This window comes from Hordeum vulgare, chromosome 4H (genome assembly GCF_904849725.1).
Source record: "Hordeum vulgare subsp. vulgare chromosome 4H, MorexV3_pseudomolecules_assembly, whole genome shotgun sequence".
NCBI classification, from domain to species: Eukaryota; Viridiplantae; Streptophyta; class Magnoliopsida; order Poales; family Poaceae; genus Hordeum; species Hordeum vulgare.
Genome location: NC_058521.1, coordinates 531,364,418 through 531,436,506, shown reverse-complemented (window position 1 = coordinate 531,436,506; position 72,089 = coordinate 531,364,418). Strand labels below are relative to the sequence as shown.

The following is a 72,089-nucleotide window of genomic DNA, read 5'->3' as shown; positions in this document are numbered from 1 at the left end:
CTCGGGCTTCTCCAAGCTTAGGCTCTTGCTTCTCCTTATTCCTTCATCCATCGTGCTCTCACCCAAAACTTGAAAACTTCAATCACACAAAACTCAACAAAACTTCGTGAGATCCATTAGTATAATAAAATAAATCACCACTTCAAGTACTGTTGTGAACTCATTCTAAATTCATATAAGAATTATATTTACTGTAATCCAACTTCACCATGGTTCATACCCCCCGATACTACCCATAGATTCATCAAAATAAGAGAACAATGCATAGAAAACAGAATCTGTCAAAACAGAACAGTCTGTAGCAATCTGTATATTTCGTATACTTCTGGTATCTCAAAAAATCTGAAAAATTACGAACGTATGGAAAATTTGCATACCAATCAGAAGAAAAAATAATCAACTCAAAATCTCTTCCATAATAAAAATGAAAATTAATCTCGTGAGCAGAAAGTTTCTGTCTTTTCTCAGCGTGATCAAACAACTATCACCCAAACTAATCGTAAAGGCTTTACTTGGCACATTATTTTTAAAATACAAAGTAATTGTACAAGGGGATAATTATTTTTGTGAGAAACTTCCATGAAAAATTCTACATTGTTTCCATGATCACGAACACAAGTGTTCAAGGTCGACCCTCACTTCCGCAATGCATCACCTTTCAATCGCTTCTCTTTTTGAAAAAGTTTTAAGTTCCCCTCTATATATTTTTTTGTTTTTAAACTAAATAAAAGCACTCAATAGAAATAAATTACTCTCTAAAACTTCCGGGTTGTCTCCCAGGCAACGCTTTCTTTAAAGCCATTAAGCTAGGCATAAAGTGCTCAAGTAATGGATCCACCCGGATCCCAAGGTATATCAAAGCCAATTTTAATTAGCAATGATTTGAAATTTAGTAGTGAGCACAAGGTAACATATATCATGCAATGATGAATACTAACTATCTTCCTATGCATTGGCATGTCATAAAAGAACAATTCATGCACACCAAGTAAAGGCCAATACATAGCATAAGCAGTTTCTTGCAATTTTATCGTATTGGAAACATAGAGAGGTGGAGATGTAGTTCCTCTCTCATAATAACTGCAAGTAGGAGCAGCAAGCACATGCATATTATATTCATCAAAATCATCATGTTTAACATAAGGGACTATAGCTAGCTCATCTTCACAAGCATCATTCATATTGGCAACATGGCCACAAGCATAGCATGCATCAAGTTCATCAAAAAGGGACATTTCAAATGAATCCAAGGGATCATAGCATTCATCCTTCGGTAAGAATGAAGGGGAATTAAATAATGTATGAGTAGAAGAGTTACTCTCATTAGAAGGTGGACACGGGTAGCTAGTCAGCTCTTCCTCCTTTTGTTCTTCGCTCTCCTCTTCATCTTTTTCATCTAATGAGCTCACAATTTCAGCATTTTCTTCTTCCATAGTTTCCTGCAAAATAATAGTCTCTTCTTGGGCAGCATAGAATTTCTCCTTAAATCGTTCAATATGGGCATTATATTCATAATTAGTATAACAATAACGAAGCATAGCCAAATTTTCAGATCGGTAAGGAGCATCATCATTATCATCACACCCTTTAAACACAGCCTCAATTTCATAAGCACCCATAAAAGCAACAAACTCTTCTACTTGCTCCACAACATAGTAATCATATATACCATTAGCATAAGAAGCCAAGGTTCCATGATCATTAAATTCACAAGAAAAGGGAAGGTGTGGAGCCTTCATCCTAGAGCAAAAAGTAACACCATATCTCTTGCATGGTTCCCAAGCATACCATTTCAACAAATGGTTTTGATCCCATAATAGTTTCCCTTTTTGAGTCAAGCGATAATCCCTAAAGTATTCACGTTGATCCAACGTGTATCCCATTATATAATTTAATGGGGTTTTCTCAGGATTATTAAAGAAGTGCATAATATTTTCCACATAACGAGCCTCGAGGGTTTTAGGAGGTTCCCCATCTCCATGAGTAGCAAGTACACCTAATGTTTTTGGTATTTCATGTTCTATATCCATAACTAAAGATAGGGAACAACTTAGAACAGCAAATAAATCTACTTAGTGATAAAGCAAACAAGCACACACGAGGATATTCACCCCACGCTATTGCTCCCCGGCAACGGCGCCAGAAAAAGGTCTTGATAACCCACAAGTATAGGGGATCAATTGTAGCCTTTCTCGATAAGTAAGAGTGTCGAACCCAACGAGGAGCTAAAGGTAGGACAAATATTCCCTCAAGTTCTATCGACCACCGATACAATTCTACGCACACTTTACGTTCGCTTTACCTAGAACAAGTATGAAACTAGAAGTACTTTGTAGGAGTGATAGGATAGGCTTGAAAGAAAGTAAAGAACACGTAAATAAAACTAGGGGCTGGTTAGATAAAGAAACAACTACGAGTGTCTAACGAGTGTGGAAAAGTGGTGGTAGGAGTTGCGGAATTGTCCCTAAGCAATTAACTACGTTACTAGATCGATAGCAAGTATCATGTGGGAGAGGCCTCTGCTAGCATGTCATCCCTTACTTGGAATTCTATGCACTTATGACTGGAACTATCAGCAAGCGTCCGCAACTACTAACGTTCATTAAGGTAAAACCCAACCATAGCAATAAGATATATTGGTCCCCCTTCAATCCCATATGCATCAATTTCTATGCTAGATTTGAAGCTTCTGTCACTCTAGCCTGCCAATACATAGTCCTATCAACATACAACTAACCCTATGGTGTGATCCATGCACGCGATCATATGATGGGCACCAAAGGACAACAACATAACCAAAAGCAAATTAAACCAATCATAGCAATTCATCAATCACCAATAGGACAACGATTATCTACTCAGACATCATAGGATAGCAACACATCATTGGATAATAATATGTAGCATAAAGCACCATGTTCAAGTAGAGGGTACAGCGGGTTGCGGGAGAGTGAACCGAGGAATATAGATGTGGGAAGATGATGGAGATGTTGGTGAAGATGACGGAGGTGTTGGTGTAGATCGCCGTCACACGATGATGTCCCGGGCGGCGTTCCGGCGCCGCCGGGAGAGAGCCCCCTCCTTCTTCTTCTTCCTTGACCTCCTACCTAGATGGGAGAAGGGTTTCCCCTCTGGTCCATGATCTCCATGGCGGCGGAGGGGCGAGAGCACCTCCGAGATTGGATCTCTCTCTGTGTGTGCTTCTGTTTCCGCGTTCCCAGATTATGCGTTTCACCGTTTCTTAAATTCCCGGAGATCCGTAACTCCGATTGGCTGAAATTTTAACACGATTTTTTCCGGATATTATCTTTCTTGCGGCGAAAGATGGGATCCAACTGCCTTAAGGAGTGGCCACAAGCCTGCCAGCCGCGGGCCCACCCCCTGGCCGCGGCTACAGGGCTTGTGGGCACTCCATGCATCGCCTCGCGTTGATTCTTCTTCCCAAAAATCATAAATATTCCACAAAAAATCCCCGTAAGTTTTTATTACATTTGGACTTCGTTTGGTATGGATATTCTGTGAAACAAAAAACATGCAACAAACAGGAACTCGCACTGGGCACTGGATCAATATGTTAGTCCCAAAAATAGTATAAAAAGTTGCCAAAAGTATATGAAAGTTGTAGAATATTGGCATGAAACAATCAAAAGTTATAGATACGACGGAGACGTATCATCCTCCTTACGTGCTTTCCAAGCGTTCAAAACATCTTGATCAGACGTACACTAGTAGAAGAAAGGCTACCAGTAGCGTTGGTTTTACCCTTACTAGTAGCGCTGGGCCATCGCTACTGCTAACGCGCTACAACTAACTTGTTAGGAGTAGCGCTCGATTGAAAGTGCTACTGGTATCTACGTTAGAAGTAGCGCTAGAATAAATAAAGCGCTACTGCTAATATTCCTGCTTTTAATATTTAATTCACATCGTATTTATGTCCCCCCTACGTATTTGTGCATGCTCTATACAGTATCATAATAAACATGCATAATTTGCATCACATCATACACATAAAGTATCATGTCATATAACTCGTCATCATCTTACGTACTCATCTACCAACTCATCATCATCTTAATTATATACCAAGTTAAAATCTCATAAAACAGAAAAACATCATAATAATCATCATATGCATGCATCCTAATCGATCATGTCAAGTTAATATAAACCAGAATAACTTGTCTCTCATAAGACCTAGTCCCCGCTCCTAGGTATAATGTCATAAAACAGAATAACACCTATGTCTCCATGATGAAGCACAGAGATCCAACGGTCTCCAACTTGTGGCTTGCAATCCTTCTTTATTTCTCTCCATGCTTCAATTCGGAGCCTTTTTGACTTGCGGTTACTCGAGTATGGAGCATCGAACTCAGCCCTCAGCGGGCTTTTAGTTTTCATATGACCTTGTGGGTGCATCAACAGAGGCACTACATCATTTGGCAGTTGCTGTTGAAGAACATAATAACAACCTAGTTAGCAATGTAATCAACACCATTTATGCAATAGTAGAGCATACTTAATTAGGAAACTCTTACCAAGATATTTCAGCGAATGTCATCCGGCCTCAACCTATGCACTAGTGGCATGTAAAATGTATAATTTTGGCCAATTCCCAAATTAGACGGGAAGTTATCCCTAGAAACCAGGACACCAACAAGAAAGTAGAGAACAACATCCTTCTCCTCCCAAGTTAGATGTGATCTATACGTGTAGTGTGTCGTGTCAATTAATTTCCGTAATTCACTCGAAGAAACGAGATAAGATGTAAATTATAATTTAACAAATTTAGTATATGGGTGAACATCAACTATTTCTAAATAAAGAATGCAAATTACTTGAAAAATATGGTTGAGGAACTTACATGGAGGTAAAACAGGAGGCATATCGACAACTACCCAAATGTCGATGTTGCCTCGCATATTATCTTCAGTACGAAGATCGAAGGTTATTTCCATACCCTCCTGAAATCCATATGCCTTGCAAAGATCTTCCCAATTTGGGCACCCTATTTCTGTGTTAAAAACTGAATTAAATACTTTGATAACAAATGTGTGGCCATGTATAGTCCCCAGGTTAGCGACTCTTGGTCTCCATTCTCTCGTGGTCTTCGAAACCGAGCATCTCCAACACATATCTTCTTGCATGGCAAGGGAGGAACTAGTCGAATTGTATAAAATAAAAATTACACGTTGAAGCTAAGAAACAGAAGTCATGGATGCTTAATTACAAAAAAAAACTTGTCATCATTGCATACCATACAAACTTTGAAGGTCTCATCAAGCTTCATGCTGAAGAACCTATCGTCCCGCAGGTGAAGTGTGTCGCACATACCCTGATAGTTGCCGCAATATTCACACTCCCAATATTCATCGTCAGACATTTCCCGTTTTAATATGGTAATTTAACTTATAATCCATGGAACATGTTTGTAACTGTGTAAACAACAACCGTGACACTATATCGAAAGAATTGAACATCTATATATAAACAGAAGGATGAATAATAAAAAGGGACCTATATTTGGTCAGAATGTTGATTCATTCCCCTTTCCGGCAATTCCCAAGCACTCCATATGTCCTAGTTTCTAGCACTAGTCATGTGGAAAATCAAGGAATTTTTCGGCATGACCTTTGCTAAAAAGTGGACATATGGAGCGCCTGAAACTTGCCGGAATGGAAAAGAAATCAACATTCCAGCAAAACATAGGCTAGTCGGACATTCCGGTAAAACTCGAATAATAATGTGCACTACATTTCAAATACAACATTTGCTAGATGTTAGGTAAGGAAAAACATGAGCTTAATTTTTGGTTTCTCACCAAATTATCATAAGTATCTGCTTTGCAACAATATTTTGAGAGAACTTCAACTCTTATTAAGCTTCTAGGGTCTAGAAAAATAAGATTTATGTTTTAAACCTAAATTATGCAAGAGGTGTTTCTTACTAAGTCTAAGTACTTGAAATCATCAACCTTTAGGTGAACAACACCAACAATTTTGGATGATCAAGGATCATCTGACAAGGGTTATTTTCCCCAAGTTTAGATGACCAATGATCAACATCGCATAGCATGAACTAAATCCATTTATGTGGTCACAAACAACAAAGAAGTTGTCTTATCATTTTCATTCTATATAAACTAATAAACATACTACTCCCTGTGTCCCTTGTAGAACAAACATGAGACTGTCCAGAAAGCATGCATTGAACTTTCTAATTATAACTACCAACCTTTAAGAGTAGATTAAAACTGTTAAGGTGGAAATAGTACTATATATTTCCATGAACTTTTACTGAAATATACATAGATGCGTACAAATCTAACAATGTATCTTTTGTAATGACCTTTTGCAGGGTTGTGATGCCTCCATTCTGCTGGACCCAACCACCAACAACCAACAAACTGAGAAAACAACAATCCCTCTACGTGGGTACGAGGCCGTGAACAAGATCAAGGCCGCTGTGAGGGCTTACCGGAGCGGGAGCGGGGGTGGTGAAGATGAGGGAGGCGGTAGCGAGGGGGGCGGTGGCGGCGACAAGGGGAGGGGGCAGTGGCGACGACGAGGGAGGCGGCGGTGACGACGACGGCGATGGCGAGAGAGGCGAGGGAGGTGGCGACGACTTGAGATGGTGGAGAGGGGGTGGGGGAGTGGGGGTGTTAGGAAATTTCAAGACCGCGGTGGGGTGTTAACTGAACATAGCACTAGCGCTGGTTCCGGAGGAGCGCTACTGCTATTGTACTTAGCAGTAGCACTTTTACCTTGCGAGTGCTGCTAGTACACCTACTGTCGGTGGCCTCGTTGGGCCCCTTTTAGCAGTAGTGCTGGATGTGACGCAACGCTACTACTACGGATCTTAACAGTAGCGCCGGATTAGGACCAGCGCTTCTACTATAGCTACTGCGGGTGGCCTCGTCAGGCCCTGTTTATCAGTAGCGTTGAAAATAGGGTCAGCGCTACTGCCAAGGACATTAGCAATAGCGCATAGTATTTCCAGCTCTACTGCTAAGTACCAGCAGTGCGTGCTATTTTCAAGCGCTACTAATAGGCTCCTACCTATAAGGTTTTTCCTACTAGTGGTAGTGGGTGGTTCATCTCCTAGCGCTGCATCAAGGACATAATTCTTTTTCCCAGCTTGTAGGATGAGCCTCAGATTATGAGCCCAGTCTACAAAGTTGCTACCATCATCTTTCAGCTTAGCTTTCTTTAGGAATGTATTGAAATTCATGGTTGCTACTGCGTGAGCCATTGATCTACAACATAAAATATTGCAAAATGGACTTAGACTATGTTCAAGACAATTAGAGTTTGGCTAATCAAATTACTAATAAACTCCCACTCAAATAGACATCCCTCTAGTTATTTGAGTGTCACATGATCCAAATTCATTAACTTAAGTCCGATCATCACGTGAGTTGAGCGCAGCTTCAGTGGTAAACATCTCTATGTTAATCATATCAACCATACGATTCATGCTCGACCTTTCGGTCTCTTGTGTTCCGAGGCCATGTCTGCACATGCTAGGCTCGTCAAGTTTAACCCGAGTGTTCCGCGTGCGCAACTGTTTTGCACCCGTTGTATGTGAAGTTGAGTCTATCACACCCGATCATCACGTGGTGTCTCGAAACGACGAACTGTCGCAACGGTGCACAGTCGGGGAGAACACAATTTTATCTTGAAATTTTCGTGAGGGATCACCTTATAATGCTACCATCGTTCTAAGCAAGATAAAGTGCATAAAAGGATTAACATCACATGCAATTCATAAGTGACATGATATGGCCATGATCTTGTGCTTCTTGATCTCCATCACCAAAGCACCGACATGATCTTCATTATCACCGGCGCCACACCATGATCTCCATTAATGTGCCGCCATCGAGGTTGTCATGCTATCTATGCTATTACTACTAAAGCTACAACATAGCAATATAGTAAACGCATCTGCAAACACAAACATTAGTTTAAAGAGAACTCTATGTCTCCTTCCGGTTGCCGTAGCATCGACATGCAAGTCGATATTTAACTATTACAACATGATCATCTCATACATCCAATATATCACATCATGTCTTTGGCCATATCACATCACATGCATACCCTGCAAAAACAAGTTAGACGTCCTCTAATTTGTTGTTGCATGTTTTACATGGCTCATATGGGTATCTAGTATGATCGTATCTTACTTATGCAAAACCACAACGGTGATGTGCAAATTGCTATTTAACCTCTCTCCAAGGACCACCTCGGTCAAAACCAATTCAACTAAAGTTGAATAAACACAGACCCGCCAAGTCATCTTTATGCAACAAGTTGCATGTTAGTCGATGAAACCGGTCTCTCGTAAGCGTATGAGTAATGTTGGTCCGGGCCGCTTCAATCCAACAATACCGCCGAATCGAGAAAAGACTAAGAAGGGCAGCAAATCGAACATCAACGCCCACAAAAACTTTTGTGTTATACTCGAGATTACATCTATGCATGAACCTAGCTCATGATGCCACTGTTGGAGAACGTTGCATGGGAAACAAAATTTTTCCTACGCACACGAAGACCTATCGTGGTGATGTTCATCTACGAGAAGGAGATCAGATCCACATACCCTTGTAGATCGCTAATCGGGAAGCGTTAAGAAATGCGGTTGATGTAGTGGAACTGCTTCGTGATTCAAATCACCGTCGTCCCACGATCTGTCCCGATCTAGCACCGAACGGACGACACCTCCGCGTTCAGCACACATACAACTTGATGACGATCTCCGCATTCTTGATCCAGCAAGAGAGATGGGGAAGTAGATGAGTTCTTCTGCAGCATGACGGAGTGTCGGTGATGGTGATGATCTATTCCTGGAGGGCTCCGCCCGAGCTCCGCAGAAAACCGATCTAGAGGAAGAACTATGAAGTAGAGGTTTAGGGTTGCACGTGGCAAAGTTGTGTCTCAAAAACCCTAAAACCTCTAGTATATATAGGAGGAGCCGAGGAGGGGAGGGGCTAGCCTTGGGGCTCAAGGGAGCCCCTAGGGCATCGGCCGAAGTGGGAGAGGAGGGACTCCAACTCCAATTCGGTTTGGGGAAGGAGGAGTCCGTTCCTTCCTTCCCACCTCCCTCTTTTTTTCTTTTCTCCTTTGATTTTTTCCCTTAGCCAAAATAGTCCACTTGGGCTGGCCTCACCAGCCCACCAAGGGCTGGTGCGCCACCCATGGGCTATTAGGTTCTCTCCCGGGCGGGTGGCCCCCTCCCGATAAAAACCCGGAACCCATTCGTCACTCCCGGTACACTGTCGATAATGCCTGAAATATTTCCAGAGGCCAAATGAAACAATCTTGTATATCAATCTTCGTTTCCGGACCATTTCGGAAACCCCCGTGACATCCGTGATCTCATCCGGGACTCCGAACAAACCTTCGATCACCAACACCTATAATTCAACTATACCAAAACGTCACCGAACCTTAAGTGTGCACACCCCGCGGGTTCGAGAACTATGCAGACATGACCTGAGACACTCCCCGGTCAATATCCAACTGCAGGACCTGGATGTCCATATTGGATCCTACATATTCTACAAAGATCTTATCGGTTGAACCTTTGTGCCAAGGATTCATATAATCCCGTATACCATTCCCTTTGTCCTTCGGTATGTTACTTGCCCGAGATTTGTTCGTCGGTATCCCTATACCTATTTCAATCTCATTACCGGCAAGTCTCTTTACTCGTTCCGTAATACAAGATCCCGTGACTAACACTTTAGTCACATTGCTTGCAAGGCTTATATGTGATGTTGTATTACCGAGTGGGCCCCGAGATACCTCTCCGTCACACGGAGTGACAAATCCCAGTCTTGATCCATCTAACTCAACAGACACCTTCGGAGATACCTGTAGAGCATCTTTATAGTCACCCAGTAACGTTGCGACATTTGATACACACAAGGTATTCCTCTGGTGTCAGTGAGTTACATGATCTCATGGTCATAGGAATGAATACTTGACATGCAGAAAACAATAGCAACAAAATGACACGATCACATGCTATGTTTGTAGTCTGGGTCTTGTCCATCACATCATTCTCCCAATGATGTGATCCAGTCATTGAGTGACAACACTTGCATATGGTCAGAAAACCTTAACCATCCTTGATCAACTGGCTAGTCAACTAGAGGCTTACTAGGGACATAGTTTTGTCTACATATCCACACATGCATTTATGTTTTCATTCAATACAATTATAGCATGGATAATAAACGATTATATTGAAACAGGAAATATAATAATAACTATTTTATCATTGCCTCTAGGGCATATTTCCAACACAATACGTGCCTCGCTACCCCTACTATGTCACCGGGTGAGGGCACCACAAGATTGAACCCAAAAGTAAGCACTTCTCCCATTGCAAGAATTACCAATCTAGTTGGCCAAACCAAACCAATAACTCGAATAGACTTGCTAAGATATGAAATCATGCATATAAGAAGTCATAAAAGATTCAAACAATATTCATAGATAATCTGAACATAAACTCATATTTCATCGGATCTCGACAAACACACTGCAAAAGAGTATTACATCGAATAGATCTCCATGAAGATCATGAAGAACATGGTATCGAAGGTCAAAGAGAGATAGAAGAAGCCATCTAGCTACTAGCTATGGACCCGTAGGTCTGTGGTGAACTACTCACGCATCATCGGAGGGGCAATGGGGTTGATGTAGATGCCCTCCGTGATCAATTCCCTGTCCGGCAGATTACCAAAAAAGGCTCCCAGATTGGATCTCACGGGAACAAAGGCTCTCGGCAACGAAAAAATATTTTCGTGGCTCTCTTTAGGATGTGGGAATATTTGGAAATTTATAGACTGAAGAATAGGGTTAGGAGACCTGCAGTGGACCCACAAGCCACGGGGGCGCGCCCTACAGTCTTGTGGCCTCCTCGCAGGTGCCCTGCCCCCTACTCCAAGTCTTCTGGGTTTCTTCTCGTCCAAGAAAAATCATTTCAGAGATTTTATTCCGTTTGGACTCCGTTTAATATTCCTTATCTGCAATACTAAAAAACATGGGAAAACAAAAACTGGCACTAGGCTCTAGATTAACAGGTTAGTCCCAAAAATAATATAAAACAACATATTAATGCATATAAAACATTCAAAACAGATAATATAATAGCATGGAACAATCAAAAATTATAGTTACCTTGGAGACGTATCATAAACCCAGGGTGCCACGCCCTGAGTCAATGTGATTGCATCGAATGGGGACCACATAACTCTTATGGAAATTGGTGCGAAGTCCCATGACATTTCCAAAGCCTCTTAGAATGGCAGCCAAGTTGTCAATATCTCTTTTAATCGGGGCCATGACGACAATCGCTTCGTCCGCATAGAGAGAAGTCCGCACCACGGCTCCCCTCCCTCTGACCTTGTGTAACAACCCCTTTTCCGTGACCACGCGAGGATGTGTTGCAGTGGGTCAATAGTGATGACAAAAAGGAGGGGGGGGGGAAGAGGGTCCCCTTGCCTCAACCCACAGCCGTGCTTGATGGGGTGCCGGACCACCCCATTTAGCAGTACCCTCGAGGAGAAGGTACACTACAAGGATGCAATCCAGTCTTTGAATTTCCTTGGAAACCCCCTCCTTTGAAGGAGCTCCAGCAAATACTCCCATCTGACGGAGTCGAAAGCCTTGCGAATGTCCAGTTTGAACAACAGAGAGGTTTTTTTGCTCCTATGCACGCGGTGAGCAAGGTTACGGACATAATGAAGTTGTCGTGAATACTCCGTATTTTTATGAAAGCACTCTAAGCGTTGGAGATGAGAGGAGACATGTGCAGGCCAAGTCTAATGGAGAGCACCTAGGCTATGATCTTGGCAACGGCGTGGATGAGGCTGATGGGCCTGTGGTCGGCGACCATTTCCGCCCCCTCCTTCTTTGGCAAAAGCACAATACTTGCCGAGTTGAGCCACTGAAGGTTTGCGGAGTGGAGGGAGCCAAAACGGACGATGACCTGTCGAGCTGACATGTTTTTGTTCTCTACTCCCTCTGTAAACTAATATAAGAGTGTTTAGATAACTAAAATAGTGATCTAAATGCTCTTATATTAGTTTATGGAGGGAGTAGAAGATAATGAAGTGTCCATCATACATGGTAGTTTAGGAACTTTAAGAGTCATGTAAAAAATAACAAAGATCCATTTATTATCGCAAAGGATTTTATTCTCTCACAAGAGATAAGTATAGAGTTGAGGTAAGATTATTATACTTCTCCTTAAGGTTTGTTGGTTCCTATAGTATACATTGTTTCTTACTTAATGATTTTCTGTGTCTACACAATTCCACAAGTACATTATACACTGATGTTATATAAATGGACACATTGTTTTGTATTATTCTCACGTCAACTTCAGTTGGCAATTATACAAATATTCATTGTGGAGTCACTTGGTTCTTCTCGGGACCAAGACAAAATTCTACACGAAGGACCGAGAATAAAATATACATACCCATACCTTGGTATATGTTTGAATTTCTGTACCAATGTTGTCAATTTTGGATACTCTGTGCTCTCCTTCAACTCCCACGGCCTCTTCGACTTCGAGCCGCTGCTTAGAGTGCTATATGGAATTCGCGATTTACCATATAATCCCTTTATTTGTTTTGTTTGACTGTGGATAGGAAAACAGGATAACAAACAAAATATTGTAACACCAACAAGCTACTTAGTACTATATGCTTCAATAGAGAGATCCATTTAGTATATATCCAAATGATTTTGTATAGTTACATAAATCTTATGGGCTGTTACATGATTTTTAGCGGATACACCCTACATCATGGAGAATACGTAAATGCTGCAAATTAGTAGACTTCTTCATACAGCCGGATCTTCATACAACCGGGTCTGCCAACCATCACCTTTTTTCACGCAATATATGATATAATCATCATGAATGGTGTTATATGGAACATGTCAGATGTAGTTCATATTTGTTACTACACCAGCACAACAGTTGTAGTTAAGCTATTTCTGTAAGTCTTTTTCAGTAAGCATACGTTTGTCATCCACATCGACATTTTTATTAGCTTACTTTTCCGTCGCAACGCGTTGGGTATAATCTAGTTATACTCATCTACTGTGTAAAGATCAGATGATCACGTATTTTCACATCTGACGGTTGAGAAGAGATGTTCTTTTAGCCCGCTGCAGTCAGATGACGCCGCCTTCTTTTTTTCTTCTGCTCCACGAGAAGGAATGACCTGCAGCTGGGCGGCCCAAATGTGCGATACAGGCTTAAGGACCTTCTTGCAGGCCTACTACGGGAGCTCCGAATGGCATGTGAAGGCCTGCTAGCTCCCAATACGACGACTGGCCCATCGACGAACGGCGAGGCATCCCCAGTCGTGCAAAGACTCCGGCCGAGGGAGCAAGGTGCAGAGGCAGTTCGCTGCTCCACAGTCCCAGACCAGATCCGACGCCGCGGCCATGGATCCCCCGCCGCTGCCGCGCGTCCTCCGCCTCGCCCTCCTCCTCCTGCTCGCCTCCCCCGCCGCGCTCGCCTGGAAGAAGGACGAGTTCCGCAACTGCAACCAGACCCCCTTCTGCAAGCGCGCCCGCACCCGCGCCCCGCACTCTCTCGACGCGCCGCTCTCCCTAGTCGCCGGCTCCCTCGCCGTCTCCCCCGAGGGCTCCCTCACCGCCGAGCTCTCCCACCCCTCCCGCCCCCGCCCGCTCCTCCTCCGCCTCTCCGCGCTGCCCCCGCACGCCCTCCGCCTCCAGATCGACGAGGACTACTCGGCCAACACCCCGCCCAGCCGCCGCTTCCACGTCCCCGACGTCCTCCTCCCCGATGTCGACTCCCGCGCGCTCCACCTCTCCAAACCCAAGACCGTCGGCAGCGTCTCCACCGTCGCGCTCTCCTCCGACCTCGACGTCGTCGTCAAGCACGATCCCTTCGAGCTGACCGTCCGCCGAGCTGGCTCGGGCGACCCCGTGCTCTCCTTCAACTCCCACGGCCTCTTCGACTTCGAGCCGCTGCAGGAGTCCAAGCCCGAGGGCGAGACCTGGGAGGAGCAGTTCAGGAGCCACACGGACACGCGCCCCCGCGGCCCGCAGTCCATTACCTTTGACGTCTCCTTCTATGGCGCCGACTTCGTGTATGGCCTCCCCGAGCACGGCTCCACAGAGCTCGCCCTCCGCCCCACACGCGGCCCGGGGGTTGAGGAGTCCGAACCTTACCGCCTCTTCAACCTCGATGTGTTCGAGTACCTCCACGACTCGCCCTTTGGGCTGTATGGGTCGATCCCCTTCATGATTGCACATGGTGCAAGTGCATCTTCAGGATTCTTCTGGCTTAATGCCGCGGAGATGCAGATTGATGTGCTTGCACCAGGGTGGGATGGCGCAGCATCGTCGGAGAACGGGAGAATTGACACGCTGTGGATGGCTGAGGCTGGTGTCGTTGATGCGTTCTTCTTTGTCGGTTCCAAGCCCAAGGATGTGATCAAGCAGTACATTAGTGTTACAGGTACGCCTTCCATGCCGCAGCAGTTTGCAGTGGCATATCATCAGTGCCGGTGGAACTATCGGGATGAGGAGGATGTTGGTGGAGTGGATGCTGGGTTTGATGAGCATGATATTCCATATGACGTGCTCTGGCTTGACATTGAGCACACTGATGGCAAGCGATATTTCACATGGGATCGTTCCACATTCCCGAACCCAGAGGAGATGCAGCGGAAAATAGCAGATAAGGGGAGGAAGATGGTAACGATTGTAGACCCACATATGAAGAGGGACAGTGGATACTACCTCCACGAGGAAGCTACCGCCAAAGGTTACTATGTGAAAGATGCAAGCGGGAAGGACTACGATGGATGGTGCTGGCCTGGGTCATCATCATATCCCGACATGTTGAACCCTGAGATACGGGACTGGTGGGCTGACAAGTTCTCCTATCAAAACTACAAGGGATCAACTCCAACACTGTACATTTGGAATGACATGAATGAACCATCAGTCTTCAACGGCCCTGAGGTATGTCGCTGAATTGCAATTTGTCTATGCATTATCTTGTGAAGACGAGTTTTGCAGCAAAACTGAAACATTTTATGCATGAATCAATCTTGTTGAATAGGTCACCATGCCTAGGGATGCTATACACAACGGTGATGTTGAACACCGAGAACTGCACAATGCATATGGGTACTATTTCCATATGGCTACTTCAGATGGGCTTCTCAAGCGAGGTGAGGGTAAAGACAGGCCCTTTGTTTTGTCAAGGGCTTTTTTTGCTGGAAGTCAACGGTATGGGGCAGTTTGGACTGGTGACAACACTGCAGATTGGGATCACCTTAAATCTTCTATCCCGATGGTTTTAACTCTTGGTCTTACTGGCATGACCTTCTCTGGTAGGTAGACCTACATTACAACTTCACCTTATAATCCTGATGTTTATAAGCCTTACTAACATGGGAAGCTTTGACAGGTGCGGATATTGGTGGATTCTTTGGTAACCCTGAACCTGACCTATTGGTGCGTTGGTACCAAGTAGGAGCTTTTTATCCTTTCTTTAGAGGTCATGCTCACCATGACACCAAGAGGCGGGAGCCATGGTTATTTGGGTAATGCCACAAATAATTAATTTCGTAGGTTTTTGTTTATCTTGGAAATTTCTCAACATGGCTTGTAAAAAAAAGAATTAAAGAACTGGCTGATAATCGTGGAAAATCTGTCACCATGATGTGACTTCACACTGGCATCTAGAAATTTTAAGTTGACAACTTAGTTTGGGAAACGTAGATTATAAATGATATCCGTTTCAAGGCTAACATACTCGTTGTACTTACTACAGAGAGCGAAGAACTGCCCTCATGAGGGAGGCAATACATATGCGGTATTCATTGTTGCCCTATTATTACACTCTGTTCCAAGAGGCTAGTGTAACTGGTGTTCCTGTTATGCGTCCTCTGTGGTTGGAATTTCCTGACGACAAGGAAACATACAATAATGGTGAGGCTTTTATGGTTGGGGCAAGCATTTTGGCCCAAGGAATTTATGAAGAGGTAAGTAGTGATACTGCTTACTGCTTACTGCATACATGTTTTTTTGATAAATCACTCATATTTTGCTGGAAAATACAACATACTCCTAGATGTTTAATATTATAACTTCATGCAGGGCCAGAAATCAGTGTCCGTTTACCTTCCTGGAACAGAGTTATGGTATGACTTGAGAAATGGATCCCCATACAAGGGCAGTGTGTCACACAAGCTGCAAGTTTCAGAAGATAGCATACCAAGCTTCCAAAGGTCAGGTACAATTGTGCCAAGAAAGGATAGATTCAGGCGCAGTTCTACTCAGATGGTGAACGATCCATACACCCTGGTATGTCAAACATGTTTGCCTACGTAAACATCTTGCTCTTTGGTAATTCATAATCCCATTTACTAATCATCTCCTTGATGTGCAAATAGTCATTAATAGTGTTAACATCTACCATAATATTTTTTTACCGGTGAAAAGTTGCATGTAAACCTTTTTCTTTACTGAAGACATGTTGCACGTGAACGTTACTTAGCTAGCACCTTCCAGATTAGTCGATGTAGTTCTGATGATCAACCATACATCATATTGCAATGCTTGTTAAATTATTAGGCCCATTGGTCTGTTGGATTGGGGTTGCTGTGATTTCATTGCTTGAATTGGGCATTGGGCACATGCGTCACTTCTGCGAATGCAAAAGTAGCTAAATATATATGACTATGCAAATCTGTTTGGTTGATGTAGCTGCTAGCTACATACTAGTGCGGTTTATTCTCTGAAGTAGACTATTTAACTCTGTATTTTTGCGATGATCAGGTGATAGCCCTCAATAGCTCGGGTTATGCAGAAGGTGAACTTTATGTGGATGATGGGAAAAGTTATGATTACCAGCAAGGGGCATTCATCCATCGGCGTTTTGTATTTGCAGACAATAAGCTAACTTCGATCAATATTGCGCCTGATAGTCTGACCAAGAAGGTTTATTCAACTGAGTGTGTGATTGAAAGAATTATAGTGCTTGGGTTACCATCGGGAGCAAAGAAGGCCATCATTGAACCTGGGAACCAAGAAGTGGAAATTGATCTAGGACCGATTAGTTTAAGGAGTGGTTCAAAGTCTGTTGCACCAACAGTCAGGAGGCCCAATGTTCGAGTCGTAGATGATTGGACGATAAGGATCGCATGATATGCAGCCCATTCACACCTGGAGCCTGATGTCTCTATTGTTCGCGTCAGGCCATAAACTTGGGTAATGCTAGAAGTGTAGTTTCAGCCTCGTAAATGTTCTCTGTGGGCACCCAAATTTCGTTGTTTCGGTGGCCTCAAAATTTCTGCATGTATCTGGTACGCATGCTGCTTGTACTTCCAATTTTGACATAAGTGAGAGACATTAATTGCTGATGTATACCTGTAGCTTTTATACTGAAATTTGTGTGCCAGGTATGATGTATGTGATATGAAGTTCTTGTGACACTGCAATTTAGAATATTTTTTTTGTAATCTTGGATAGTTCTTTGCTTAAGATTGTGAGATGTAATCTCACCAGTTGCAATCTAGTAGTTTTTTTTCACCTTGGATAGTTCTTTGCCTAAGATTGTAATCCCACCACCTTTTTTGTCCATGAAAATCTGTTGTAACCCATATAGCCCACACACTTCCTCTAATAAACATTGGGGGAAGTTGAAAAATATTGCCTTCTCAGACAGAATGGCAAACTGAAGAGCTTGAGCCTGCCTGGTCGTTTGCGGGGAACGAGATCGTCTGACTTAGATGAATGTACTGCAGAGGGAAGTAGTACGCCGTGCGCCGTCCGTTGACGATCTAACGACATTCTCTCTGGGGTACAACCAAAGCGCTCAAGCGGCCAAATCCTATGGCACCCACTGATTTTTCGTTAGCCTGAGCTCTCGTCTCGCTTCTAACAAAACTCTCGTCTGGCCTTAGATTCGCCGGCGGGGGCGACAAGCTTCGGCAGGACGTGAGGCCGCCTAACCGTGAAGGAGGCGGAGCCAGCTGCTACCCCGTCGAGGGTGTGACGCCGCCTAGACGTGGAGGCAACTAAGCCTCGGAGCCGTTAAGGTCGTGGAGTTGCAGATCTGGCGCCGTCGAGGTCGTGGAGCTGCGGAGCTGGCGCCTCGACGTCGCTGAGCTGTCGAGGCCACGAATGGTTTCGGAGGAACAAGAGAGAAGCTCTCTATAACTGAACTAGTGTTCTAGTTTATACTGCTACATGTGCAGAATTGATCAGATTTGAATGTCACTTGTACATGTGCAGAGTTGAACAGATTTGAATGGCAAATGCTCATGCTTTCTTGAATGTTTGTTATGACTAAAGAATAGTTTCAGTAAACTACTTGTGCCTATGCAGAAAAGAACAAACAATTTGTGTGTGTGTCATAAGTATTACTCCATGCCTGGGAAATAAGCACATGACAGGACAACAATGTATCTCTAGAAGCTACATATTTCACTACTTTGTAGGGAATCTACAGATTTCACCACTATATCAAACTGTATCAAACTTCAGAAGGACAAGGAAAAAAATCAGGAAAAATTACTTATTGGAATTAGAATCATGATGGGATGTGTTAGCCTCGTCTTCCACTAGTTGCTTCTAGTTCTATCAGAAAAAGGGGTGCCTGATCAGATTCAGCAGGCTGCTCTTTCATAGCAAAAGGGAAACTGATCAGGTTCTAAAGTAATCAGATGGTGGCTTTGGGCCGCATGGGCCGGTAGTTTTGCTGGCGAACTAGGCGACACAGCTTGTTCTACATTCCAGCCATCGGATGGCCGACGGACGGCGCATGGCGTACTACTTCCCTCTGCAGTACATTCATCTAAGTCAGACGATCTCGTTCCGTTTGCGGCTACCAACTTGTTCTGCAACTGCAGTTGCGAGTTGTGGCAGGCAGACAAACGTGTAGTATCCAGTTATAACTACTTGTCGTGCAACTGCAGTTGTGAGTTGTGGCATGCCGACCAACGTGTAGTGTCCAGTTATAACCAAAGTTTTAAATAGGGCACTAAGGCCCTGTTTGGTTTCAATAAGTCAGGTGACTTAAAACCAATGACTTATAAGTCATGCCTGTTTGGTTGTCATCTGACTTATAAGTCACCTTTTCATGCAAAAGTGGGTGACTTATAAGTTTTAAGTTGGGGTGGAGCAACTTATGACTTATAAGTTGGGGTGACTTGTAAGTTAGGTCTATTTGGCAAAATAAGTCACATTTTGCACTTTTCAACTTATAAGTTGGTGACTTATTTGAAACCAAACAGGGCCTAAGCTTCTTAGGGGCGGACCTTTTCTAAATTCTATAGTGTGCTTTAGCGAGCTATTTAAAATGTTTGTTCATTTGTTTGGGCCAAAGTCTCTATAGCGGAGAGCTATAGCGGGCTATTTAAAATCATGGTTATAACTGATGTCTGTCTTCCGACTAGCTATTAGGGCATATGTACAATGGTTTATGAGACAGTCTTATTTTAAGTTTGCCCCAATGCATCCAACTCCTTTGTTCCGATAGAAAAGTGTAGAATGCCTTGAAAGTAGTGTAGAACAACATAGGGCGGGTTTGGCAGCCGTAGCAGCCGACCCTAGCTATCTCAAGTTGGCTTACCTGAGTCTGGTTGAGCAAATACAACTTCTAAACCAACATCTGAGCAAATACAACTTCTAAACCAACATCTGTAACCTTTTTTGGTTGCCCGCATTTAGTTTTCACGTATTAAGGGATAGCTTAGTGTATGGTGTTTGATTGTCCGTATTGTCCGAACTCACACATAAGCATGTTATTTAGTTGCATACACGGTGTGAGGTGTGCTAACCTTGTACCCTATATGGTGAGGTTACCTTACACGTGATCACACCTAGCATACCAACGCCACATCAAAGTAATGGCGACGAACTGTACGATGATGATGCAGTTCTTTACTGTAAGGCGTGGCGTTGCCTTGCCAACTGCAACGTTACCAACTTCAACGACGTCAACTGTGTGCACACAGTTGGCGTAAACTTCTTCTGTCTTCCATCTAGTCTTAAACCCTGTATGGCTGTTGCTGCTGACAGAGGCAATTTGTTCACTACAATTCAATGAAGTAAACCTCAGGTACCTTCCCGACGAACATCGCATACCATTTGTCCTAGGAGTGCACAAGAGCAAGAGTTGAAGCAGTAAGCAAAAGAACAATCAAGGAGCAAGCAATGTAGCAAAAGTAGTAAGCATGAATGATCATATAGCATAGCAAGTTCAAACCTAGCACTATTCGGGTGTCATCCTACCACCACATCCAAAAAAGGGTGTCATCCTACCACCGCAAGTTCATGATCATCAGGAGGGGTTAGTATATACCACTTCAACAAAATATACACACCATCAAACAGTTTTCAAGCCCTAGCTACACAAAATATATGTTGTCATCATTGTCTCCATCACCATCCAGGATCATGCACGCGGTAACCAGTAGCAAGCTCTAGTAGTAGTGCTTGCACAACCAACTCCTGAGCCAGAGCACCATGTGCGCGTCTGCCATGGCAGCAAGCCCAACACTGTGGACCTTGTTGTCCAGGAGGTGGCTCAGTGGCTCAGAGCTGCCATGAGAGCTTCATGCTGAAGTCACCTTGCTCCATGATGGCGCTGTACATGTCAGGGTGGGCGTCGAGGGTCTCGCTCTCCCTAATGGTGGTTGCCACCTCCTTCACGACCTTAATCATGCTGTTGAAGACACTTATCTCCTCCTCCACCAGTCCGCCCTCTTCCTCTTCCTATCGAGCACAGGGACAAGCTCAAATGGCGGCAATCAAGGACTGCCTCTACGCTCGGGGTGCCTAGGATGCTCGGCGGTTGCTAGGCTGAAGGAGAACTGAGAGCCTCACCAGAGCCCATGGCATGCTTGCCGGTTACCATGCCGAAGGAGAAGATGTGCTGGATCTGGTTGTAGTTCTCAATGAATGTGTTGAGGAACTCAACGTCCTTGGGATGGCCCTAAGATAGAAGCACAAGTGTTGTTAGTTGCTAGAAGGCAACAGTTGACAGTGTGCAAAACAAGGGGACAGTGAGCTAACCACGAGCTCAGAGCTCAGAGCTGCGTTCCCCTCATCTGCCTCGCAGGAGCCAGCTCTAAAAAAACTGCCGATCTGAGCGTATGTCGCGGGCCTGGCTAGGAGTGCTATAAAGTCCACGCTATGCAGGACGAACAGTGTATACAGACGTATTAAACAACCCGATTCCTTCCCCGCGGGGCCTGGTTGGGCCTTATGCGGGCAACCAAACACACCCATAAGTTGTGGTTCGGCAATTTTCAGCTTGGAGGTTTGGTTGACATCTTTTCTCTGTTAAGATATTTTTATTTCTCAGCTCGAAAACAAAACCTTGTCTTCGGCAAGAAGAATGGCCTCGGGCACATTTGATGCAAGGATTGAGAGGAAAAATGACATAACTCGGGATAGACCAATGTATCAATGTAGTATGATTTTTACAGAGCACTGGTCCAATGAAATGGCCATCACCGGCACAGAACAACGACATGAATCACAAGATCAGAGTAGCCTCTCTCTCTCTCTCCTCGCACAAAAGGCAGACGACCGTGAAGCAATAGGCCCCTTCTAACTCCAATACCCGAAGCTTAAAACAGCAACAAAATAATACTCCACTATTCTTATTGTAATTACATGGAACGAGCATATGCATATGGCTATCTACCAGCTAATAGCACTGTAGACGAACCGCCATCATCCTCGCGAGCTGATCCATCACTTCCGGAGGAAAACCCATGGCCCTCTCGCAGCCCCCATCCTGCAGACACCAGAGTCACAAAACCTTGATGAGCCCCAATTGAAGATTATAGAACACATATTTTGCAAGGGTTTCACATAGAACAGTTCAATTTCAGCAGGATTTGAAAACATTCCTCCTGTCAGCGGCGCTACAAAAGGGGTCGGGGCTACCGAAGAAATGGAGGTACTGATGAAGTGATGAGGAGGGGGGTGGGGGTAGGGTGGAGGAGCATAGTATCGTTCATACCTCCAGGTGCTAGCTACGGTCCTGAGGCTCATGTAGATGGTCAATGCGACCCATATGCCGATGAATCCCTTGTGCGCCGAGAGGTACACCAGGCACGGTATCGATATGGACGCCACCCCAACCTGAAGGTTTCCATGGGATCCAATTTCAGTCTCGGGACAAGTTTCAGAGCTAAAATATTGATGCTGCTGTGAAAGGGTCTACGGTACCATGGAGTATGCAGAGTAGGTGTAGTCTTGTGCTCCGAAGTTGATGCCGTCGAACACGAACGCGAGGGCGTTTATCGTCTGCGTGCCGGCGACAAACTGAACAACCCCCAAACAGAGCTATTTTCAGTGTCTGAATCTCGTATGGCATTCTCATGTTTTGTACAGCCAAGGTTTCTTACCGGGATGCCTTTGTGGATGACGTTGATCACGTCTGCGTCCCTCGTGAAAACGCCAGCGCCGAACTTCATGAAGAGACCAAGCACCACCGTCAGGCCCATCCCCAGAACGATGCTCAGCTGCAAAGAGAAAGAGGTCACCATTAACTCTTCTCAATGAATTGAAACTCTGGGAAAAATATATGGAGAAGTGGCAAGAATCAACGGTCACAAACCTGCAGAACACGAGAGGTCGCGGCAATCACCTTCTTGTGATCGTTCTTGGCGAACGCGCTTGCGAGCACTGCCTGCAAGAACTCATCCGCAACACACCCCAGTTCAGCACACTCTCTAGTCTCAACTGAAGCTGTTCCTCATGGACCAATAAATATATGGGAATATGATTTGGCGGTCTGACCTGTCCAGCAACGGCCAATCCATCGGCGAGAAGTGACGTCGCGAGCCAGAGCTGGCAGCAGATCTGGAAGGCCGCCATGATGGTAGGTCCGTCGCGGGCAGCCAGCGACGACGCCAGAGTGACACAGAACGTCACCGCTACCACCCTTGCGAGCAGCAGGAATCCTGAAGAAAACAGAGCATTTTCAGAGCCATTTCCAGGGGACCAGTGAGAGATGTTATCCAGTTTCAGGATTCCAACAGTATCTCACCACAACCAAGAAACCGCCCAAATTTCAGGGATTTAAGGCTCGGTGGGATAACATCAACTTGCTGGACGAGCCGACATATCAAGATCATAGTTATCAGGTACCTGAAGGCAAAAGATGGAATGGAGCGTTGTTAGGACAGACTGATCACTGAAACACATAGGCTGCAGATGCTAATTGTAGCGGTAAAACCTACTGGGAAATGACATGAGCAACTGCTGCACCAGTGACACCCATGTGGCAGACAAACATCAAAATTGGATCTAGGATGATATTTGTTGCATCCCCAACCACTGCAAAAGAAATTGTAAGGAAATGTCAGTGATGCTTCTCTTCAATTATCCTCTTCCTAAAAACAGAAACCTATATAGGACATCACCAGATATTCTTACCAGTAGCATACAACGGTGTCTTTGTATCTTTGAAGCCCCGGAAAACGCCCTGCATTGCCAAAGACAGGAGAACAGCAGGAGCGCCCAGTGATCTGATCGTTAGGTATCGAACCGCGGGTTCTAGCATCGGTGAGTCCTGGAATAGTGTGATGTAGATGAAAATATGAATTAGCATCATGGATAGCAAGAAACTAGAGAAGTAAAATAATCTTGGACATATACAAAAGGTAATAACACCTACATGTTTCACACCCATGATGCCCAGTACGAATTTCGCCGAAAAGATCAGGAACACGGCCTGAACTAGCCCGAGAAATGAGCCAACGATTAGAGCAGATGTCACGGAAGGTATGTACCTTTTCTTGCACCCTTGATTTGAGAGATCAGTACACTCTGTGGGTATGCAGGAATTAGCACACACTGGCGTATCAGGACCTGTAAAACAGAGTTCCACATAGAGATTCATGCAGAATGCTTCAGTCCTGGGGTGAAATCAAATTACTATTTGGAAATTTGAAACCAGGTATATTGCAAGAGCTCGGTACCAGATGCGGGCAAATTGCAGGCATCTGAATGCACATGAGAGGCTTTCTCAAGGTCTTGGCTGCTATTTTCTTCTAGGTATTTGCTAATGATGGCATCTTCTTCAGCGACGAATGATGTTGTTACGCTAACAAGCGGGTAGATACAGACTTTGGAGACTTGGTTAAATATGGCAATAGAAACACCAACAGCTGCTATCTCCACCGAACCTGATCATGGACCAATTGTGCAAATATTTAATGAAAACACCAATGTAATAACCAAATCAAAGGAAAGAATGAAAGATATCATATGAAGACATGTACTAGAGACATGCCCGTTTCACCAGGAGAAAGAAGGACGGGGAGATACACTAGATGAGCAATTTATCAGCCATGGCCTATTGGCAAAAACAGAAAAATAAGGTGGGCGCTATTGTCAGCAAAGGTGAAAAATTCTCCCGCGCGCATTTTGTGGAAGGTTTTTTGGCGCCAAATGAGCCGGTTACATGTCCAAATCAAGCGACCGATACTGTAGAGCGAAGTCAGTTACTTTGCCAAACTGACAAACCGGAAACTGAAGTGGGGACTATCCACTGACAGAAACAGCGAAGGTGGCACATATCTGGAAATCCCCTTGTACGACTGCCTAAAATTAGGACCGCCGGTGAAAATTAATTGGGAAGCTTTATCTATCCCGCGGAAATTCCGCAAGACGGGGAGGTGCAGGTGAATATGGTGCTGCAACAGCGACTGGCATAGATGTTTCTTCTTCATCATTGCATAAACAGATAGTAGATATGTTGGTTGGATGGTCGTGAGATTACCTAGACGGCCGATGAATGCTGTGTCCACCAAGGAAGCCAGGGGATCGGCGGCCAGGGCAAGCGACGCCGGCACCGCAATGCGCAGCACCTCCGACCCGAGCTCGTCGAGCTTGAAGACGCTCCTGCGACAAGGTACAGTTCACCACATCAGACGTGACGAACACGAGAGCACTCGTAAGACGTACAGTATGTGAAAGGAAATCAACGAACCTGATGTTCATGACAAAGAGGTAGAGCCCCGTCGTCCTGGGGCAGCCGGACAATGCCGCCGGCAGATCCTCCGCGGCCTTCTCCTCCGGGCCGTGTCCGTTCGCCGCCGTTGCAGCGTCTGCGTCTGCGGGGACGTCGACGACGGCCACCCACTTCTTGTCCCCGGTCATCATGCTCGCGGCCGCGCCCTCCTCCATACACAGCGGATGCTTGCCTGAGAGAGAGGTCGATCAACCGATCGTTCGTGCTCGGACAGAGGAGTGTGCGTGAGAGGAGGGATGAGAGCACCAGGAGACGCGGCAGCTCACCCCTACTTATACCGGAACCGATCAGAAGCTGTCTGTCACATGGAATGGCGAATGGGGGGAGGGCGTGTCAGTCAGTCTGTCAGATGTGGCTCCAGAAATAAAATAAATCGGCTTTTCTCCCTCGAAAACAAAAGAGATAAATCAGCTGACACGGAAAAAGGAACCAGCTCGTGCCGTGCAAGCAGCTATGTGCGGAAGCAAAAGGCAAAAACAGAAAGGAATCGAAGTTTTTTTTCTTCTCTTTTTTCTTTTTTGTTAAGCGTGGGAAAGCGACCACCCCCAGCCGCTGTGACGACTGGGGGCGCAACGCGACATGGCCGGGCGTTACGGCCGGAGCGCGAACGGCAAGCTGCACGTGCCACGGGCCGACGAGCATGGCATCATGGAGCGGAAGGCCGCCGGGGAACGCTCCGATCGTCGACGACGTCGAGCACCCAGCGAGCCGGGGGACCGACGCGCCGGGCGCAAGCCGGAACGTGTGACGGGATGCGTGCGCGGCGGGCTGGCCGGCCGGGGTTCCGGCGCATTGGTTGGTGCCGTTACGTTGCGTGATCGACCGCGCAAGCCAGTGACATGGCGTTCGATCCAGCGGCCGGGTGCCGTCGGCGATCCGTCAGTGCCGTCCCGGCAACTGCCATACGTACCACCGTTGGGATGGCCCTCGGCGATACGTACGGTCCGGCCTCGCCGGCCGGCGTAGGCGGCATGGGCGATCGATCATCGTCTCGACCAGCTTTTCTGACCCGGCCGGAAAGAGTGAGGAGGTCGGGCCATTTTCTGTTATCGTTCCCCCCCACCACCTCCCCCTCTCATCTCTCGTACGGCAAATGCAAGGCTTTGCTGGGAAGCAAGGTGCAACTTGCGAGGAATACTGCATCATTTGAAACGCAAGAACATTTTTGTCACGAGAGTAGTCATGCAAATCATTCATGATTTTCCTTCACCCGTCGAACCACGATTGTTGCATGCAATGGGATCAATTGTTGCATGTTAATGGTTAATTTCCTATGTGCCGCGTCGTCCGGTGAGATCCAAGTATGACAGGATAGAGATTCGGATCAACAACGGGGCGCGGCAAGGCGGCATGGCAAAAAGGTAAGGATTTTGGGGGTCTCGCTCAATGCCCTGACCATTTGAAGGATGCCAAAAGATCAGGATAAAACTTCAGTGCGACGATTCTCGTAGAGGGGCCTCAAGTATTTGGATAGGCATCGGTTTTGAGTATCTGAGGGAGCAACTAGCTCGAGACCTTGGCGACGATAGAACTACCGACTCTCTATTTCACACTTGAAAGAGTACCTTAAAGCATAAAAAGAAAATGTTGTGATATTATTACTATAGATATGCAACATAGTATTTTTCTACTATCACAAATTAATTCTGTACATCCATTTTAATGTCACAAATTGTGTGCGTGCAATGAAAGATCATCTTACTAAATCATACTACTCAAACTACAATTGTGTAGCATTTCTTATGTAGTTTGGGACATTCTAATATGAAGGTTACTATAGTTTTGGTTACAAGATAGTGCATATGCTTATGGGTTACCCACTAGTAATTTAGAAGTAGCAGTTTTCTTGACATATAACATGTATGGTTGTTCTGCTTTGAAGAATTAGGGTAGTTGTTTTCCAGTTGTGTGCTCCTTAGCCACCCCATCCTAGTCTCCTTTTTGCCCTTTTTATACTAGAATCTTCCTCTCCTTCTAGGTGGGAAGATGAAATGAGGAAGTCATCTTGGTTTCCCCACTACTCATGGCTATTTATCTCTTCACTCTTTCCAATGAGAACGATGATAGGAGATTTTCTATCCCTCCCATCTGATATGGATATAACGCTTAGACTATTTGTCATCATGTCTTTATAGGTAGTTTCCTCCATGTAGCATTGGGCAAAGGAGGGGTGAATATGCATTTAATGGAGTGAACTATACTCCATAGAATTTGTAGAATTAAAATTACATTTGATGGCTGGCCGTTGCGGTCTTCGCTTGGGCGCTATGGACGGTCGAAAATAAACTTGTAATTCAACGAGTTCCTCTTAGACGTGCGACCGACGCGGTGTTTAAAATGTGTGGTTATATGCATCTTTGACGGCCGCTTAGCCGCCTCCAGGATCAGGACGCCATCAACTCCATCATCGCAGATCTTCGGACGATGGCCTTCCGCTTGGTGCCGCCGCCTCCACCGCCACCTTCAGAGCTAGATCAGATGCTTCTATTGCGGTCCCTCCGCCTTATTTTGTTTTTAGGGCTTGTTGAGCCGTGTCCTTAGCAGAACCCCCCGTACTTGGTGTCGTGCTATCTTAGTGTGTGTCTGTGTGTGTGTCTGGATTTGGTCTTATGCTTGTACTCTTGGTCTAGTGGTTTGCTCTATATAAAATAAGGCGAAAGCCTTTTTCAGTAAATGACATTTGATATACCAAAAAGGTATGCACGCTTTTGATTATTCCTCATCAAATGGTAAAGGAGTAAATATAATGCAGTGTCCCCTCAACTACAGTACATATTTTATGCAATCTAGTGTGACTTTTATTATGCCATAAGCCTGTGCTTCCGTTGCTCAAATTTTCAGAATGGATTTTATGCATGTAGTTACCGCTGCATTTAATTTTTCAAAAATAACCCGCTAAAATAATATGTTTATGTAGTAAGTCATGCTATACCGTCTGGACTGGCACCCATTAATCAAAAAGTTTGACTCACCTCGCCTGTACAAAAATGACAGTTTTTTGGTTAGATAACTCACACACTATTCTTTCCCTTCCTTTTTGTGTTGAGCAGTTAGCTAACTCACATTTATGGGGTTTTTCCACAGTTTTTAGAAATTCGGGAAAACACTGAACAAAGAAAATATGTATCGTGTAGTGGCAACTAAGTATCAAATTTACTTTCCACCTTTCTACTCCATATTCATATTCGATATGCTGCAACCATTTAACGAACCTGTGTCAGCTAAGCCATAAAACATCATACATAGCTCATCGCCAACTTCTATGAGAAGCGAACTGATCTTAAGTCACAAAAACATCAAACATAAATATGTATTGGGCACCACTATCTCTTCTAGTGATGTCATTATGTTGCTGATGCGCCACTAGCAGTTTGGACTAACCACTTACATAAATAATTCCAATCATACATGAGTTGGTGGGTTGCTCTTTCTACATGTGGTTGGCTAGCAAGGTAATCTTGCTACTTTTGACCATATTTGTGTGTCGGAGTGGAGTCGTCTAATTCTATGTTGAAAAAACTCAAAAGGCAAATGACTTAGTGGTAAAAGCTAGTTTAGTGTACGACATGTACGGTAGTATTGTCTTCACATATCGTTTGTCGTATCACGCTAGAAATTTTTAGTGGCATTGAAAACATAGACCGGGGGGTGGGGGGGCATGGGTTCCCCCCGCCAAGGGAGGTGTAAAAGGTCTAAGCGTTACGTCAAAGGATGCAACAAAACAACCAATTTAAATAGACAAAAGATTGTACCACTTCTGTCAAATTAACAAGCGGTCTTTAAAGAACGACATACCCGATGCTAGAAGCTCTCACTGACCTTCGGAAGGATTATACGAGGCAAAACTTACCCCTATAGATAAGCAATACCGTGCACCACTTTAGTCAAATCAACAAAGTTGCCACACAAAAAATAACAGACCTGATGCTAGAAGCTCCCACACCAAAAGGGTCCGCGGAAGGATTATACGAGGCAAAACGTCCGCGGAAGGATTATACGAGGCAAAACTTACCCCTACATAGTGCAATTTAGAAAGATCATATCGAACCCAGGTCCTTTTGACAAAAGTGAGGAGTACTTCACTACTGCGCCAGCTTGTTGTTCATCTAAGTGTCATAGATTCCACGATATAAGATATATTCTGCATCCCCATTCCTATTCTTAGCACTCACCTTTTGCTTTGTACTACCACATATAAGCATAGATGTACAAAACATGGTAGCGAAACTTTGTTTCATGGATAACAATGTCCTATCAAAGTTGTGGTGTTTCTATTCCTTATGCCCAGACACATCTGAGAGTTGCGATTGACGATTCAAACTCCAGAGTACCAATTTACCAAATTAAACTCGAATACTTGTCATCTCAGTCTCGTTATAAGTTTCCTCAAGAATATCTTGCCCAAGACAGTGCTGCAAGATAAAGCTATAGATAGGCAGATGTGACCACTGATGTGAAGCTCCATGACAATTCTGGGGGAGAATGCATATCATAGGATGTGATACTAATGCTCGACAAAACGTGTCACACCTGGCGATTTCAAAATAAAGTCAGGGCTTACCATCCATATAGACCCCCCGGCCCCCCTCATGCTATGCTCCGCCTTGACTAAAATTGATGCCAAGTTCTTGTTATGTATTCTATATTTATTTTTTCATAATATTCATTCTTTAAAGCTTTTGGTCGAACAAAGTATCGCCCCGGACTATCGTAGTTGATCGTAGTTGTATTGTGTATTTGTGTTGCATTATGTATGTTTTTACTAAACCATGTCGGTTGTGACTGTAGAAAATCGCACAACTAAAAAGGTGCGAGTTGCCCCAGCTATTACAGATTCACAATGAACAAAACAATTTCCGCACAAACCAAGCAACACAACGAAAAAACAACTCACAAAACTAACTGTATTCTGTCCACGGCATATATCATCTTCTGCATCCTACATTTGAGTATTATCACTAGTGGACAAACATATAAGAAATGTTTGATCAGATGGTTTTATCCCGAATGTTGGCCACTCTAAAAGCAAAAAACAACCAAAAGAGGTCACATTATATCTATCCCAATCGAACTGTTTATAAGTGTATCCAACAAAAGCAGGGTGGAATGCGAGCTGCGTCATCGGCAAGTTAAGCAGCTTTAGGAGACTAATACCATGCTGATAGGTCGTGCCTGCCAGCTTTGGAGTGCTTGGTTGAAATGAAGGAACAAAAAGGCGTCTACCATATCTGAATCTACTGACGTGTGGTTACCCTGACCGCTCTTTCTTTCTTCTGTAACAGCAACCAGCCCAGCTTTGGACTGGTGCCGGCCAACTTTAGGAAACCACTACCCGACGCGTGAAAAAGAAGATTTAAAGGTGCACATAAACCCGCGAATAACATAGCTATCAATCGATTAAGCTTCTCTGGCACAGCATCTATATCCCCGTCAATGCTGCTTTGCATGGTTTTTAATTCTGATTTATGCGTGTATATATCGATATATGCGTTGTTTGGTCAACTACGTACGTAGCAGGCTCATGCAGAGTGCGTACGTACCTAGAAGGATACAACCATGTACCACGTACTCCTGCGCAATAATTCACCGCATATCCTTGCAAAAGAAGGAAGGGTAGAGTGTTGGACCAATATCCTAGTTTCTTGTACTCCAATGATCGATCACAATCCGCGCGTACAACCTTAGACAGAGACACCACGACGGGGCCAGCTTGTGGTTAGGAAAACACTTGCATTTGCTCGGATAGTTGGTTACGTTTAACGATTACCTACCCTAGCTAAAACGTCGGTACACTGAGAACTACGCATCACGGCCTGCCGTGCAACACGTCACCGTCGATGGCTATGCTCGGCCGAGCCATGCCTCGAAGACATTGGCTATGTTCTTACGATCGATCGAGCTCCCGTACCTCCGAAGAGCACCATATCGACATGCGATAGAAGATAGATGATCTAGCTACCTGTAAGAATGATCAAGCAGAAGCCATAGCAAAGCATGCACACGCAGGGCGTACCTCTGGCCTGAAGTGGCGAAGTGGCCGGCGACTGGGTGCAGAGCTGTTGCGTCTTGGCTGCACTTGCTCTTGGGTGCTGAGCGCAGAGAGCTACTGGCTGCTGCTCCACACTGGGTCGTGTGGCCCCTATAAATAGGCGCCGCGAGAGGACGGCGGGAGGCACGAATCACGCGTGGCGCGGCTCGCGTACTTGCGGTCGCGGGACGGCTCGAGGGTCCGGTGGATTCCCGCTGCCTTTTTGGCTAGCTCTGGAGTCCAGGTCGGAGTCGCAATAGCCGGGAGAAAACCCTTGTTTAGCCGCGGGCCGCGTGGCCAGCACAGGCCCGCGCGTGCCGCCGCCGTACGCCGGCCCGCGCACCGGCGCCCCCGTCCGCCGTGTCAGCGCGCCATTGGCGGCTCGCCGGCCAGGAAAGGCCCGGTTGCAGCGGGAGCGCGGTGGTGCGGTGTGCGTTCACCACACCAGTATACAAGTCGAGGATATAGGTCACTCACTCTCTCTGAATATAAGAGGCCAGCAATGGAAAGCCTGGCCCGCTTCTTTTCGGGAGGGTGACCCACCTGTTAGGCCTGCGGCCTGCGTCGCTTTCGTTTCACCCCTAGTTTACGCATCCCATCGACCTCCGCCTTTTCCTGGGAGGAAGAAGAAGAAGACGTCTGTGTGTGGAAAGGAGCTGCACCGAGGAAGAGGAAGGAGAGGGACGATGGAACCCGTGGGAAAGTTAGGTTATAATGGGGTCGGTCAGAGCACCGGTGAGCGTGGTGCACGCGCCGCGGATTTGTTTTGGATTCTTTATATGTGTTTCGACTAGGGACGGGCTGAGCTAGCCAGTTGATCAAGGATGGTTAAGGTTTTCTGACCATATGCAAGTGTTGTCACTTGATAACTGTATCACATCATTAGGAGAATGATGTGATAGACAAGACCCAAATTATAAGCGTAGCATGTGATCGTGTCATTTTCTTGCTATTGTTTTCTGCGTGTCAAGTATTCATTCCTATGACCATAAGATCATGTAACTCACTGACACCGGAGGAATACCTTGTGTGTATCAAACGTCACAACGTTACTGGGTGACTATAAAGGTGCTCTACAGGTATCTCCGAAGGTGTCCGTTGAGTTAGCATGGCTCAAGACTGTGATCTATCACTCCGTGTGACGGAGAGGTATCTCGGGGCCCACTCGGTAATACAACATCACATATAAGCCTTGCAAGCAATGTGACTCAAGTGTAAGTCACGGGATATTGTATTACGGAACGAGTAAAGAGTCTTGCCGGTAACGAGATTGAAATAGGTATAGAGATACTGACGATCAAATCTCGGGCAAGTAACATACCGAAGGACAAAGAGAATGTTATACGGGATTATATGAATCCTTGGCACAGAGGTTCAACTGATAAGATCTTCGTAGAATATGTAGGATCCAATATGGACATCCAGGTCCCGCTATTGGATATTGATCGAGGAGTGTCTCGGGTCATGTCTGCATAGTTCTCGAACCCGCAGGGTTTGCACACTTAAGGTTTGGTGACGTTTTAGTATAGTTGAGTTATATGTGTTGGTGACCGAAGGTTGTTCGGAGTCCCAGATGAGATCACGGACGTCACGAGGGTTTCCGGAATGGTATGGAAATGAAGATTGATATATAGGATGGTTTCATTTGGTCACCGGAAGGATTTCGGGCATTACCGGGAGTGACGAATAGCCCTTGGGTGGCACAGCAACCCTTAGTGGGTTGGTGAGGCCAGCCCAAGTGGGCTATGGCGCCACAAGGAGAAAAACCAAAAGAAAGGAAAAAAGAGAGAGAGAGGTGGGAAGGAAGAGGACGACTCCTCCTTCCCAAACCGAATTGGAGTAGGAGTCCTCTCCTCCCTTCGGCCGGCGCCGGCTAGCCCCTCCCCTCCTCCTATATATACTGGTGGTTTTAGGGTTTTTGAGACATAACTTTGCCACGTGCAACTCAAACCTATACCTCGTAGTTCTACCTCTAGATCAGATTTCTACGGAGCTCGGGCGGAGCCCTGCAGGAATAGATCATCACCATCACCGGCGTGCCGTCACGCTGCCGGAGAACTCATCTACTTCCCCGTCTCTCTTGCTGGATCAAGAAGGCGGAGATCGTTATCGAGCTGTACGTGTGCTAAACACGGAGGTGCCGTCCGTTCGGCGCTAGATCGGAACGGATCGTGGGACGGATCGCGAGATAGTTCGTGGGAAGGATCGTGAAGAGGTACCACTACATCAACCGCGTTTCTTAACGCTTCCCGCTTAGCGATCTACAAGGGTATGTGGATCCTATCTCCCTCTCGTAGATGAACATCACCATGATAGGTCTTCGTATGCGTAGGAAATTTTTTTGTTTCCCATGCAACGTTCTCCAATAGGCTCTAGGAGGCAAATCCTCATCCATCATTCAGCGGCTGGGTCTCGGACTGGTTCAGCTGCGAGCAGCGATGGAGGAGGCCGTCGGTGGACCGTGGAGGTTGTGGACGCGGCTCCTCCCATTGGCGCGGGCGTGCGATGGAGGATGCGGTCGGGAGTGCCAGATCTGGCCCGCTCGGCGCCGATGGTGGGCTCTGGTGGCTCCAGTGGGGGCTCCTCGATGGGCCAGTCGTGTGGGGGAGAATCCCAGGCAGGGTCATTACGTGGCCTCGCATGGGGAGGCAGCGATGGCTGCGAGCAGGTGGGCGGGCCAGATCTAGCAGCATCCTGACAGCGTTGGGTGGATGGGTCGCCTTTGGAGCGGCCTGAGGTGACCGTACACAATGTGGTTGAGTGGAGCGGCGTGTGGCGGTGTGTGGTCTGCTGGTGGTGGTGCGGCGTTGGCTGTAGATCCTCCGCACGAAAGTCTTGCTCAATGCAGGTGATGGCAACATCCGTGGATGCTGTTTCCTTCTTGAATGCATCACCAAGGAGATTTGTCACCCTTTTGCCATTTGGGATCCATTCTCCGGGTGAAAACCTAAATCCGCCTAGTCGGATTGCCAATGGGGCCGCCTTGGCAACCTTGCTTTGTTGGAAGCATTGTTTTGGAGTGGTTCTTCGTCGATGCACTCGATTGGTGATGGTGGTGGAGTCTACGTTGCCGCGTCCGCTCGTGGCTTGACGTTGCACGGTGGTGGTGGCAGGAGAAGCTCGATGGCATGCGGGGAACGCCGGACAAGTGGTGTTTGTCCTCCTTTCAGGGTCGGAGCGGCACATCTCCGCATCTCTTTAGAATGTCTTCTCTCTCCAATGTCGGTGAGGTTGATGAACACGCTTGTGGCGAACATGCTCGATGAAGGCACTCTCTGTTTTGTTCCAGCGAGGTCGAAGTCGTCAGGTCGTGTGTGCAATGGGTGATATACGATGACTCTGTAATGGGGCTATGGTGTGCTCTAGTCTACCATGTTTAGTTTTCCCGGCATCTTCGTATGTCTTTCGGTGTGGTTAGCGTAGTAGAGCTAGGTGGGGTTGTGTGTTGTACAAGTTTCCACCCAGTTTTCCTTCAATAAACCGAACAGTTCTCACCGTCGGCGTACTTCTTCTGAATGGAATCTTAGAAGCTTTCGTGCTAACTTTCAAAAAAAAGTCCGGTTGTTTGGTTACATGCAGGACAATTGTATGGTAACCTCCTCCTCTTTGTGTGGTGAGGTTACCAGAGACACACATACATAGATAACAACAAACTGAGCATGCAGATCAAGAATATGCACACATAACATAGTCTTAACCACTCATTAAAACAAATTTAACATAGTAGGATAAGTTCTAAAACAAACCGTACCGCATAATATAGTCCTAAACCAAACTAGGCAACATGCAACGAGAGCTTTCTAGACACTTACGACGAAGTCCTCGTCGTTCTTTTTGCACTTGGTGACCACCTCCATGCGTCATCGTTGAAGACGATCACCTTGAGGGTGTCAATTGTCAACAAATTGAAGGTCACCATGTACCTGATCATGATCTAGTGAACGACGGCGAAAGGGCCTCATCCCTGATCAAGAGCGATCCTGCCGTCGATCACCCGGATCGTGACCCTCCATGCGTAGCTGACATCCATCTTCATCCTGAGCTCCATATTGACGCCAGGGAAGTGCTTGGTGAAGTCTAGAGGCAAATGCAGGCTCTCCATCTTCAGACCAAGGATCACCTTGCAAAAGTGGGTTGGCCCCAACTCCTCGCGGTAGTGCTCGTAGTTCCTCTGCTTGCTGCTGGGGGGTCCTGCACCACCATGTCATCCTCCAGTGGTGGCAAGGCCTCCTTGCCCTTGTCTAGTGGTGGCATATCCTCCTTGTCGATCTGCATTATGAACAACATGAAGTTTATAGATCAACATTCATTCCTATGGGCCTAATGCTCCTATATATTTACCCACCCTACTCACCCACCACCACACTCAAACCCTGTCCGTCTCCCCTCTTTCACATCTATGTTTCACCACCTGTCCATCGCCATGTACCCCAACCCAACCCTTTCCCCTGGGCATTGTATTTAGGGCCTTCTTCCTCGGGTGCTCGCTCGATGACCGCACAAATTTTAAGAACACCATGGAGGAGTGCTCAAAGTTCGATAGCATCAAAGACATGCACAAGAAGGCATACACCAGAGGGCGAGGATGCGGCGCAGAGGGTGGTCAGGGCGTTGACGACACACGATCGTGCAAGACCCATAGTTCTAGATGAGGACGACGAGGACGAGATTGCGGCTCTTTCGATGGAATCGATGGAGGAAGATAAGAAGATGGCTAGAGCCCCCGGCTCAAAGCGCCTCCAAGGTATCTGTGAGTAGGATTAGGTGCTTCTAAACTACTTTTACCCCCAATCCTCCCCATCGATGTAATAAAAAAGGGACCGTAAGAACCCTGGAATCCATCCGACCGAACCGATGGATTTAAGGGTTCATCGGCCGTGTTCAATCCCCCACTCCTATGTGTTCAATGTTGGGGAACGTTGCATCGGAAACAAAAAATTTCCTACGCACACATAAGATCTATCCATGGTGATGACCATCTACGAGAGGGGAGATTGGACCCACATACCCTTGTAGACCGCTAAGCGGCAAGTGTTAAGAAACGCGGTTGATGTAGTCGAACGTCTTTGCGATCCAAATTGCAAGCCGTCCTGCGATCCAATCACGATCTAGCGCCGAACGGACGGCACCTCCGCGTTCAGCACACGTACAACTCGATGATGATCTCAGCCTTCTTGGTCTAGCAAGAGAGACGAAGAGGTAGCTGAATTCTCCGGCATCACGACGGCGTGACGGTGATGATGGTGGAGCTACTCCGGCAGGGCTTCGCTGTGCCGTATCGAAAAAACTACGGGGTGTCATGAAGTGGTGGAGGGAGAGAGGGTTGCGCCGTGGCTTGAGCTGCAAAAAGCCTCTCTACCCTCCACTATATATAGGAGGGGAGGGAGGGGTGGCGCCCTAGGTACTTTCTCTAGGGTTCGGTCGGCGGAAGGAGGAGGGAGGAGTGCTCCTCCAAGTCGGTTTGGAGGAGGATAACTCCTCTCCTATTCGGTTTGGCTCCACCTATCTTTCCTTCTCCACTTCGACCGAATAGGCCCTCTTTGTCTGGCCACCCAAACCACCACGTGCTGGTGCGCCACCCTTGGGCCTGTTTGGTCCCCTCCCGGGTGGGTGGCCCTGCCGGTGGAACTCCGGAACCCATTCGTCACTCCTGGTACTTTATCGGTAATGCGTGAAATCCTTCCAGAAGCCAAATGGATACTTCCTATATATCAATCTCCGTCTCTGGACCATTCCGGAACCCCTTGTGACATCTGGGATCTCATCCGGGACTCCGAACAACATTCGGTTACCAACATCAATAATTCAACTATACCGGAATGTCACTGGACCTTAAGTGTGCAGATCCCGCGGGTTCGAGAACTATGTAGACATGACCGAGACACTCTCCGATCAATATCCAATAGCGGGACATGGATGTCCATATTGGATCCTACATATTATTCGAAGATCTTAATCGCTTGAACCTCTATGTCAAGGATTCAGTTAGTCCTGTATAACATTCCCTTTGTCCTTCGGTATGTTACTTGCCCGAGATTCGATCGTCGTTATCTCTATACCTATTTGAATCTCGTTACCGGCAAATCTCTTTACTCGTTCCGTAATACAAAATCCTGTGGCTAACTCTTTAGTCACAATGCTTGCAAGGCTTGTTGTGATGTTGTATTACCAAGTGGGCCTCGAGATACCTCTCTCTCAAACGGAGTGACAAATCCCAGTCTTGATCCATGGTAACTCAACCGACACCTTCGGAGATGCCTGTAGAGCACCTTTATAGTCACCCAGTTATGTTGCGACGTTTGATACACACAAGGTATTCTTCCGGTGTCAGTGAGTTACATGATCTCATGGTCATAGGAACATATACTTGACATGCAAAAAATAGTAGCAATAAATCGACACTATCACATGCTACGTTCATAGTTTGGGTCTTGTCCATCACATCATTTTCCTAATGATGTGATCCCGTTATCAAGTGACAACACTTGTCTATGGCTAGGAAACCTTAACCATCTTTGATCAACGAGCTAGTCAACTAGAGGCTTACTAGGGACAGTGTGTTGTCTATGTATCCACACATGTATCTAAGTTTCCATTCAATACAATTCTAGCATGGATAATAAACGATTATCATGAACAAGGAAATATAATAATCACTATTTTATTATTGCCTCTAAGGCATATTTCCAACAGTCTCCCACTTGCACAATAGTCAATAATCCAGCTCACATCACGATGTGATTTACAATGTAACGAATCTAACACACATATAGTTCTAGTGTTGATCATGTTTTTCTCATGGAAGAGGCTTAGTCAACGGGTTTGCAACATTCAGATCCATGTGCACTTTGCAAATATTTATGTCCTCCTCCATGATGTAATCATGGATGGAATTGAAGCGTCGCTTTATGTGTCTAGTCCCCTTGTGAAACCTTGGTTCCTTGGCTAGAGCAATGGCACCAGTGTTGTCACGGAACATAGTCATTGGATCCAGTGCACTTGGCACAACTCCAAGATATGTCAGGAACTGCTTCATCCACACACCTTCTTTAGTTGCCTCCGAGGCAGCTATGTACTCCGATTCACATGTAGAATCAGCTACCACGCTCTGCTTGGAACTGCACCAGCTTACCGCATCCCCATTAAAAATAAAGACATATCCGGTTTGTGACTTAGAGTCATCCGCAATAGTGTCAAAGCTTGCATCGACGTAACCCTTTACGACGAGCTCTTTGTCACCTCCATAAATGAGAAACATTTCCTTAGTCCTTTTCAGGTACTTCAGAATATTCTTGACCGCTGTCCAGTGCTCCATTCCTGGATTACTTTGAAACCTTACCGCCATACTTATGGCAAGGGTGACATCAAGTCTTGTGCACAACATTGCATACATGATAGACCCCATGGTTGAAGCATAGGGGATGACACTCATCTTTTCTCTATCTTCTGCAGTTACTGGGCATTGAGTCTTACTCAACTTTATACCTTGTAACACAGGCAAGAACCCTTTCTTGGACTGTTCCATTTTGAACTTATTCAAAACTTTATCGAGGTAAGTGCTTTGTGAAAGTCCTATCAAGCGTCTTGATCTATCTCTATAGATATTGATGACCAATATGTAAGCAGCTTCTCCCAGGTCCTTCATTGAAAAACTTTTATTCAAGTAATCCTTTACGCTTCCCAAAAGTTCTATATCGTTTCCAATTAGCAATATGTCATCCACATATAATATTAGCAACAGTATAGAGCTCCCACTCACTTTCTTGTAAATACAAGCTTCTCCATAAACTTGTATAAACCCAAACGCCATCAAAGCGCCGATTCCAACTCCGAGATGTTGCACCAGTCCATAAATGGATCGCTAGAGTTTGCATACTTTGTCAGCATTATCTGGATCGGAAAAACCTTTCGGCTACATCATATACAACTCTTCCTTAAGGAAACCGTGAAGGAACGCTGTTTTGACATCCATCTGCCAAATTTCATAATCAAAAAATCAGCTATTGCTAACATGATTCTGACGGACTTAAGCATCAGTACGGGTGAGAAAGTCTCATCGTACTCCACTCCTTGAACGTGTGAAAAACCCTTTGCCACAAGTCGACCTTTATATACAGTGACATTACCGTTCGCGTCCGTCTTCTTCTTAAAGATCCATTTATTCTGAATAGCCTTTCACCCTTCAGGTAATACTTCCAAAGTCCATACTTTGTTTTTTTCATATGGATCCTATCTCGGATTTCATGGCCTCTAACCATTTCTTGGAATCCGGGCCCACAATTGCTTCTCCATAGCTCATAGGTTCATCGTTGTCTAACGACATGATTGATAAGACAAGATTGCCGTACCACTGAGGAGCAGTACGTGCCCTTGTCGACCTACGAGGTCCGAAAACAACTTGATCTGAAGTTTCATGATCATAATTGTTAGCTTCCTCTTCAACTATCGTAGGTTCCACACAAACATCTTTTTGTGTTGCGCTACCTTCCGGTTGAAATAGAGGTTCTATAACCTCATCAAGTTCTATCTTCCTCCGACTCAATTCTTTCGAGAGAAACCCTTTCTCAAGAAATGCTCCATTTTTAGCGACAAACACTTTGCCTTTGGATCTGAGATATAAGGTGTACCCAACTGTCTCTTTTGGGTATCCTCTGAATACACACTTTTCTGCTTTGGGTTCCAGCTTTTTAGGCTGAAGCTTTTTGACATAAGTATTACATCCCCAAACTTTAAGAAACAACAACTTTGGCTTCTTGCCATACCACAGTTCATATGGTGTTGTCTCAACGGATTTTTATGGTGGCCTATTTAAAGTGAACGTAGCTATCTCCAATGCATAGCCCCAAAACAATAACGACAAATCGGTAAGAGACATCATAGAATGCACCATATCTAATAAAGTACGATCACGACGTCCGGCACACCATTACGTTGTGGTGTTCTAGGCGGTGTGAACTCTGAAACAATTCCACTTTGTATTAAGTGAGTACCAAACTCATAACTTAGATACTCTCCTGCTCGATCAGATCGTAGGAATTTGATCTTCTTGTTATGATGATTTTCAACTTCACTCTGAAATTGCTTGAACTTTTCAAACATTTCAGACTCATGCTTCATTAAGTAAATATAACCATATCATCTCAAATCATCCCTGAAGGTGAGAAAATAATGATAACCACCGCACACCTCTATGCTCATCGGTCCGCACACATCAATATGTATGATCTCCAACAAGTCACTTGCATGCTCCATTGTTCTGAAGAACGGAGTCTTAGTCATCTTGCCCATGAGGCATGGTTCACATGTGTCAAGTGATTCGAAATCAAGTGACTCCAAAAGTCCATCAGCATGGAGTTTCTTCATGCATTTTATACCAATATGACCTAAGCGGTAGTGCCATAAGAAAGTGGCGCTATCATTATCAACTCTACATCTTTTCGTATCAATGTTATGGATATGAGTGTCATCACGATTGAGATTCAACATGAACAAACCCCTCACATTGGGTGCATGCCCATAGAAGATATTACTCATATAAATAGAATAACCATTATTCTCTGACTTAAATGAGTATCCATCTCGCAATAAACAAGATCTAGATATAATGTTCATGCTTAACGCAGGCACTAAATAACAATTATTTAGGTTCATCACTAATCCCGACGGTAATTGAAGTGAGAGCGTGCCGACGACGATCACATCAACCTTGGAACCATTTCCTACGCGCATCGTCACTTTGTCCTTCACCAACCTTTATCTATTCTGTAGTTCTTTCTTTGAGTTGCAAATGTGAGAAACCGAACCAGTATCAAATACCCAGGCACTACAACGAGAGTTGGTGAGGTACACATCAATAACATGTATATCAAATATACCTTGTTTGGTGTTGGCCGCCTTCTTATCGGCCAGATACTTGGGGCAGTTCCGCTTCTAGTGACCAGCTCCCTTGCAATGATAACACTCAGTTTCCGGCTTGGGCCCAGCCTTGGGTTTCTTCGTTGGAGGGGCAACAACTTTTCCACTCTTCTTGGAGTTACCCTTCTTGCCCTAGCCGTTTTTCTTGAAACTGGTGGTCTTATTGACCATCAACACTTGATGTTATTTCTGGATTTCTGACTCAGCGACTTTCAACATCGCAAATAGCTCGGCGAGTGATTTATTCATCCCTTGCATGTTGTAGTTCAACACAAAGCCCTTATCTCTAGGTGGAAGTGATTGAAGAACTCTGCCAGTTATAGCCTCTTACGGGAGAGCAATTCCTAGCTCATCCAGACGGTTAGAGTACCCACATTCTAAGCACATGTTCACTGACAAACCCGTTCTCCTCCATTTTGCAAGCATAAAACTTATCGGAGGTTTCATAGCTCTCGATTTGGGAATTCTTCACAAAGATAAACTTCAACTCCTGGAACATCTCATGTGCTCTATACCGTTCAAAACGTCTTTGAAGTCCCGGTTCTAAGCCATATAAAACTGCATATTGAACCAATGAGTAGTCATCCTGACGCGACCGCCGGGCGTTCATAACGTCCGGGGTCGCCGGTTGGGGTGGTGCTTCACCTAGCGGCGCATCAAGGACATATTTCTTTTGGGCAGCCATGTGGATAAGCCTCATATTACGGGCCCAGTCAACAATGTTGCTTCCATCATCTTTCAGCTTATCTTTCTCTAGGAATGCATTAAAATTCAGGGGTGCTACTGCGCGAGCCATTGATCTACAACACAAATTTTGCAAAGATTACTTAGACTATGTTCAAGATAATTGAGTTTAGTTAATCATATTACTAATAAACTCGTAGTCAAATTGACATCCCTCTAGTCATTTGAGTGACACATGATCCAAATTCACTAACTCAAGTCCGATCATCAAGTGAGTTGAGTTAGCTTCAATGGTGAACATCTCTATGTTGATCATATCTACTATGTGACTCATGTTCGACCTTTCGGTCTCTTGTGTTCCGAGGCCATGTCTCTACATGCTAGGCTCGTCTAGTTTAACCTGAGTGTTTTGCGTGTGCAACTGTTTTGCACCCATTGTATGTGAACGTAGAATCTATCACACCCGATCATCACATGGTGTCTCGAAACGACGAACTGTCGCAACGGTGCACACTCGGGGACAACACAGTTTTATCTTGAAATTTTAGTGAGGGATCACCTTATAATGCTACCGTCGTCCTAAGAAAAATAAGGTGTATAAAAGGATTAACATTACATGCAAATCATAGGTGACATGATATGGCCATGAACTTGTGCTTTTGATCTCCATCTTGAAAGCACGGACATGATCTCCATCATCACCGGTGCCACACCATGATCTCCATCATTGTGCTACCATCGAGGTTGTCGCGCTAACTATGCTATTGCTACTAAAGCTACTGAAGTAGCGATAAAGCAAAGCATCACCAAGCGCAAAATAATTAAAGATAACCCTATGGCCCCTGCCGGTTGCTGTAGCATCGACATGCAAGTCGATATTTAACTATTACAACATGGTCATCTCATACATCAAATATATCATATCATGTCTTTGGCCATATCATATCACATCATACCATGCAAAAACAAGTTAGACGTCCTCTAATTTGTTGTTGCCTGTTTTACATGGCTGATATGTGTATCTAGCATGATCGCATCTTACTTACGCAAAACCACAACAGTGATACACAAGTTGTTATTTAACCTTCTCCAAGGACCGCCTCAGTCAAATTCGATTCGACTAAAGTTGGAGAAACACACACTCGCCAGCCATACTTCTAGCATGATCGCATCTTACTTACGCAAAAGACTAAGAAGGGCAGCAATTTGAATATCAACACCTGGAAACTACTTTGTGTTCTTCTCGAGATATCATCTACGCATATACCTAGCTCATGATGCCACTGTTGGGGAACATTGCATGGGAAATAAATTTTTTTCCTATGCACACATAAGATCTATCCATGGTCATGACCATCTATGAGAGGGGAGACCGGATCCACATACCCTTGTAGATCGCTAAGCAAACACGGTTGATATAGTCGAACGTCTTCGCGATCCAAATCGCAAGCCGTCCTGCAATCCAATCACGATCTAGCGCCGAACGGACGACACTCCGCGTTCAGCACACGTACAACTCGATGACGATCTCCGCCTTCTTGATCCAGTAAGACAGACGAAGAGGTAGCTGAATTCTCCGATAGCACGACATCATGACAATGATGATGGTGGAGCTACTCCGGCACGGCTTCGTCGTGCCGTACCAAAATAACTACGGGGTGTCACTGTGACGCCCTCGGTTTAATCGTACGCTAATCATACACGCAAATGCGTACGATCAACCCCAAGGACTCACGGGAAGATATCACAACACAACTCTAGACACAAATAAAATAACATCAGCTTCATATTACAAGCCAGGGGCCTCGAGGGCTAGAATACGAAAGCTCGATAAACACACGAGTCAGCGGAAGTAACAAATATCTGAGTACAGACATAAAACATGGGGTGCCTTTGAGAAGGCTAGCACAAAAGATACAATGATCGAACGAGGCGAGGCCTCCTGCTTGGGAACCTCCTAACTACTCCTGATCATCAGCGGCCTCCACGTAGTAGTAGGCACCGTCGGGGTAGCAGTCGTCGCCGGCGGGGACCTCCATCTCCTGGGCTCCATCATCTGGTCGCAGCAAACGGATCAAGGGGACAAGGGGGGAGCAAAGGAGCGGTGAGTACTCATCCAAAGTACTCGCAAGACTTACATCAGAACTATGCTAAATATGCATCAGTATCAAAGAAGGGGTTTTATCGGTGGACTGACTCCAGCAATGCAAGAATAGAGAGAAGGCCTAGTCCTATCGAAGACTAGCATCTTCAGGGTCTTGCAGCAATAGACGAGAGTAGAACAGGGGGTAAAACACTAATAGACATATTGTTCAGCAATATTAAAGTGAGGTCACGCCTAAAGATCCTCCCTCGACTCCCTGCGAGGAAGCAATCCCGAGGCAAACTAATTCCAGTTAAGTAACAATTGTAGTTGTATAAGATCAGGGCACAACTCCAAGTCGTCCTGTAACCGTGGACACGGCTATCCGAATAGTTAATTTTCATCCCTGCAGGGGTGCACCACATGTCCCGTCACGCTCGATAACACTCTGGCCAGACATACTTTTTTGGGTCCTGCCCGGCCTCGGAATATCGACACGTCGCAGCCCCACCTAAGACTGATCAGAGAGGCCAGCGCGCCGGTCTAACTCCTAAGCACAAAGGGTTCGTGGGCCCAGTTCCCCTTCGCGCTCCTGCACGTGGCGTGGGCGGCCGACGTCAGTCCTAGCATCCCTTAATCACAAGAGCGATGCATCTCGGGACCACCCGGGCGCGCGCCGCTACATTGCTGGCATCTGAAAAGCTTCGACTGATACCGCAACGTCGAGTACCCATAATTCTTCCCGTGTAGCCGGTTAGTGCGAAAAGGTCTCCGACCAACCCAGATCAAATACCCAAATCCATTAACATTTTAATTAGGCCATCAAAACAGTCTCACGGGAATCCACCCGTCTTACAACTAATCACCAAAGATACCAGTAACATGGTCGAGTAACTGTGTGGTTGTAACATCGGGGGGAATCCGAGGTATCATCCTCGTTGGATTCTGAACGATGTACCCGTCAAGGTGGGCTTAGAGGAATCACCCTCGGGGGTCCCGCACTTGAGGGGTTGTACGACAGAGGCGTCATCGGGAATGGTGAAAGAGGAATTACCCTCAATAACCACGACCGACTAGCTATACTACACAGATATCATCAGGAGTACTTAGCGAGGTGTCACCCTCGGTACCCGATAGTATCTGTGTAGCTCGTACAACGAAGGGGGTGTATGTGCTGCGTCGGGTCTGGCTCGTCGATCAGGGATCGAGATTTGAAAACAAGCAGGGCAACTGAACTACGGGGTCAGAGGGGATGACTGCTCCACCTATACTAGGCATATCAAAAACAAGCTATGGATCAGATATAGGAGCTAACTACAACAGTAGCAAAATACTAATGCAAGCAGTAGGAAGAAAGACATAGGCGATATAGGAATGATCGAGGGGGTTTTTGCTTGCCTTACTGCTCTGCGGCAAAGGACTGATCGGCAGGGTCGTAGATGTACCCGGCAACAGCGTCAGTCTCGGGGTCTACCGGTAAGAAGAGGGGGAAGAAACAATAAATAATAGCAACGGTGCAACACAAAGCATAACATGGCAAGATGCAGACTAGACATGAGCTAACGCAGCAACATCCGTCATAGACGGGTCGGAAGAATATCTGACGATATTTTCCGGGTCTCGGGCTACTACCGGTCATACTGGAAACGATGGAAATGTTCCATGTTTGCTATGCTATCCGGGTTCGTCTCGTTCTGCTGATCAACTTTCATGTTGAAAATATTTTGATCTGACTTACATATTATTTAATATTAATTTTTAAAGTTTTATTCAATAATTAGGAATTAAAAACAGATTTAAATAATTTAATAAAAAGCTATTATGACATCAGCATGATGTCATGCTGACATCAATAGTGGACTGGTCAACTGACCAGCGGGTCCCGAACGTCATAGGCACAAGTTTTAATTAAGATTAAATATTAATTAATCAGACTAATTTAGTGGGGGACCCACGTGTCATATTCTAATTAATTTATTAACTAATATATCTATTTATTTATTTAATAAAAACATTATTTTTATTTTTATATTTTAATTTCACTTTTCTTTAAAAGGGGTGTGGGGCCTCCCTGTCATACACAACGGGGTGCGTTGGCCCCAACAGTAAGTGGCTTTAGGCCAAATACTCGATTTTATTCACATATACATAATCATGCAAATATCGTATTCCTCCAAATATCTATATACGCAAATACATACATCGCATCTCATACATACATACATACATACATACACATCTAATACATCATTTATTTTATTTATTTTTTAACTCTCACAACTCTCACCTCTCGTTAACAGAGAGAACTTCACACACAGAGAGAGAGAGAGAGCTACATCTCCACAAACTCCTACATGAACCTAACGGCACCGGATCGGAGTGCCGTTCATCGGAACGGAACCGGGACGGCGAGGGGAACGAGATCGTGGGAGGAGCCCGAGGAGGGGCTCACCGACGTTGACGAGAGGGCCCGGTGAAGCCGGAGTTCTCGGGAGGCGGAGGTGACGGCGAGGAGGAGGACGAGGTAGTGACGGTGACGGCGCGGTTCCGGTGAGGATGGTCGCCGGAGAGGTCGCCGAGAGGGGCCCCGGTGAGGAGGGGCCCCCGGAGATGGAGCCGCCGAGAGGGCTCCGGCCGGCGAGATGGAGTTCCCGGAGAGGGAGGCCGACGGTGGGGAAGGGGCTCGATGGAGGTGGTGTCGTGGGGGAGAGGGGCTCGGTCCCTGGGAGAGTTGGGTCGATGGGGTGCAGGGAAGGGCTGGTCACAGGGAGGCTGCGCGGGGGGGGGGGGGTCCGAGAGGGAGATGGCAGGGAGTCGCCGGCAGCAGGATGGGGGCCGACGGGAGGGGAGTCGGGCGAGGCTGCGGGAGGCGAGGTGTGGGAGGAGAGAGACTCGGTCCCTGGGAGGCAGGGAGGGGCCGAAGGGAGCTGTCGGTCGGGAGAGAGAAGGGAGCGAGGGGAGGAGGGGTTACCGAGAGAGAGAGATAGATGGGATGGATCGGGAGTAGGGAGAGGTGGGTTCCTCTCGTGGGTAGTGGGGGGGGGGGATCGAGCAGATGGGGAAGGGGGTCTCGTGCGGGGGGGGGGGGGGGGTTGGTGGTCGCTGGGTGGCGGCGGGTGCTGGGAACGGGGAGAAGGGGTTCGGTCGCTTTAGGGTTTCCCCTGCGGTGAGAGTGGCCTGGCCGGCTGGGCCGATAGGCCCAGTTGGGCCAGGGGGTGGGGGGTTCCCTTTTCCTTTTTTTTTCTTTTGTTTTTTCTTTTGTTTTTTCTTTTTTTTATTTCTTTTCCACTTTACTATTCATTATTATTTAAGTTAAAATATTTCTTTTATGCTTTCTTTTATCGTTATTATTTTTAATACTTTCTTTCTATACATATCTTCCTTTAATAGTTAATATGAATTTATAAATATACTTTTCTTTTGTTTTCAATTTCTGAATCCGGATAGAAATTCAATGCGGGTCAACGACGGTAATTCTCGATGATGTGCCATCATTAGCGGGTGATCACTGTAGCTTAATTACAATATTTACTGTAGCAAAAGTCGAGGATGTCACAATTCTCCCCTACTAACAAGAATTCTCGTCCCGAGAATTAAGAGGTAGAGGGAAAAAGCCCGGGGTATTCATCACGAAGATGATCCTCGCGTTCCCAAGTGGCTTCATCTTCAGAGTGATTTGACCACTGCGCCTTAAGGAACTTGGTGACCTTGCGACGAGTCTTACGTTCAGCTTGGTCGAGAATGCGGACCGGATGCTCTTTATAAGAGAGGTCTTGTTGTAGCTCAAGCATATCGTGGTCCACTGCTCGAATAGGGTCCTTGAAGCAGCGACGGAGCTGAGAAACATGGAAGACATCGTGAACCTGAGAAAGGTTCGTCGACAGTTCCAATTGATAAGCCACTCTTCCACGCCTTTCGAGAACAGTGGAAGGACCAATATAACGAGGAGCTAACTTGCCCTTGATTCCGAAACGGTGTGCACCTCTCATTGGTGTGACACGAAGATAAGCCTTTTCGCCAGGTTGATAGACCATATCTTGATGATGACGGTCATATTGACTCTTCTGACGAGACTGAGCAGCCTTCAGATTCTCATGAATAATGCGGACTTGATCTTCGGCATGTTGAATAATATCCGAACCGAAGAGTGATCGTTCCCCAGTTTCTGACCAATTCAGAGGAGTTCGACACCTTCGCCCATACAATACTTCGAAAGGGGCCATCTTCAGGCTAGCTTTTTAGCTATTGTTGTAAGAGAACTCGGCATACGGGAGAGATTCCTCCCATTTCTTACCGAAAGAAATGACACAAGCTCGAAGCATGTCCTTGAGAATTTGGTTGACTCGTTCAACTTGTCCCTGGGATTGAGGATGAAATGCAGTGCTGAAGGACAGATGAGTCCCCATAGCCTTCTGAAAACTTTCCCAGAATTTTGAAGTGAACAAGCTGCCACGGTCCGAACTGATTACCAACGAAATACCGTGAAGTGAAACAACTCTTGACATATAAAGATCTGCCAGCTGACTAGCATTAATCGTTTCTTTGACGGCCAGGAAATGTGCAACTTTGGACAGTCGATCAATGGCGACAAGAATAGCATCATTACCTTTCCGAGATCTAGGGAAACCAGTGACAAAGTCCATTTCAACATGGTCCCATTTCCACTCAGGAATAGAGATAGGTTGCAGAGTTCCAGCAGGCTTTTGGTGTTCTGCTTTGATATGCCGGCATATATCACATTCTGCCACATAGCGTGCAATGTCTTGTTTCATATTGGGCCACCAGAATCTTTGCCGGATGTCTTGGTACATCTTGGTTTTACCCGGGTGAATAGACAATGGTGTGTCATGAGCTTCTTCCATCACCTTCCCAGTCATCCTGAGATTTTCCTTCTTATTTGGGACGAATAGGTGACCCTTGAAATACAAGGCGCCATCTTCATCAACAGTGAAAAAGGGGGGTTTACCCTTCGCAATATAGCTCTTAATCCTGTCGACATCATCGTCAAAGCCTTACAGATTCTTTATGGAGCTCACAAGATCTGGTTCAACCACTAGGTTACTGAGGGAACCCTGATTAACAACACGAAGGTTCATCTTTTGACACTCTTCAGGAGGGGGAACAAGGTAACCCTGAGGAACAATGTGGAGGTTCAGCTTACGGAATTCCTCTTGCAGACGATCGTGAACCTTATGAACCTGGAGGTGGTTGCAGTATGACTTGCGACTCAAGGCATCTGCCATTACGTTAGCCTTGCCAGGGGTATATGATATACTACAGTCAAAATCTGCTATACGCTCCATCCATCTTTGTTGACATAGGTTCAGCTCCGGTTGAGTGAACAAGTACTTCAGACTTTGATGGTCGGTGTAGATTTCACAGCGATTACCGACAAGGTATTGTCTCCATTCCTTCAATGCATGAATGACTGCGGCAAGCTCGAGATCATGAACTGGGTAGTTCTCTTCATGAGCACGCAGTTGACGTGAAGCATAAGCGATCACCTTGTGATCCTGCATCAAGACACAACCTATTCCTTGACGAGAAGCATCACAGTATATGACGAAATCCCTTTTTGTATCCGGAGGAGCAAGTACTGGAGCGGACGTCAGTTTGTCCTTGAGCGCCTCGAAACTTTCCTGACATTTATCAGTCCACTCATACTTAACACCTTTGTGAAGCAGATTGGTTAAGGGCTTCGCAATCTTGGAGAAGTTCTCGACGAATCGATGGCAATAGCTGGCGAGTCCGAGAAAACTTCTGACCTGCTTGACATTCTTCAGGGGAGTCCAGTCAAGATTAGCTTGAATTTGTTCGGGGTTGACTACAATACCATCCTTGGAAATCACATGACCAAGGTAAGTCACTTCTTCTAGCAAGAACTCACATTTGGAATACTTCACATAGAGTTTATGCTCCCGAAGCTTATCCAGTACAAGACGAAGATGTTCAGCGTGCTCTTCTTTGTTCTTCGAAAATACCAGAATATCATCCAGATATACCACGACAAATTTGTCGAGGTAGTCCATGAATATATAATTCATCAATCAAGAGAAGGTTGCCGGTGCATTGGTTAAGCCGAAGGACATGACGGTGTACTCGTATGATCCATATCGAGTAACAAAGGCGGTCTTTGGAATATCCTCCTTGCGAACACGGATCTGGTGGTATCCCAATCTCAAGTCGAGCTTAGAGAAGACGGTGGAACCAGCAAGTTGATCATACAAATCATTTATCCGAGGAAGAGGATATTTGTTTTGAATAGTGGCCTGGTTGATAGGACGGTAGTCTTGAACCAATCGATTTGTCCCATCCTTCTTCTTAACAAAGAGAGAAGGTGCTCCCCAAGCAGAGGAACTCGGACGGATGAAACACAGACGGAGCGAGTTGTCAATTTCTTGCTTAAGTTCAAGGAGTTCATGTGGTGGCATTTTATAAGGACGCTTGGCAATAGGAGTGGTACCGGGTACCAAGTCAATGACAAACTCGACAGCTCGAGCAGGGGGAATCCCCGGAAGTTCTTCTGGAAAGACATCTTGGAATTCTCGGACCACTGGAATGTTTTCAATCCCTTCAAGAGGCGACGCATTTAATGTATTCAAGGCATATAGCCGTGCCTCAGCATTTCGGATGAGGTGAGCATGGTAGCTTACTAATTCATCTGAAGGGTGTAGGAGGTGGACGGTTTTGGTGGTACAAACGATCGATGCCGTATGAGCTTTCAACCAGTCCATCCCCAATATGAGATCAATGTTGGATGACTTTAGTAGGATGGGGTTGGCAAGGAATTCTAATCCTTCAATTTCAACTGGAACATGGGGGCAAACCACAGAGGTTCAGCATTCGCCCCCAGGGGTGTTTACCACTATCGGGATGTTCATCTCTTCGCTCCTAATGTCATGCATGTATGCAAAATTTTCGGACATAAAGGAATGCGATGCTCCTGTATCAAACAATATAGAAGCAGGTACTGAGTTAACGAGAAGTGTACCCATCACGGTAGCAGGCTGGTCTTGAGCTTGACCCATATCAATGTTGTTGGCCTGACCACGAACATAAGCAGGCTTAGCGTTGAAGTTGCGGTTCTGGTTGTTGCCACTGCCAGTTGCGGGAAGTGTCAGCTGATTCAGATTCTGCCTGCAGTCTCTAGCACGGTGACCTGGACGGCCACACTTGAAGCATAGCCCGTCCTCGGGACGGGAAGGAGGAACTCGAGGCGGTGGAGCTGGAAGCCTCGGCTGCCTAGGTGGTGGAGGAGGCAGGCGAGGTGCAACATAGGACGGCCTCGGAGCAGGAGCAGGTGCATGGTACATGTTGTTGGGAATCCAGATCTTCCGCTTCTGTGTAGATGAGCCCGAAGATGAGCCCATGTCACGGTTGCGCTTGCTGCTATCTTTGTATTCCTGCAGACCAGTCTCAACCTGAATAGCCTTGTTCACCAGGGTGGTGAAATCAGCATAGTCCTGAACGAGGAGTGTCAGCTTGATATCAGGGTGGAGGCCTTCACGGAACTTCTCCTGCCTCCGTGCATCAGTTGCAATGTCTTCTTCAGCATAGCGAGATAAGTCCAGAAATTCCCGCTGATAAGCATCCACAGTCTTGTTGTCCTGGACCAAGTTGCGGAACTCACGCTTCTTCCGGTCCATGATTCCCTGGGGAATGTAGCGAGCACGAAAAGCAGCCTTGAACTCTGCGCAAGTGATGATAGTTCCATCGGGCTGAGAGCGCCTGTGGCTGTCCCACCATTGAGCAGCGGGATCCTTCAGAAAGTAGGCGGCAAAGTTGACATAGCTCGCCAGGGGCACATTGGCGGACTCAAGCTCGTAAGAAATGTCACGGAGCCAGTCATCAGCATCAAGAGGCTGAGTTGAGCTGCGGTAGATCGCAGGGTTGAGGCGGCAGAAGTCTTGCAGTGTCACGCCTTGTGGTTGGTTCATGTTCGGCCTTTGGAACTGATCCATGAGCCCTTGCATAAACTGGCGGTTCAGCTCAAACTATTGGATCATCCCCGCCATATACTCAGGAGGCGGGGGTGGTGCATCATTGGCAGGGGCACGCGGGCGGCCAACTGGTCTAACCATCCTGTTAAATATTTAGCAGGGGTAGTTTAGCTTAAAGTAATTGCAAAGGCATCGCACGCATTCACGAAGTAATCAAGCATAATGAAAGGGAAATGCGATAGATACTCCATAGTAGTTGCGTTCGACATACAGACCCATACATAAGTTCGATTACAGACTAACGATTACAAATTCGAAATTTGGCGATAGCCCGGACGCATTAGACGATACCCTGGACTCACTAGGCGGCGCGCAGGCACGCGGTGGAAGAGTACCACAACGAGATGTAGCGATAAGGCTACATCAACGTCGGAGAGGATGATCGAATCCTGGTAGCTGGCGGTGATAGAAGGTAGGGACATGACCCTGTGTCCCGTTGTGACTCTGGTGAGGGTACCGCATCCAGTCGAGGAGCTGAGGTCCAAGTGCAGGGGTTCTACCCCCAACATCAGTCCACTCGAGAGCTGATGGTAGCTCTGTCCTCCTCGGCTCGCGGATGCGCATAGGGGGAACCCTCGGGCAATGTGATGGCTACAACTCTGTCAACGCGTCGTAAAGACGAGCGCGCGTAGCATACAGCTCCACAGTCAGAGCTCGGAAAGCACGATCCAGTGCTTGAGTGTACTGCACCAGAAACCACGCGTCGTAGCGACGCGTCACGTAGGGGGCGCAGACAGCGATGTAGGAACGGTCGCTGCGCTCCCGAATGTCAGAAGCGTAGGTAGTGAGATCAGACCCAGTCTCATCCCCAACAGGAGCATGCAGGATGTATCTGAAAGGGCTCTCCTCCAGGTGAGGGTACGCTCCACGGAGACGGGTGATGGCGATGTAGGCCGCATCATGGACGGCCATCTCGACCGACACTCCAATACCACAGAAGACATGGCGCTCGAGGGTCTCGCTGCCCCTCTGGTTGAAGATGCGAACCTCAGCCTGGTACTGGTACTGGTTGTACTCGCGGAAATCCTCGAACACAGTGTACTTGGGGTACGAGCGATATCCCAGCCTGGTCAGGAGGTCGACCAAAATGGCCGGGAACCCAGTCGTCTCAGTGGCCTGTGTCAGGCGCACGTGCTGTCTTGCGGGACGCATCTGAAAATAAGATTGATGGATGTCAAATGACAGTGTGTGTAATATATATTCAGGAGAAAGTGTAGATAGTCCAGCGCTCCGGGTCGATGTGATTCGAGAACCTAATGTTAGAGTTAGTAAAATCTTTGACCCGAAAGAGAAGAGAGAGTAGAGCCCAGAGTATAGGAAAGGAGTAAAAGATACTAATACCACCCAATTAAGATGTGGGCCCGTAAGCCACAACATCAGTGTTAGTAAAGTTTTTTAAACACTAGACTCAACTTCGGCCAAGGAGTTGGAAAGGGGGCTACCTACAGGCAGTCGGCTCTGATACCAACTGTGACGCCCTCGGTTTAATCATACGCTAATCATACACGCAAATGCGTACGATCAAACCCAAGGACTCACGGGAAGATATCACACCGCAACTCTAGACACAAATAAAATAACATCAGCTTCATATTACAAGCCAGGGGCCTCGAGGGCTAGAATACGAAAGCTCGATAAACACATGAGTCAGCGGAAGTAACAAATATCTGAGTACATACATAAAACATGTGGTGCCTTAGAGAAGGCTAGCACAAAAGATACAACGATCGAACGAGGCGAGGCCTCCTGCTTGGGAACCTCCTAACTACTCCTGATCATCAGCGGCCTCCACGTAGTAGTAGGCACCATCGGGGTAGCAGTCGTCGCCGGCGGGGACCTCCATCTCCTGGGCTCCATCATCTGGTCGCGCAAACGGATCAAGGGGACAAGGGGGGAGGAAAGCAGCGGTGAGTACTCATCCAAAGTACTCGCAAGACTTACATCAGAACTATGCTAAATATGTATCAGTATCAAAGAAGGGGTTTTATCGGTGGACTGACTGCAACAATGCAAGAATAGAGAGAAGGCCTAGTCCTATCGAAGACTAGCATCTTCAGGGTCTTGCAGCAATAGACGAGAGTAGAATAGGGGGTAATACACTAATAGACATATTCTTGCAGCAATATTAAAGTGAGGTCACGCCTAAAGATCCTCCCTCGACTCTCTGCGAGGAAGCAATCCCGAGGCAAACTAATTCCAGTTAAGTAACAATTGTAGTTGTATAAGATCAGGGCACAACTCCAAGTCGTCCTATAACCGTGGACACGGCTATCCGAATAGTTAATTTTCATCCCTGCAGGGGTGCACCACATGTCCCGTCACGCTCGATAACACTCTGGCCGGACATACTTTTCTGGGTCCTGCCCGGCCTCGGAATATCGACACGTCGCAGCCCCACCTAAGACTAATCAGAGAGGCCATCCCGCTGGTCTAACTCCTAAGCACAAAGGGTTCGTGGGCCCAGTTCCCCTTCGCGCTCCTGCACGTGGCGTGGGCGGCCGACGTCAGGCCTAGCATCCCTTAATCACAAGAACGATGCATCTCGGGACCACTCGGGCGCTCGCCGCTTACCCATAATTCTTCCCGCATAGCCGGTTAGTGCGAAAAGGTCTCCGACCAACCCAAATCAAATACCCAAATCCATTAACATTTTAATTAGGCCATCAACACAGTCTCACATGAATCCACCCGTCTTACAACTAATCACTAAAGATCCCAGTAACATGGTCGAGTAACTGTGTGGTTGTAACATCGGGGGGAATCCGAGGTATCACCCTCGTTGGATTCCGAACGATGTACGTGTCAAGGTTGGCTTAGAGGAATCACCCTCGGGGGTCCCACACTTGAGGGGTTGCACGATAGAGGCGTCATCGGGAATGGTGAAAGAGGAATCACCCTCGATAACCACGACCGACTAGCTATACTACAGAGATATCATTAGTTGTACTTAGCGAGGTGTCACCCTCGGTACCCGATAGTATCTCTGTAGCGTCGTACAACGAAGGGGATGTATGTGCTGTGTCGGGTCTGGCTCGTCGATCAGGGATCGAGATTTGAAAACAAGCGGGGCAACTGAACTACGGGGTCAGAGGGGATGACTGCTCCACCTATACTAGGCATATTAAAGGTACATGACTGAAAGTAGCAGTTCATCAAAAACAGGCTATGCATCAGATATAGGAGCTAACTACAACAATAGCAAAATACTAATGCAAGCAGTAGGAAGAAAGACATAGGCGATATAGGAATGATCAAGGGGTTTTTGCTTGCCTTGCTGCTCTGCGGCAAAGGACTGATCGACAGGGTCGTAGATGTACCCGACAGCAGCGTCAGTCTCGGGGTCTACCGGTAAGAAGAGGGGGAAGAAACAATAAATAATAGCAACGGTGCAACACAAAGCATGACATGGCAAGATGCAGGCTAGACATGAGCTAACGCAGCAACATCCGTCATAGACGGGTCGGAAGAATATCTGACGATATTTTCTGGGTCTCGGGCTACTACCGGTCATACTGGAAACGGTGGAAATGTTCCATGTTTGCTATGCTAGGGACGCGTGACAGACGAACGGGCCGTCTATCCGGGTTCGTCTCGTTCTGCTGATCAACTTTCATGTTGAAAATATTTTGATCTGACTTACGGATTATTTAATATTAATTTTTAAAGTTTTATTCAATAATTAGGAATTTAAAAAATATTTAAATAATTTAATAAAAAGCTATTATGACATCAGCATGATGTCATGCTGACATCAACAGTTGACTGGTCAACTCACCAGCGGGTCCCGAACGTCATAGGCACAAGTTTTAATTAAGTTTAAATATTAATTAATCAGATTAATTTAGTGGGGGACCCACGTGTCATATTCTAATTATTCTAATTAATTAAGTAACTAATATATCTATTTATTTATTTAATAAAAACATTATTTTTATTTTTATATTTTAATTTCACTTTTCTTTAAAACGGGTGTGGGGCCTCCGTATCATACACAGCGGGGTGCGTTGGCCCCACCGGTAAGTGGCTTTAGGCCAAATACTCGATTTTATTCACAGATACATAATCATGCAAATATCGTATTCCTCCAAATATCTATATACGCAAATACATACATCGCATCTCATACATACATATGCATCTAATACATCATTTATTTTATTTATTTTTTTAACTCTCACAACTCTCACCTCTGTGTTAACACAGAGAACTTCACACAAAGAGAGAGAGAGCTACATCTCCACGAACTCCTACATGAACCTAACGGCGCCGGATCGGAGTGCCGTTCGTCGGAACGGAACCGGGACGGCGAGGGGAACGAGATCGTGGGAGGAGCCCGAGGAGGGGCTCACCGACGTTGACGACAGGGCCCGGTGAAGCCGGAGTTCTCGGGAGGCGGAGGTGACGACGAGGAGGAGGACGAGGCGGTGACGGTGACGTCGCGGTTCCGGTGAGGACGGTCGCCGGAGAGGTCGCCGAGAGGGGCCCCGGTGAGGAGGGGCCCCCGGAGATGGAGCCGCCGAGAGGGCTCCGGCCGGCGATATGGAGTTCCCGGAGAGGGAGGCCGACGGTGGGGAAGGGGCTCGATGGAGGTGGTTTTCGTGGGGGAGAGGGGCTCGGTCCCTGGGAGAGTTGGGCCGATGGGGTGCAGGGAAGGGCTGGTCACAGGGAGGCTGCGCGGGGGGGGGGGGGGGGGTCCGAGAGGGAGATGACAGGGAGCCGCCGGCAGCCGGATGGGGGCCGATGGGAGGGGTGTCGGGCGAGGCTGCGGGAGGCGAGGTGTGGGAGGAGAGAGACTCGGTCCCTGGGAGGCAGGGAGGGGCCGACGGGAGCTGTCGGTTGGGAGAGAGAAGGGAGCGAGGGGAGGAGGGGTTATCGAGAGAGAGAGATGGGATGGATCGGGAGTAGGGAGAGGTGGGTTCCTCTCGTGGGTAGTGTGTGTGGGGGGGATCGAGCAGATGGGGACGGGGGTCTCGTGCGGGGGGGGGGGGGGGGGGGGGTTGGTGGGCGCTGGGTGGCGGCGGCTGCTGGGAACGGGGAGAAGGGGTTCGGTCGCTTTAGGGTTTCCCCTGCGGTGAGAGTGGCGTGGCCGGCTGGGCCTATAGGCCTAGTTGGGCCAGGGGGTGGGGGGTTCCTTTTTCCTTTTTCTTTTTTTATTTCTTTTCCACTTTACTATTCATTATTATTTAAGTTTATATATTTCTTTTATGCCTTCTTTTATCGTTATTATTTTTAATACTTTCTTTCTATACATATCTTCCTTTAATAGTTAATATGAATTTATAAATATACTTTTCTTTTGTTTTCAATTTCTGAATCGAGATAGAAATTCAATGCGGGTCAATGACGGTAATTCTCGATGATGTGGCATCATTAGCGGGTGATCACTGTAGCCTAATTACAATATTTACTGTAGCAAAAGTCGAGGATGTCACAGTCACGAAGTGGTGCAGGGAGAGAGGGCTGCGCCGTGGCTTGAGGTACAAAAATCCTCTCTACCCTCCACTATATATAGGAGGGGAGGGAGGGTTTGCGCCCTAGGGACTTGCCCGAGGGTTCGTCCGGTGCAAGGAGGGAGGAGTCCTCTTCCAAGTCGGTTTGGAGGAGGAGAACTCCTCTCCTATTCGGTTTGGCTCCACCTCTCTTTCCTTCTACACTTCGGCTGAATTTGCACTCTTGGGCTGGCCACCCAGCCTACCAGGGGCTGGTGCGCCACCCTTGGGCCTGTTTGGTCCCCTCCCGGGTGGGTGGCCCCTCGCGGTGGAACTTCAGAACCCATTTGTCACTCCCGGTACTTTATTAGTAATGCCCGAAATCCTTCTAGAAGCCAAATGGATACTTCCTATATATCAATCTTCGTCTCTGGACCATTCTGGAACCCCTCGTGACGTCCAGGATCTCATCTGGCACTCCGAAGACCATTCAGTTACCAACATCAATAATTCAACTATACCGAAACGTCACCGCATCTTAAGTGTGCAGACTCTACGGGTTCGAGAACTATGTAGACATGACCAAGACACACTCCGATCAATATCCAATAGCAGGACCTGGATTTCCATATAGGATCCTACATATTCTTCGAAGATCTTAACCGGTTGAACCTCTATGTCAAGGATTTAGTTAATCCCGTATAACATTCCCTTTGTCCTTCAGTATGTTATTGGCCCGAGATTCAATCGTCGATATATCTATACCTATTTGAATCTCGTTACCGGCAAATATGTTTAGTTGTTCCGTAATACAAAATCCCATGGCTAACTCTATATTCACAATGCTTGCAAGCCTTGTTGTGATGTTGTATTACCGAGTGGGCCCCGAGATACCTCTCCGTCATACGGAGTGACAAATCCCACTCTACCAACACCTTTGCAGATACCTGTAGAGCACCTTAATAGTCACCCAGTTACGTTGCGGAGTTTGATACACACAAGGTATTCTTCCCGTGTCACTGAATTACATGATCTCATGGTCATAGAACATATACTTGACATGCAGAAAACAGTAGCAATAAGACGACGCGATCATATGCTACATCTTTCTCCTAATGATGTGACCCCGTTATCAAGTGACAACACTTGTCTATGGCTAGGAAACCTTAACCATATTTGATCAATGAGCTAGTCAGCTAGAGGCTTACTAGGGACAGTGTGTTGTCTATGTATCCACACATGTATCCAAGTTTCCATTCAATACAATTCTAGCATGGATAATAAACGATTAACTTGAACAAGGAAATATAATAATAACTATTTTATTATTGCCTCTAGGGCATATTTCCAACATTCAGTGCCCCACCCCCAATGTGTTGAATCCTCTCCCAGATGCTCCAATGATGGTCGTAAATCAAATCTAATGTGAATGTGAAGCAGAATCGAGAGACATGGTAAGGTCTTACCGTCATTGCCGATGCGCTGGTCGATCCAGTGCTCGCCACCTCCTAGGATCGTCTTATAGTCAGTCGCTCTGGTGCTCGCCGCCGCAAATGTAAGTAGGGAAGACAGTACCGCAGGTTGGTCCAAAGATGACATATCAATCAGAGACCCTTCGACGAAACTGTGTCCGATGCATGAATCACATACAGTATAGTTCAGCCGCCGTCGCCAATAACATGAACTGTGTACGATGGTGGACCGATCAAATACAATTCAGAAAAGACTTACGTGTGCGATTTGTGGCATAAAGTTCTTCTATACAAACTTTTTGTGATTATATCAAATAATACAGAGGGCACAAAGTTCACTACCATCAACTATGTGTAATGATACAACATAACACAAATGATTCGGCATGAACAAGATGTCTGCGATATACAACAAACATGTGAGTAATGAGAATCATGTGCGAACACCAGAAATAACACACACGATTGTTTCCAATAACCTATGTGTGTTGTGGGGAAATGCTTGCTGGTATACAATGGTCAGCGATTGATGAAATCATCACCGACAGGTTTCGTAGTTTATTCCGTGTGGGAAGACCATTAATAACCCAAACGATTCATACATACAAGTTGTGTGTGTGTTGTGGGCACAAGTTTCTGCCAAACAATTGTATGAGATGTGATTTGCTCTGTTTGCACAACATCTATTCTCTGTCTATAGGACACCAACATTATTATTGCACAACCAACTTTAACTTCCAATTACATAAGTGACTACACAACACATGTACATTCCTCAATATAAATTTAGAAGAAGTAGACGATCACCAAATCGTATTGTCCTTCTCATGATGGTTGCCGCCACTGCTCTTCTTGTGGCTACCCCTCGTCGTCTGCAGGAAGGAGGCACTTCGTCATGTCAAAATTCTTCCTATACAACTCGTAGCTTGTGTATGCGTCCTTGGCCGCGTACTTGATGTGTTCTTCATCAGTTCGTTCACACATTCCTTGTGCCAGACAGACTTGTCCTTGTCGTTCTCAACCTTCATGTATCTGTAGTAGGGGTCGATGACGGCCGCGGCTAGGTCAACCAGGGAGTCATTTTGTTGGAAATATGCCCTAGAGGCAATAATAAAGTGATTATCCTTATATTTCCTTGTTCGTGATAATCGTTTATTATCCATGCTAGAATTGTATTGATTGGGAACTCAAATACATTTGTGGATACATAGAAAACACACTGTCCCTAGTGAGCCTCTAAAGGACTAGCTCGTTGATCAAAGATGGTCAAGGTTTCCTCGCCATAGACATGAATTGTCATTTGATAACGAGATCACATCATTAAGAGAATGATGTGATGGACGAGACCCTAACTATAAATGTAGCATATGATCGTGTGAGTTTACCGCTACAGTTTTTCTCCATGTCAAGTATCTATTTCTATGACCATGAGATCATGCAACTCCCGGATACCGGAGGAATGCCTTGTGTGTATCAAATGTCACAACGTAACTGGGTGACTATAAAGGTGCTCTACAGGTATCTCCGAGGGTGTCTGTTGGGTTGGCGTGAATCGAGACTAGGATTTGTCACTCCATATGACAGAGAGGTATCTCTGGGCCCACTCGGTAATACAACATCAGAATGAGCTTGCAAGCAATGTGACTAAGGAGTTAGTCACGGGATATTGTATTACAGAACGAGTACAGAGACTTGTCGTAACGAGATTGTAATACATATGGAGATATCAACGATCGAATCTCGGGCAAGTGACATACTGATGGACAAAGGGAATAGCATACGAGATTGATTGAATCCATTAAATCGAGGTTCGATCGATAAAGATCTTCGTAGAATACGTAGGAGCCAATATGGGCATCTAGGTCCCGCTATTGGTTATTGACCGGAGAGTGTCTTGGTCATGTCTGCATTGTTCTCGAACCCGCAGGGTCTGCACACATAAGGTTCGGTGACGATATAAGCATAATTGAGTCATTGTGTTGGTGACCGAAGGTTGTTCAGAGTCTCGGATGAGATCCCGGATGTGACGAGGAACTCTAGAATGGTCTGGAGGTGAGATTGATATATAGGATGAAGGTCATCAGAGTCTGAAAGTGTTCCGGGGTGCACGGAGGAAATGACGGAGTGCCAACAGAGGTTTCAGGAGGCCCCGACAATTGTTGGGGGGCCTCATGGTCCAAGGAGAGGGGGCACTGCAGCCCACCAGGGGGCTGGGCACAACCCCTCACCCCTTCCCACTTCGTCCGGATGGGAGGAGGCCTCCTGCTAGGGATCTTCCAGCCCAAACTTGGGTGGAAACACATGTAAGAGGAGGGGCCAGCAACCCTAGCCGCCACCCCCCTTGGCCGCCGGCCCCTAGGGGAAACCATAGGTGCCCTCCCCTCTCCCTTCTCCCCTATATATAGAGAGGTAGAGAGAGCGCAGCCACACGACAACTTGCCGGGGCGCTGCACCTCCTCCCCCTCGTAGTTTCTCTCCTCCAAATACCTTAAGGCGGAGCCTTGCTGAGTTGTCACCACCAACACATCACCATTTCATCGTGCCGCTAGAGGACTCAGGCTACTACTTCACCATCACTCGCTAGATCGAGGAGGTGAAGTCGTCACCAAGCTGTACGTGTGTTGAACGCGGAGGTGCCGTCCGTTCGACACTTGATCGGGAGATCGCGGGATAGTTCATGATTGAATCGCGAAGACATACCACTACATCAACCGCGTTCTTGAACGCTTCCGCTTAGTGATCTACAAGGGTATGTAGATTCAATCTCTCCTCTCATAGGTGGTCATCACCAGGGATAGATTGTGTTTGCCCGTAGGAAATTTTTTGTTTCCCATGCAACGTTTCCCAACAGTGGCATCATGAGCTAGGTCTATGCGTAGATGACATCTCGAGTAGAACACAAAAGATTTTGTGGGCGTTGACATTCAAATTGCTTCCCTCCTTAGTATTTTCTTGATTGGGCGGTATTGTGGGATGAAGCGGCCTGGAACAACTTTACTCGTCCACGTACGAGAGACCGGTTCCATCGAGTGACAAGCAACTTTTTTGCATAAAGATGGCTGGCGGGTGTGTGTCTCTCGTACTTTAGTTGAATCGGATACGACAAAGGCAGTCCTTGTAGAAGGTTAAATAACAACTTTCATATCACCATTGTGGTTTTGCATAGGTAAGAAACGTTCTTACTAGATACCCATAGCAACCATGTAAAACTTGCAACAACAAATTAGAGGACGTCTAACTTGTTTTTGCACGGTATGTATGTTATATGATATGGCCAAAGACATGATGATATATATTTGATGTATGAGATGATTATGTTGTAATAATTAATATCGACTTGCATGTCGATGCTACGACAACCGACAGGAGCCATAGGGTTGTCTTTAATTATTCTTTGACCTTCATGTCACTCATTAAGCGCTATGTAATGCTTTACTTTATCACTAAATGGTAGCAATAGTAGTACAAGCATGGTTGTCTCTACAACCTCGATGGCAACAAAATGATGGAGATCATGAGTATGGAGATCATGCCGGTGCTTTGGAGATGGAGATCAAAAGCACAAGATCATGACCATATCATGTCACTTATGATTTGCATGTGATGGTAATCCTTTTATGCACCTTGTTTTTCTTAGGAGGACGGTAGCATTATAAGGTGATCCTTCACTAAAATTTCAAGATAATTGTGTTCTCCCCGAGTGTGCACCGTTGCGGAAGTTCGTCGTGTCGACACACCACATGATGATTGGGTGTGATAGACTCTACGTTCACATACAACGGGTGCAAGATAGTTTTGCACATGCAGAACACTCAGGTTAGAATTGACAAGCCTATCAGTTACACACATGACCTCGGAACACAAGAGACCGAATGGTCGAACATGAGTCATATAGTTGATATGATCAACATGAAGATATTTATTGGAAATATACCCTAGAGGCAATAATAAATTGGCTATTATTATACTTCCTTGTTCATGATAATATTTTATTATCCATGCTAGAATTGCATTGATTGGAAACTCAAATACATGTGTGGATACATAGACAACACACAGTCCCTAGTGATCCTCTAGTTGACTAGCTCGTTGATCAAAGATGGTCAAGGTTTCCTGGCCATAGATAAGTGTTGTCACTTGATAACGGGATCACATCATTAGGAGAATGATGTGATGGACAAGACCCAAACTATGAACGCAACATATGATCGTGTCAGTTTATTGCTACTGTTTTCTACATGTCAATGTATCTGTTCCTATGACCATGAGATCCTGCAACTCTCGGATACCGGAGGAATACCTTGTGTGTTGCAAACATCATAACTGGGTGACTATAAAGGTTCTCTATAGGTATCTCTGAAGGTGTCTGTTGGGTTGGCATGGATCAAGAGTGGGATTTGTCACTCTCTGTGACGGAGAGGTATCTCGGGGTCCACTCGGTAATACAACATCACAACAAGCCTTGCAAGCAATGTGACTAAGGAGTTAGTCACGAGATCTTGTATTACGGAACGAGCAAAGAGACTTGCCGGTAACGAGATTGAACTACGTATAGAGATATCGACGATCGAATCTCGGGCAAGTAACATACCGAAGGACAAAGGGAACAACATACGGGATTAACTGAATCCTTCACATAGAGGTTCAACCGATAAAGATATTCGTAGAATACGTAGGAGCCAATATGGGCATCCAGGTCCCTCTATTGGTTATTGACCGGAGAGTGTCTCAGGTCATGTCTACATAGTTCTCGAACCCGCAGGGTCTGCACACTTAAGGTTCAGTGACGTTTCGGTATTATTGAGTTATGTGTGATTGGTAACCGAAAGTTGGTAGGAGTCTCGGATGTGACCCCGGACGTCACGAGGAGCTCTGGAATGGTCCGGAGGTAAATATTGATATATAGGAAAGTTGCATTTGGCTTCCGGAAAGTTTTGGGCATTACCAGTAAAGTACCGGGAGTGACGAATGGGTTCCGGGATTTTACCGGGAGGTGCCACCCACCCGAGAGAGAACCTAACAGGCCTAGAGGTGGTGCACCAGCTCTTAGTGGGTTGGTGCGGCCAGCCCAAGAGGACCTATTTCGGCCAAGGGGCAAAAGAAGGGAAAAAGGGAAAAAGGGAAGGAGGAGAAAAAATGGAATCCTGCTAGGAGTAGAATTGGAGGTGGACTCCTCCACCTCCACCTCCAATTTCGGCCAAACCATGAGGGTTTGAGGCTGCCTACTCCCCTCCCCCTCCTATATATACTAGAGGAATTAGAGGCAACCCTAACCCTAATTAGCCACGTGCTGCGCTCTCTCTCTAGATCGTTTTCTCCTCTAGATTAGTTCCACACCGCTTGGCGAAGCCCTGCTGGGTTGTCCACCCCCACCCCCACTACGCCGTCGTGTTGGAGAACTCATATACTCTCCACGCCTCTTGCTAGATCAAGAAGGCAGGGATCATCATCAAGCTGTATGTGTGCTGAACGCGGAGGTGCCATCCGTTCGACACTAGATCGGGATGGATCTTGATGGGATCGCGGGACGGATCGTGATGAGATCGCGGGACGGACTGCGATTTGGATCACGAAGATGTTACACTACATCAACTGCGTTATATACGCTCCTCCTTAGCGGTCTACAAGGGTATGTAGATCTGATCTCCCCTCTCGTAGATGACCATCACCATGGATAGGTCCGGCGTGTGTGTAGGAATTTTTTGTTTCCCATGCAACGTTCCCCAGCAGTGGCATCATGAGCTAGGTTCATGCAAAGATGATATCTCGAGTAGAACAAAAAAGAGTTTGTGGGTGTTGATGTTCAATTTGCTGCTGATACGTCCATTTTGCATCATGTTTTCATGTTGATATTTATCGCTTCTTGGGCTGTTATTTCACTTCACGGTACAATTCTTATGCCTCTTCTCTCTTATTTTGCAAGGTTTACATGAAGAGGGAAAATACCGACAACTGGAATTCTGGCCTGAAAGTGGAGCAAGTTTGAGATAACTATTCTGCGCAACTCCAAACGCCGTAAAAATCAACGAGGATTTTTTCCTGATTTATCAAAAATACTGGGCCAAAGAAGACGAGAGGGGGGCGTGCAGGTGGCCACAAGCCTGCACGATGCTGCCACCCCCAGGCCGCGCCATGAGGGCTTGTGGGCACCCCGCAGGCCCACTTGCCCCCTCTTTTTCTATATGTAGGGTTTCGTCCAGGAAAAAAATCAAGGAGGAGCTTTTTCGTGGATTCGTCGCCGCCACGAGGCGGAACTTGAGCAGAACCAATCTAGAGCTCCGGCAGGACGATCCTGCCGGGGAAACTTCCCTCCCGGAGGGTAAAATCATCGCCATCGTCATCACCAACACTCCTCTCATCGGAGGGGACTCGTCAACATCAACATCTTCATCAGCACCATCTCATCTCCAAACCTAGTTCATCACTTGTAACCAATCTCCGTCTCGCGACTCCGATTGGTACTTGTAAGGTTGCTAGTAGTGTTGATTACTCTTTGTAGTTGATGCTAGTTGGATTACTTGGTGGAAGAGTTTATGTTCAGATCCTTGATGCTACTCATTACCTCTCTAGTCATGAATATAATTATGCTTTGTGAGTAGTTACTTTTGTTCCCGAGGACATGGGATAAGTTGTAGCGACCCGACTCAAAACGAGTCGAGCCTTTGTGTTTCTGTGCCATCCCTGGATCAGTATGCTGGCACACACAGTACATCAATGTATATATCAAAGTGCAATCACATGTAAATAGCGTAAAACTGATATATACCTTAAATATTTCAGCGGAAGCAGTCAAGGGAGTGGAGTCCCAATAAACACCAACGACAAGTTGAGTGTACACCGTAACCCTGAATCGTACTCTTACTCGTCGAGGAAAATATCTGCAACATAAGACGTTGCAGCCGTGTAGGTCAGCATATTGAATATGCCGGCAAGTCACATAAGAGAGGGGTGAAAAGTAATCATCTATACTATATGCATATACGGCAGGTGGGGCTATATGTTTTTAGCGAAAAGCAAGTTTTCTCCTACATCAAGAGAGGGCTAAAAGCAAAATGTTACTACATTGTTGGTTGTTAACGAGATGGTCCCGCCAACCAAATCTCGTACCCGAGTTGTCAATAATTCCCACATCAATATTATTATTTGTGTTGAGAATTTCAGATAACTTCAGTTCCTTTGGCTCAAGTTGTCCATGACCGTGGACACGGCTAATCGATTAGGTTTGAGTACTCTACAGAGTTTTGCACACGTTCCCCACAAGATTTGATCGCCTCCGTGTATGTCCTCGCACTTCAGGGTGTTTGAAGACCAGATGATCAAAACATGGTCTTTCAACGGGTCCCTCTGAATCCCTGTCGGTGCCCATCCATTCCTACCGTTCTTCTACATCTGCTAGCACCGCCTGTCCAGAGTCGCTGCGTTGTCCAACCAAGCCAGAACCCATAATGACTTGTGGCTGTGTAGGTAAGCCTTGGGTCTTGAAAATATCCGCCCGTCTCTTCGAGCCTGGGTGAAGCTTTCCGCAGGATGTCATGGCCTCTCCAGCATCCCGGGTCATCAACTGGGTTCTCCAGGGAGCCGATCAACCGTCCTTCACCCAGAGTTGCATTGCGTCCGAGTTCTTGAAAAGTCTTGTCTTAACCGGTCTTGATTATTTAATCAACCTTGCATCACTCGTGTTATGCACTCAACCGAAATCCCGTCTACTCAAGCATAGCAATATGAAATTTGTCGTCCCGGGGCCAAGTATCGGGGTTGTTGTGTGCCTACCACATGACACTACAAACTATACTAAAATTTCCAAGTACCTACTTAGCATGCAATTGGGCATAGGATGGTAGAACTACGATGCATAAAACATAGGTGATAGTATGATCAAAGTGACTTGCCTGGTGATGTTGACGAAGAAGAATTTTCTCAAGAAGTAACTTGATAGACTACTCGTCACTGTCCGATGAAATCTATATAATAAACATATCATTCACATAAGCACTCATACTAGCAATCATTCTAGCAATCAAAACAAAAGAGAGAGCGAATAAGAATCCGAAAGAAACTTCACTAAAACTAGGAGTCTTCTACTACATCAACCACTAAATAAATTTTGTCTAACAGAAAATAATAACAGGGAACTAAGATATAAATTTAACTAAGTTAAAATAGAGTATTTTTCACAAAGCTATTTGAAAGTATTTCCAAACGGGATTTGAATCAGTGGAGAAACCAATTGCAAGTTACTAAGGAACTAGAATTGATTTCATGATAACAAATAAAAATAAAATCAAAACTTGGTGCAAAACTACTGTTAACTAACATAAAAAAACATAATCTTTCTGAAATAATAAAGAAAATATTTTAAAAGCAATTATAGAAAAGGAATTAGTCATAATCCTAAAAGAGGTGAAACAGAAATTGTTTCACAAGAAACCATGAGCTAAAATACTCAAATAAATCTGAAATTTTTACCACTGATAAATAAGATCACTAGTGATCAGTAGCAAAAGGAATGAAATTAAAAGCTATTTTTAAACTCCTGGAATAGGCAAAACAAGGTTTAAACTAAATCTGATCTAATTCAAATTTGAAAATTTCAAACATGGACAAATTATATGTTTTTAAAAACTACAGAAAAATTTTGAGCTACTGGAAAAAGAGTCAACTCCATTGAAGTTGTGGATCAAAAGTTATAAAGGAAATAAAAACAAAACTGGTTATGTTTTTAAAACTAAAACAGAAAAGAAAAATCTAACCTAGCGAACAGGGGTCCACGTGGCAGCTCCTGATTAGTCAGGGGGTGTGCGCTGCGGTGACTAACTAGCAGACGGCCGCAATTTAAACAAAAGCTCTCTGGCTAAATAATAAGTGAATAAAACCGTCGGTTTTTGTTTAAAAACCGAAGGGTTATCCTACTTCTAATCGTGCGCGTAAGATCTAGATCCAACGGCTAAAAAGAGGGGATGGAGTTCACAGGGGCTGGCTCACCGAGGCGGAAGCTTCTCCGGCGAGCAGGGAGGTGGCGGGGTCGAGGTCGTCGCTCCGGCTGGTCTTGGCGGCGTCCGAGGGTACCAGGGGGACGCGGCGAGTCTCCTTCGTCGAGAGGAGGCGGTGGCGAGGTGAGTCGTGGGCGGGGAGGAGCAGGGGAGGTCGGGGAACTTCGGGTGGAGCTCGGCTCCGGTGAGGGTGACGGGGCGGCGCTGCGGTGGCGGGGAGCTCGGGCTGGTTGGGGGAACGGGATGCGGTGGTGCTCCCGCGTCAGGTGGTGGCTGCGGCGAGGCGAAGTGGGGCCGGGGTGAGCTGCGGGGCGCCGGGGAGCTTCGACTCCGGCGAGGTGGCGGCAGGGTTTGCGGAGCTTGGGCAGGGGCGGTGAGGAGGTGGAACGGGGCGAGGAGAGGGGCTCGGGGCCGGCTACTTATAGGGGAGTGGGGGAGCTCCAGAGGGAAGGGAATCGGGGGAGGCAAGGAAGGTCCCAGCAATGGCGGGCTGGTCGGGGAGAGAGAAAAGGGAAGGAGAGGGGCTCGGGTTGGGGGTGACCGGTCGGGGGCGGGGTCGGCCAGGTGGGGTCGGGCGGTCAGCGAGAGAGAGGGGGGTGGCAGCGGGTCGGTCGGCCGGATCCTAAGGGATTCGGTCCCGGGCTAAAAAGGCATGGGCCGACGGTGCTATAAAGCGCCCGAGGCGCTTTTCCTAATAAAAAGGATATACTTCCCGATTTTGGATTTTTAATAAAACAGAAACTAAAAGGAATAAAAAGGAAACAAAATAAAATAATTAATATAGGGTATTACATACCAAAATTTTCAGAAAAAGAATCTCTACACGATTAACATTTTTCCACGACAAAAATAAAAACTTCAGAAAAAGTTATTTTCACAAAATTGTCGAAAAGATTTATTTTCTTATGCAAATAATTTTCAAATGACCCTCTAAGTTTTAGGGTTCAAATAACTTTCAAAATGCCCGTGTGTTTAAGGGTCATGTTCCTCCTCTCTTTTCTGTTTGACAGAATGTATTTCCTGGCATTTCTTGCACGAAGAAAACAAATAGAAATGCAAAAGAATTCAAATGCAAATATCTCCGTTCAAATTCTTTATAGTTGAAGAAGTCATGTCATCTGCTCTCATTGTTTTTTTTTTGAATTTGAATTTACCGGAGAAGGGGAAAGTCATTTTATTCCCTCTCATTCGAAAGATTTTGAAAAGTTTCAAATTTCACACAAGTTTCAATCACTCAAGCAACAAACAAACAATCTAATAATTATTTTAACATTCCAAAATTTGGGATGTTACATAAGTCATGCTAATAGTAGTCATGTGAATTTGGTATTCGCTCGGTAATTTGATATGTTGTATGTTGTTTTTCCTCTAGTGGTGTTATGTGAACGTCGACTACATAAAACTTCACCATTATTTGGGCCTAGAGGAAGGCATTGGGAAGTAGTAAGTAGATAATGGGTTGCTAGAGTGACACAAGCTTAAACCCTAGTTTATGCGTTGCTTCGTAAGGGGCTGATTTGGATCCACTAGTTTAATGATATGGTTAGACTTTGTCTTAATTCTTCTTTCGTAGTTGCGGATGCTTGCGAGAGGGGTTAATCATAAGTGGGATGCTTGTCCAAGTAAGGGCAGTACCCAAGCGCCGGTCCACCCACATATCAAACTATCAAAGTAACGAACGCGAATGATATGAACATGATGAAAACTAGCATGACAGAAATTCCCGTGTGTCCTCGGGAGCGTTTTTCCTCCTATAAGACTTTGTCCAGGCTTGTCCCTTGCTACAAAATGGATTGGGCCACTTTGCTGCACTGTTGCTACTTTTGTTACTTGTTGCTTGCTACGAATAATCTCACCACACAATCACTTGTTACCGACAATTTTAGTGCCTGCAGATTTTTACCTTGCTGAAAACCACTTGTGAGATCCTTCTGCTCCTCGTTGGGTTCGACACACTTACTTATCGAAAGGAATACGATTGATCCCCTATACTTGTGGGTCATCAAGACTCTTTTCTGGCGCCGTTGCCGGGGAGTGAAGCACCTTTGGTAAGTGGAACTTGGTAAGGAAACATTCATATAGTGTGCTCAAATTTGTTGTCACTTGTCACTATGGATACTAATCCTTTGAGGGGCTTGTTCGGGGTATCTTCACCTCGAACGGAAGAACAAAGAGTTTCTCCTCAACCTGCTGCACCTACTGAAAATATTTGCTTTGAATTTCCTTCGGGTATGCTTGAGAAACTGCTCGCTAATCCTTTTACACGAGATGGAACGTCACATCCAGACTTGCATCTAATCTATGTAGATGAGGTTTGTGCTTTATTTAAGCTTGCAGGTGTGCCCGAGGACGAGGTCAAGAAGAAGGTCTTTCCTTTATCTTTGAAGGATAAGGCATTGACATGGTATAGGCTATGTGATGATACTGGATCATGGGACTACAATCGGTTGAAATTGGAATTTCATCAAAAGTTTTATCCTATGCATTTAGTACATCGTGATCAGAATTATATTTATAATTTTTGGCCTCATGACAGAGAAAGCATCGCTCAAGCTTGGGGGAGGCTTAAATCAATGCTATATTCATGCCCCAATCATGAGCTCTCGAGAGAAATTATCATTCAGAACTTCTATGCTCGGCTTTCTCATGATGATCGCACCATGCTTGACACTTCTTGTACCGGTTGTTTTATGAAGAGAGATATTGACTTCAGATGGAATTTATTGGAGAGAATTAAACGCAACTCTGAAGATTGGGAGCTTGAAGAAGGTAAGGAGTCAGGTATGAATTTCACGTTTGATTACGTTAAATCCTTTGTTGAGACAAATACTTTTTGTGACTTTAGCGCTAAGTATGGACTTGACTCTGAGATAGTAGCTTCATTGTGTGAATCCTTTGCTGCTCATATTGATCTCCCCAAAGAGAAGTGGTGTAAATATCATCCTCCTTTAGAAGTCAATGTAGTCAAACCCACTCCAGTTGAAGAGAAAGTCATTGCCTATAATGATCCTGTGGTTCCCAGTGCTTACATTGAGAAACCACCTTTCCCTGTTAGGATAAAGGATCATTCTAAAGCTTCAACTGTCATACGTAGAGGCTATATTATAACACCTACACCCCCTGAGCAAATTAGAGTTGAACCTAGCATTGCTATTATCAAATATCTTCTGTCCGACGATGTTGTGGGACATGATATTCACTTCTGTGAAGATGCTGCTAGAATTGCTAAACCTCATGCTAGAGACAAACATAGGCCTGTTGTTGGCATGCCTGTGGTTTCCGTTAAGATAGGAGATCATTGTTATCATGGTTTATGTGACGTGGGTGCTAGTATTAGTGCAATACCTCAATCCTTATACGATGAAATCAAAGATGAGATTGCACCTGTTGAGATAGAGCCTACTGATGTCACTATTCAGCTTGCCAATAGAGATACTATCTGCCCTGTAGTAATTGTTAGGGATGTTGAAGTCTTGTGTGGTAAAACGAAGTATCCTGCTGATTTCCTCGTTCTTGCTAACGCTCAAGATAGCTTTTGTCCCATCATATTTGGCATACCCTTCCTCAGTACCGTCAATGCTCATATTGACTGTGAGAAGCAAACTGTCACTGTTGGCTTTGAAGGTGTGTCACATGAGTTCAGTTTCTCCAAGTTTGGTAGACAACCTCATGAAAAGGAGTTGCCTATTAGGGATGAAACTATTGCCGTAGCGTCTATTGCCGTGCCTCCTACTAATCCCTTAGAGCAATACTTGCTTGAGCATGAAAATGATATGCATATGGATGAAAGGGATGAAATAGATAGAGTTGTCTTAGAACAATATCCTATCCTTAAGAATAACTTGCGTGTTGAACTGCTTGGGGATCCACCCCCACCAAAGGGTGATCCTGTGTTCGAGCTTAAACAGTTGCCTGATACTCTTAAGTATGCCTATCTTGATGAAAAGGAGATATATCCTGTCATTATTAGTGCTAGCCTCTCAGAGCATGAAGAAAAGAAGTTGATAAAAACTCCGAGGAAGCATCGTGCTGCTATTGGATATACTCTTGATGATCTTAAGGGCATTAGTCCCACTCTATGCCAGCACAAGATTAAAACCGATCCTGATTTCAAACCAGTTGCTGATCATCAAAGGATATTGAATCCTAAGATGAAAGAAGTAGTAAGAAAAGAAATACTAAAGCTCCTGGAAGCGCTTATTATCTATCCTGTTGCTCATAGCGATTGGGTGAGTCCGGTGCATTGCGTTCCTAAGAAGGGAGGCATTACCGTTGTCCCTAATGATAAGGATGAATTGATCCCCCAGAGGATTATTACTGGCTATAGGATGGTGATCGATTTTAGGAAACTGAATAAAGCCACTAGGAAAGATCATTACCCTTTGCCTTTTATCGACCAAATGCTAGAAAGGCTGTC

At 45.8% G+C, this 72,089-nt stretch overlaps 2 protein-coding genes across 6 annotated transcripts; one reads left to right on the top strand and one right to left on the bottom strand.

Annotated features, from left to right (window-relative positions):
* Positions 1-13,383: 13,383 nt before the first annotated feature.
* On the top strand, positions 13,384-17,533 carry LOC123449301 (probable glucan 1,3-alpha-glucosidase). The gene is made up of 6 exons (XM_045126462.1): positions 13,384-15,026; positions 15,127-15,400; positions 15,478-15,613; positions 15,844-16,054; positions 16,170-16,376; positions 16,851-17,533. Exons 1-6 carry the CDS (start codon positions 13,476-13,478, stop codon positions 17,217-17,219), a joined length of 2,748 nt encoding a protein of 915 aa, XP_044982397.1. The 5' UTR covers positions 13,384-13,475; the 3' UTR covers positions 17,220-17,533.
* Positions 17,534-21,458: 3,925 nt separating this feature from the next.
* LOC123449299 (protein DETOXIFICATION 42-like) lies at positions 21,459-46,263 on the bottom strand. 5 transcript variants are annotated; one of them, XM_045126460.1, is made up of 15 exons: positions 31,085-31,414; positions 25,318-25,369; positions 25,030-25,243; positions 24,820-24,941; positions 24,017-24,223; positions 23,713-23,906; positions 23,472-23,607; positions 23,276-23,372; positions 23,083-23,183; positions 22,833-22,996; positions 22,651-22,722; positions 22,439-22,555; positions 22,260-22,355; positions 22,051-22,172; positions 21,459-21,822 (listed from the first exon to the last, which is right to left on the bottom strand). In XM_045126460.1, the coding sequence occupies exons 3-15, from the start codon at positions 25,224-25,226 to the stop codon at positions 21,780-21,782; spliced, it is 1,668 nt and encodes a 555-aa protein (XP_044982395.1). In that variant the 5' UTR covers positions 25,227-25,243; positions 25,318-25,369; positions 31,085-31,414; the 3' UTR covers positions 21,459-21,779. The 5 variants fall into 5 exon arrangements, with proteins under 5 accessions (XP_044982395.1, XP_044982394.1, XP_044982392.1 ...); XM_045126459.1 differs by having other exon boundaries at positions 25,338-25,369; XM_045126457.1 differs by lacking the exon at positions 31,085-31,414 and adding an exon at positions 46,234-46,263 and having other exon boundaries at positions 25,030-25,369.
* Between the last annotated feature and the right edge of the window lie 25,826 nt (positions 46,264-72,089).

Excerpts from the sequence above, each read along its gene's own strand:
- LOC123449301 (XM_045126462.1), top strand. The coding sequence starts at position 13,476 with ATGGATCCCCCGCCGCTGCCGCGCGTCCTCCGCCTCGCCCTCCTCCTC. Across the intron at positions 15,614-15,843 it reads CGGGAGCCATGGTTATTTGG|AGAGCGAAGAACTGCCCTCA; the intron begins GTAATGCCACAA and ends TACTTACTACAG. Across the intron at positions 16,377-16,850 it reads TGAACGATCCATACACCCTG|GTGATAGCCCTCAATAGCTC; the intron begins GTATGTCAAACA and ends TGCGATGATCAG.
- LOC123449299 (XM_045126457.1), bottom strand. The coding sequence starts at position 25,226 with ATGGAGGAGGGCGCGGCCGCGAGCATGATGACCGGGGACAAGAAGTGG. Across the intron at positions 24,224-24,819 it reads AGCATTCATCGGCCGTCTAG|GTTCGGTGGAGATAGCAGCT; the intron begins GTAATCTCACGA and ends GTCCATGATCAG. Across the intron at positions 23,373-23,471 it reads GACACCGTTGTATGCTACTG|TGGTTGGGGATGCAACAAAT; the intron begins GTAAGAATATCT and ends TTTCTTTTGCAG.